Consider the following 69,246-nt stretch of genomic DNA (forward strand, 5'->3'; position numbering starts at 1 on the left):
GTGGAGAGCAAGGCAGAGACTGACCGAGACGTTGAGAAAGACAGACGGAAACTGCCCCTCCCAGCTGGGCGATGAATCCCAGTGATACAGGACCGTGCCAAGTGGGCGGGGCCAGGCCCTGGCCATCAGAAACAGCCACACTTGTAGAGCAGGGAGAGGCCTGTGTCCTGCGCGGGCACTTGGGGAGAGGGCCACGGCGGCCATGGATGACTCTCGGCCTCGTGTCCATCCCTCCTTTCTCGCTGGGGCTGCCCTGGCCCTGGGAGAGACTGAGGGGTGGGGAGCGGCTGCAGTCCCACCCCTCGTTAGGGGCCATGAGCTCACGCAGGGCACAGTCCCCCTCCAGGGCCTGGTAAACAGGATGGAAGCCTGGGTCAGCTGCTCCCTCCCTTGGCCTTTGCCTCCCACTTGTTTCCCCGGGGCGGCTGGCTCGCCCAGCTCCCCCGCCCCCACCCACCCTCCCCACCAGAGCAGCCTGGATGCTGCTACCTGTGCCAATCTCGGGGCGGGGGCCGCTTCTTTGCTTGGCGCCTGGGGTCCTCACGGAGGGCTTGCCCCAGAAGCTCAGAGCCCAGGCTCCCTCTCCATGGACTGGCAGGTGCTGAAGAGCAGGGCGGTCACCTGTAGGTGGCAGTATGGGAGGGGAGAGGGCTGAAGGCAGACTAAAACTAGGAAAGGCTGAGACAGGGCAGTCGCCCCGTGCCCAGCGGGCACCTGGGACCCTGGGCAGCCCTATCGACCCGCCCCTGGGGGTTCCCGTGACTCCTGTCTCCTGAGCGCCCCCACACCTCTAGAAGACACCAACAACTTGTCTCCTCAGATGCCCCATCCCCACCCTGCGCCCCAAATTCCTGGGGTTGCACATCCCAGTCTCCCTCCCTCCCTGATGCACGGGCTCCCTCTCTGTTTCGACACAGAGTGGAAGACTCACAATTACAGCTCATTATCCTATCGGTGGCTGGCCTGAGTCACCAGGGGAGGGACCCCGGGCTGCCCAGCCCTGTCACCGTCTCCCAAGCACAGTATAAGGAGTAGTGGCCAGGAGGAGGGCTCTGGGAAGGCTGGGGACTCTGGGGAAGGAGAGAGAAGGCTGCGGACCTAGAGGGAGGGAAGGACAAGTAGTCGGAAGGAAGACGAGAACCGAGGCGGGCACGCACAGGAAGGGAAAGGGCAGCAAGACAGACGCTGGGGTGGGGAGCAGACACCCGGGAGAGCGGAGGGAGCTAGGCAGACATGAAGCTGCAGGGGTCCCTGGCCTGCCTCCTGCTGGCCCTGTGCCTGGGCAGTGGCGAGGCTGGCCCACTGCTGAATGGAGGGGAGAGCACCGGAGCTAGTGCTGCCGAGGCCATCGGACAGCGGCTGGGGGATGCTGTCAGCCACGGAGTCGGGGAGGCCGTGGGCCGAGGGGCTGGAGAGGCAGCCGGCTCTGGAACCAGGGAGGTCCTTGGCCAAGGGGGTGGAGAGGCAGCCGGCTCTGGAATCAGGGAGGCAGGGGACGCTTTCAACTACAGGCTGGGGGAAGCCGTCCATGACCTTGGAAACCCTGTGGGTGAGGCTGGCAGACAGGCTGAGACCATCGTCCGCCAAGGAATAGACGCTGTGCGCAGCTCCGGTTCTTGGGTGAGTCCCTGGGGGGCCAGGTGTGGAAACTGGGGGCTGCGGCATAGCGGGTAGCATTCCATATGGGTGCTGCTTCCTGTCCCGGCTGCTCCACTTCCGATCCAGCTCCCTGCTAATGCACACGGGAAAGCAGCGGAAGACGGCCCCAGTGCTTGGGCCCCTGCCACCCATGTGGGAGACTCAGAAGAAGCTCCTGGCTCCTGGTTTCAGCCTGGCCCAGTGCTGGCCATTGGGGCCATCTGGGGAGTGAACCAGCAGATCAAAGATCTCTGTCTCTCTTCATAACTCTGCCTTTCAAAATAAATAGAATGAATCTTAACAAAACCCCACGAAATTGGAGGGCTGCGGCTGGGCTGAGACTTGGGAAGCAGCTGCAGGGATGGTGGGGTCTCTGCAGCTGTCTGGGGCACCTCCCTCCCGTGCCACACGGCCTCCCTCCCTCTGCTGCCGTGCAGTCTCTGTACTGTGTCCCCGCCTGGCTTTGGCTGGCCTGCCGTCAGGAACCAGAGATGGGCACACTGAATGCAGGTGTGCTCTCCTGGCAGGGTTCATCGGGGGGCCATGGCGTCCTGGACTCTCAGGGGAGCAATCCTGGAGGTCCAGGGACCCCCTGGGGCCAGCGCTACCCGGGAGCCTCGGAAGGCAGCTTTGGAACCTACTCTCCTGGAGGCTCCTCGGGCCAAGGAGGTAACGGCGCACCGTTCGGCTCTGGGACGGATGCTCAGGTGAGGACGCCAGCCCAGCCCGGGGACCTGCCCCCTGCCCCCGCCCCCCGCCTCCCTTCAAGCCCCACTCTCCGCGCCCCCTCCCTTCCTCGGCCTTCCAGAGACCACACTCGTCTTTCTCTCTCTCTCTCTCCCTGCAGGGAGCAGTGGCCCAGCCTGGTTACGGTTCAGTGAGAGGCAGCAACCCCAACACAGGGGTAAGAGGAGGAGTGCGTGTGACAGACAGCAGGGTGTGGCGAAGGGGAAAGAAAGAGAGGCAGGGAGAGAAGCCTGGGCCCCTGGGCCGGGACGGCAGGGGCACCGGGAGGAGGCTGGCGGGAGGGAGGGCCGCGGAGGGGAAGGGAAGCCAGGCCACTCGGACCAGGAGCCTCCTGCTTGTGGAGATGCTTTGCTGGACATCTCTAAACTCCTCGCCACTCCCTCCACAGTGCACCAACGCCCCGCCCTCCGGCTCGGGTGGAAGCTCCAGCAACCCTGGGGTAAGAGCAGCCAAGGAGCCAACTGTGCTCCCCTTCGACAGGACCGCCAGGCAGGGAGGCGAGCGGGAGCTGTTCCGTGGCCCTGACCTTAATCCACACTCTCTCTTCCTGCCCCTCAGGGCAGCAGCGGCCACGGCGGCGGCAGTGGTGGCAGTGGCAGCAGCGGCCACGGCGGCGGCAGTGGTGGCAGTGGCAGCAGCAGCCATGGCGGCGGTAGCGGCGGCAGTGGTGGCGGCAGCAGCCATGGCGGCGGTAGCGGCGGCAGTGGTGGCGGCAGCAGCCATGGCGGCGGCAGCAGTGGCAGTAGCAGCCATGGCGGCGGCAGCGGCGGCAGTGGTGGCGGCAGCAGCCACAGCGGCGGAAGCAGCAGCCACGGCGGCAGCAGCCACGGCAGCAGTGGCAGTAGCAGTTCTGGGCCGGGCGGGGTGAGATTTGCTCCTTTATTGAAGGCAGAGATGGGGTGAGGACTCTGGTGGTCCCTGAAGGCTGCCATAGCCCGGTGTGTGTGGGGGGGTGGCGTCACTGGTGGTGGTCATGCTGGGGGGTCCTTTAGCCCCAGGCCAGCAGCGTCTCCTACCCATGCACATGGGAGAGCTCCAGGAGAGGGGCTGGGAGCCACATCCGGCTTCCTGGGAGGCGGGAAAGTCCCGGCAAGGCATTAGGTCCACGACAAGCTGCTTTAACGCATCGCTCCGTATCACACCCTCTTTTCTCCCATCTAGGGACGGCCTTTAGAAACTTCCAGGGACGTGGACCAAAGTTTCTCAGTCTCCAAGGTAAGGGCGCCAGGAGGCCCTAGAGCTTGCACCTTGCAGGAGAGAGGGGTGGGACCAGATGGGGCCGGCCCCGGCCTGCCCCCTGGTGGCGAGATCGAAGCCGCTCTCTAGCCCGCCGCAGGAGTCGTGGGGATGGAGGCCCGGGACTCAGATAACCAGATCATCGCGCATCTGCACAAACGCCAGGCCCCAGCTGGCCTTCTCTGTGCTCAGAATAGCGTCGCCCAGGGGCTCACTGGCCAAAGAAGGGGAAGGTGTAGGGGTTGGAGAGGCGTGGGAATCTGATCAAGAGACCGAGTGTTACAAATAATCCAGACCACAGCGGGGAGCCGAGTGGTCCCTTCGTGCATCCTATAATCCAGACCACGGCGGGGAGCCGAGTGGTCCCTTCGCGTGTCCTTTTAAGACAGCCTGTGCCTTCCTTTGCAGGGAACCAATTCCGGCCCTTCCTCAGGCAGCAGCGGCGGCAGCGGAGGTGGACACAGACCCGAGGTGAGCGGCCAGTGGGCGCACGCAGCCCCAACAGCCCTCAAGCTGCGGCAAGAGGCACAAGCCAAGCGGAGTCAGGCCTCCCGCGGGAGAAGGCAGCGGGGCTCTGCGGGGGTGGGGCGGGGGGACACGCTGCACTGGGGTAGAGGGGAACAAAGCCTTCTTCTCTGTCCCACAGTGTGACAACCCTGGGAACGACGCCCGAGTGAGCGGAGGATCTGGGGGCCAGGTGAGAGGCGCGCTGTTCCTCACGGCCACTGTGTCCACCCCTCCTGTCCTAGCCCCTTCCCTGTCACTCTCCCATCCAACCTGCGGGGGCAACTGACAATTCAGGCAGAAACAACCCAAGTGCTTACTCCTGTAAGGACTAACAATCTCCAAGTAATAATTCCCAGCAAAGCCTTGCGACCTGTCCCTGACTGCACCACAGACAGGGCTGCGAGGGATCCTGCGCAGCCCAGGGAGTCCTGCTAGAAACACCATCACTCAAACGCCCTAGCCCTGGCCAGCGAGCAGAATTTGGTGAACTCTTGGCACAAGTGTTTTGGAACGCACATTTCCCTCGTTATTCTGGAAATCTGGGCTTTCTGCCCGCACCTGTGGCTCCGCCACAGCAGGTGTGACACTCGTGTCCACACCAACGACCCGTGGGCTTTGTGAAGGCACAGGCTGGGATTGAGCAACTGTGGGGCGGGGCCAGCTCCCGGGGCAGGCCCACAAGGTGAGGAGCAAGGCCCCATGGGAAAAGCTGGCGCTGGCCTTGGGGCTCTGTTGAGTCTGCTCTCCGAAACACTCCTCTTCCAGTAGGGATACTAGCCTTGCATGTGTGAGAACACAGGTTTTAAGACAGGTTCTCCCGGTTTGTAATTCTATTTCTAGTTTTGAGGCACCAAAGTCTTGAATATGCAGGTAGTAAAAAAAAATCAGTCTTTTTCTCTGTGGTTCCTGTTTCTGGCGTGTTGCTTTAAAAGTCCAGTTTCTTCTAGCATTAGAATACTGAGGGCTTCGGTTTTCAGTTTAACCTCGTGCCCTATCTGGACTTCATTTTGCTGGACACGGTCCAGTCCCATCCACTCTGACCAATTCCAGGAGAGAACTGCATTAGGAGTGTGAGGGGAGTCCTAGGAAAAGTGCACGTTCATCTTGGGGGCTGGCCCCAGAATCTGCAGCAGGGAGCTGGGCTTCCCTGTCTCGTCCCTCGCGGCTTCAGAGGGGACCCCAGGCCTTGCACAGAACACGTGATGGTGGTTGGCAGTCCGGTAACAGCACCAGCAGAGACCAGTCCCAGATCCCAGGGTCCCCGTGTGAGCCCTGGGAATGAGGAAACCAGGAGGACCGGGGGCTGACTCGGCAGGAGACCGGGCCACACCCACGGGAGGGTCCCCAGGCTCTGTCCAGCCGGCAGCGCCAAGCGGTTGAGGTCAAGTTCATCGGACAGCCAGGCCTGCTGGGGTTTCCAAATCAGGGGCCAATTCAGGTACTGATGACAGAGGCCTTCCCATCCTGCTGGAGTTTGGGCAGCAGGTGGGCAGACGGCGCTGCCGTCCACAGACGCCGTCGGTGAGCAGTGCCTGGTCCCCAGGAGGCCGAGACAAGCCCTGCCGGACAGGACCTCGTGCTCAGGTCCCGGGACATCCTCAGTGCTGCCCGGGGCTCTGTCTCCTCGTTCGGAGTCCCGCACCTGCACCCTGCTGCCCCGCCCTCTCCTCCCTGCTGACTCTTCCTCACCCCCTGTCTCCCCAGGAAAGCAGAGAGAGCAGTCACCTCCTTGGGGGCGTCCAGAGCAGCCATCAGGTGAGCTGGAGAGGCAGGGCTGCATCACGAGTCTGCACTGCGGGCACAGAAAGCTCAGGGCCTTGAAAAAGCAGCAAAAAACGCGGCTTCTTCCCAGGCGCTCTGAGTCTGCCCTGGGATCGCTGGGAACCAGATGGGAATCAGGACCTCCACACCTCCTCCTCCATCCATCCATTCATTCATTCCCTCCCCTCCACTGTGAGGGGAAAACCAGACAAAAATCACACAAGAATGGGTTAGGGGATGTTTTAAAAACCTGTATTTAAAAAAAAAAATTTATTTGAAAGGCAGAGTTACAGAGAGAGAGGGAGAGACAGAGAGCTTCCATCTGCTGGCTCACTCCCAAAATGTCTGCAACAGCTGGGGCTGGGCCAGGCCGAAGCCAGGAGCCTGGAACTCCAGCTGGGTCGCCCACGTGGGTGGCAGGGGCCCAAGCACTCGTCCCGTCTTCCGCAGGAGCATCAGAAGTGAAACTGCTGGGATTTGAACAAATGCTCCGGTATGGGCTGCCGGCATTGCAGACAGTGGCTTAACCCGCTGCTCCACAGTGCCGGACCCTGAAATCATGTTTACAGGAAGGCAGTGTTGAGAGGTGGGAAGTCGCTGGACTGAGTGAGGCGACAGGGTTCCACATCAGCTCTGTGACTTGTCGGCTGTGCGTCTTCGGCAAGTCAGTGGCCCTCCCTGCGCCTGGCTTCCCCAGGGAAAGCAGGAGTGTGGTGTGACTTGCTCACCTCCCACAGCTGCCCTAGAGCTTTCTGTGTCACAGCCAGACCAAGGAGGCGCAGGGTCAGACGCTGGAGACAGGCCCTGAGGCCAGCCGCTGGCTACCTCCCATTTCCACTCTCCTTGTCTACAGTGGGGACCGAGGCAGGGCATGGCACAGTGCCTGACACTACTCTCACGACCAGGGACATTTGGGGGACAGGAGAAGATGGAGGAGAGAAGAGGAATATGATTCAGGGGTTGGGTAGGGCCACCGGCAGCTAGTCCCCCGGGAAGGCTCTCAGAGGTGAGTCTCAGTGCAGTGAGCAGAAGGGCAGGTGGCCTTTCGGAGAGTACAGGAGCAAAGGCGGAGGTGCGCGGGCCGGGGCAGGCTGACGGGATGCGGAAGCCGTGAACATCTGCCCCCCTCTGTCTCCCCCAGGGGCAAGGCTCTGATGGAGACAGCAGCGACAAAGGTGACGTTGTCAATGGACTCAGTGGCGTGGTGAGTGGTGCGGTGTGATTCCACTTTGGGCTGGGACCCTGGGGTGGGGCACCCCCACCTCCCCTCCTGACCCTGTGCCTCCTGCGCCTGCCGCTGGCTCACGGAGAGAGGTCACAGTCTCACTCCCTGTCTCACTGGTTCCTCAGAACTCGCAGACAACGCCTGAGCTCTTCAACTTTGACACGTTCTGGAAGGTGAGTTCCGGGAGATGGCGCGGCTCAATCCTCTTTGGAAAACCAACCCCTGCCCCATGGCCCCAGGCTAGAGTCCTCTTTCTTCAAGTTATTTTTAGTTTAAAAATTTATTTATTTGAGAGGCATTAAAGGCACAGAGAGAGAGAGAGAGAGAGAGAGAGAGAAAGAGAGAGAGAGAAAGAGAGAGAGAGAGAGAGACCACTACTTTATTCCCTAAATGCTTGCAGCAACCAGGGCCAAAGCTACAAACTGGGAATGCAGCTCAGGTCTCCTGGGTGACAGGAACCCAGTGAACTTGAAGCGTCCACGGTCTGCACTGGCAGGACGCTGGGGCTGGGACTCAGACCTGGGAGGCAGCTGTGGTATGTGCCAGGCCAGTGCCTGCTCCCCGGGAAGTTCTCTTTCTGCACCGACGGTCAGCAGCAGCCCTGGACTGCTCCTGGCCCGAGACCTGGGCCGACGACGTTAGGACCCACTTTGGCCTTTCTTTTCCTTTTGTTTGCCTCCACAGAATTTTAAATCCAAGCTGGGCTTCATCAACTGGGATGCCATAAACAAGGTAAGGCTGGAAGGCCATGCAAGCCGAGTTTTGTGGGAACGGGCTGTGGGGGAAGGAAGCTAACCTCCGAGACAGTGTTTAAGGCAGCGCTAAAAACAAAACAAAACAAAACAAAAAACAGAGGTGGAGGGAGGTGGGTGACAGCGGAAACACTGGAAACGGTTGGGAGTTGGGGGCGCATGGAGGGAGGGGATGGGCCTCTTTGATGTCTCAACATGGGGACCTGGTGGGTTCTAGACTTCTGTTCCCCTTGAGACTTGGAATGTTGAGGGGACAGTACGTAGGCCTAAGCCCCCGGATAAGACCGTGTGAATTGGAGGATTAAAGGCGACACCAAGACAGAGGGGCCCAGAGATAGGAGAAGGAAGCAGACATTTGCCAGGTGCCTGGTGCTGATGGGCACCAGGCATCTTAGAAGGCAGAGGCCAGAACCCCGCCCTCCTCTGCAGGGGGGTCCTGGCCAGGCTGGCTGACACCAGAGTGCAGGCTGCGTCTGCAGAGCAGGGGCTGGGCTGCACGCACAGAGAGGGCAGAAGAGCCACCCAGCAGCCCACGCCAGAAGCTCTCCCTGGGGGCCCACCGCTGTGCTGTCTGAGCTTTTCTCTGTCTTTTTAAAAGAGTATTATTTAGTTGCCAAAGTTAAAAACTTGAGAGACTTCACACAAAAACCTGGATTTCCGACTTCTCTTGAGAAATCTGGCAACCGCAGGCCCCCCTTTCCATGGGGCGTGACAGGCCCAAGCCCAGCGGCAGCTGCTCTGGCCATGGGCGTGTGCCCTACAGTGGCCAAGCCGCTCCTGCCCATCACCGCAGTTTAGCCACCGACTGGCCCCCGTGAGCAGGTGAGGGCCCGAGCCTTCCTGTAAGGCAATGAAGACTGGACCCCTGCCCTGGGAAACCCTGTGCTCCACGTGGCAGGAGGCCCAAACTGGAGGAGAATCAGGCTGACCTCTCGGGCGAGAGAGGAGAGTGCAGAGGGCCCGGTGGCTGCGGCTTCCCGGTTTGAACAGGGACAGGACTGTTTTACCCAGCACAGGTTTTTTTTTTTTTTTTTGACAGGCAGAGTGGAGAGTGAGAGAGAGAGACAGAGAGAAAGGTCTTCCTTTTCCGATGGTTCACCCCCTAATGGCCGCTGCGGCCGGTGCGCTGCGGTCGGCGCACCGCGCTGATCCGAAGCTGGGAGCCAGGTGCTTCTCCTGGTCTCCCATGTGGGTGCAGGGCCCAAGCACTTGGCCCATCCTCCACTGCACTCCCGGCCACAGCAGAGAGCTGGACAGGAAGAGGGGCAACCGGGACAGAATCCGGTGCCCCGACCGGGACTAGAACCCCGTGTGCCAGCGCCACAAGGCGGAGGATTAGCCTATTGAGCCGCGGCGCCGGCCCCAGGACAGTTTCTATGGGGGCATGCCTCCCTCCTGTGGCCCCTGGGGTCCCAGAGGCTGGGACAGCACCCGAGCGTTCTTGCTCATCAGAGGGACAGTAAAGGGAGGGATGCAGGCAGGAGTCACAGGGCCAGCTCCCTGGAGGGCAGGAGGAGCTGAGGACTCCTGGTGAGTGAGGAGCGGGGAGGGGACGCCACTTAGCGCTCCGAGTGACGCAGGGGCTCTCATGCCGAGGCTGAGACATCAGGATCTGCCTGGATGACAGCGGGGGAGAGAAGGCTCCTGCCGATTTCTGGAGCAGGGATCCACGCTGCCCTGGTCTTGGCCCGCTGCCTCCCTGAATTCCTATTCCACCAGCTCCCTCTTTGAACCTGTTTCTTTGCCCAGGACCAGAGGAGCTTTCGCATCCCATGACCTCCAGACAAGGAACCACCAGACAATGGGAGGCCCTCACTCCCTCTTAGAGCGCCTCTCATCGTTAACCTCCACCCTTGCCCTTGAAATAAACCGCAGCTGCCCCTGACTCCCGTCTCTGCTCCTTTCTTACGTCTCACTGTTGTTCTGGGGCTGGGGTGGGGTGGCTTCGGTCCCCAGCTTGGGAGACAGGCTGGAGGTGGCCCAGCAGGTGGAAAAGGTAGGGCGCTCTGGGGCCAGGTCCTGGTGGTGAGAGGCAGGGGGAGCCAGGAGAGAGAACTCTGTGCTCACACTGCTGGGGGCAGGGCAGCTGGGCAGAGGCTCGGAGGCCCAGCCTCTCTCTGCAGTTCCCTAAAGACCCCAGCTGCCCTCTCAGCACCCCTTCCTCTCCACCCTGAGTCACCACGGGATCCTGCAGGCTGAGACAGTAGCAGGAGCCAGAGCCTGGCTCCCTGCTAACCTGCTCCCCACCTTTCATCCACAGGGCCAAGTCCCGGGCCCCAGCACCCGAGCCCTCCTCTACTTCCGACGACTCTGGGAGGTAGGCGAATCCTTGCTTCCTGGGCCGGGCCTCCCTCAGGGCAGCCATGCTGGGCTCCAGCCTCCCCATCACAAACTCCCTCTTTGCATTTTTGGCTGGGTAATCTCCCCCAGATCTTATCACCAATTCCATCGCAAATTCTGCTGCCCTCAACCTCCCATGTGCTTATCTTCACTGAACCCCAAACCACACCCAGTCTCAGTGCCAGCCCTCCACGGGACCCGAGATCTGGAAACCTTCCCAGCACCCCGCCACTTGGCACCCTGCGGGTTGTGTCTTCCCGGGCCCACTCTTGTTTCCCTCTCCCTTCAGGATTTCAAACACAACACCCCTTTCCTCAACTGGAAAGAAATTATAGAGGTAAGGGCGAGGCAGCTCAGCTCTGCGAAGTTGGGGTTCAAGGCCCTGGGCTCGTGGCTTGCTGGTTTTGCCCCAGTTTCTTCCCCTCCCTGCGGAGGGAGGTGCCTTCCCATCTTTATGCAACCCTGAGTGGGGGTGGGGTGGCAGCGAGAGGCTGTGAGTCACTGAGAGTAGGGTGGGAGGTCCACCCTGGGATAAAAGCCCAGGTCCCGAGGCTCGGGGCCTCCCCAGTCCCTGAAGCATGAAGCCGGCCACGGTCTCCGCTCTGCTGCTGTTCCTGCTGGGCTTGGCCTGGCTCTGGGGGAGCCACAGCTGGGTGGGTACTGCAGGGTGAGCAGGGGGCCAAGAGGCGTGGAGGGGGAGGAGACGTGGGGCTAAGGTCAGCTCTCAGGTGCTGGGAAGGGGCAGGGGGGAGGAAAGCTGAAGTGACACGGGAGGGCCGGGTCATGGGCGAGCGCAAGCAGGTTCTGGGGGTTTGACTATCTGGGCCCGGGAAGGAAGGGCAGGGCCTCTGGGTCCTGTACGAGACCACACCTGGACTGGAGTGGCCTTTGGGCAACAGAATCTTTGGGCACTAGCTGAGGTCCCTGAGGCTGAACAGGCGGTGCCACACAAGGTGGGGGTCAAGGCCCTCCACCCAGCTGAGTGTCCATGAACACCTGTAGGACCTGACCTGCGCTGCTCTGTGGAGCTTTCACGGAAAGTTAGAAGCCTGATTTTGAACTACTCACAATTAATCTAATTTTAAAAATGCAGCACGATGGCCAGCGCCACGGCTCATTTGGCTAATCCTCTGCCTGCGGCACCGGTACCCTCAGTTCTAGTCCCGGTCGGTGCGCCGGATTCTGTCCCAGTTGCCCCTCTTCCAGGCCAGCTCTCTGCTGTGGCCCGGGAGTGCAGTGGAGGATGGCCCAAGTCCTTGGGCCCTGCACCCGCATGGGAGACCAGGAGAAGCACCTGGCTCCTGGCTTCAGATTGGTGCAGCGCACCGGCCATAGCGACCATTTGGGGGGTGAACCAATGGAAAAGGAAGACCTTTCTCTCTGTCTCTCTTTCACTCTCTCACTAACTCTGCCTGTCAAAAAAAAAAAAAAAATGCAGCACAAGTGAAAAATGTGTGGAGGCCTGTGGACAGACAGACTGTGACCTAGGTGGGAGAGAGATTAAGGTTCAGGTGAGATTAAGGCTCAGGTGGAGTGTGGATCACGCAGAGTTAAGTCAGAGGTAGCGCTTACCTTTCAGACTGTGTGTGTGTGTGTGTAGGCCATCCTGTGTGCGTGTGTGTGTGTTTGTGTGTGCGCGTGTAGGCCGTCTTGACAGAGGAGCGACAATGGCAGGAACTGGACTTCTTTCCTAATCCTTGGGATTCCCCCTTGCCGCCAAGGGCATCTGTGGAGTGCCCTCATGGCAAGTCTGCTTTCTCTCCCTGCTCTCACCCAGAGCTATGCTGACAGCTCAGCGTCTGTAGAAAGTAGTCCGTCCTTCCCAGGACCCCCAGAGAAGAGCGTCTGAGCACAGGCATGGAAGGGCCTCTGTGCGGAGCAGCGGGGTTTAGTGTAGGCACAGCAGGTGCCCGGCTCGGCCCCAGGGGCCAGTGTGGGTTGAACCCATGCTGTTCTGGAGTGCTCTCAGGCCAGTGCTGTGGGTGCACAGTGGCGGGGGGTGGGGTAGGGGGACTGCTGCCAAATCCGGTTCTCTGCCGACGCTGAGTGTGGAAATGGGTGTCCTCCATCTATCTGGGCCATCACCTTTCTGCAGGCTCACGGCACTCATCACCTACTACCGAGAAGGGCGGGGCGGGGAGGGTGACCTTGGGGCTCCCAAAGGAGGGCAGAGCCTGGGCAGCGGAAACTGGGGCTCGGGGCGGGGGGGCTGGCCCGGCCCAAAGCACCACGGTGACACTGGCCATGGCTCCTCTCTGCCGCCCAGGGTGCAGATGCCTCATCACTGCAGAAGCGAGCAGGCGGTGCTGACCAGGTGAGTCTCGGCGCCCTCCCAGCCCTGGGGCGGAGGCGGTGGGGTGGGGGTGGGGGATGGGGAGGAGCCTCCAGTGCCTGGGGCTGGCCCGGTTGAAATCCTCTCTCTCACTCTCCCATTCCACAGTTTCCTCAGCCTGGCGCAGGATGGCAAGAGCGGCCGGCTGTAGCTTCCAAGGCAAGAGATCCAGCACCCGACCACAGGGACTGAGACTTCTTTCCTGGGTCTCCTATTGTCACCTCCTGAGTTAACACCTGAGTTGGGGGAGGTCCTGGGGGGAGCAGGAGGCAGGCCATTTGGGCTGCGCAGTTGAGAGAGGAGAGTGGGTGGGCTCCGGCTGGCTGGAGGGGAGTTGGTCAAGGAAATCATGTGATGGGGGGGAGGGGGCGAAGCTTTAAGACGTCGCTCGGGCAGGGGCATGGGGTGTTTTTGCCGGAGCAAAATCCTTCATCCCTCTCTTCCCTCTTTGTCTCTCAGAACTACAGTTACAACCAGCAGGCACATCCTACCGCCTCCGGCATACAGTACACAGTCAAGACTCCTGGGAAGGTGAGACTGGCACCTGTCCTGGTTTCCCCCGGGGGTCTCTGCATGAGGGAGAAGGAGAAATCCTCTGAGTTGATTAGCTAGGCCTGCGTCCTGTTTCCTTGGATACCCAGGCCTCTGATGCTTTTTAAATAAAAAAAATTATGTGAAAATCAGACAGAAATGGAGAGAGACAGAGATAGACAGAGATGTCCTATCCACTGGTTCGCTCTCCCAAATACCTACAACGTCTGAGGCTGGGCCAAGCGGAAGCCAGGAACCAGGAACTTTGTCTCCCATATGGGTAGCAGGGATGCAAGCCCTGACAGCTTCCAGGGTGTGCTGGTAGGAAGCTGAAGCTGGAAGTAGAGGCAGGATTGAAACCCAGGCATCTGACATGGGACGCGGCACCTCCAATGGCGTCCTCACCAATGCCCATGGCCCCCACCCCCGCCCTCTGTCAGGGAGATGGAGGGCAGTCCGAAAGTGGAGGGTGGAAGAGTTTGAAGCTCTTCACACCCACCCACCCGCAGAAAGTTCAAAGTCAGCGGCAGGTTTGTCAAATGCAATGGAGAGAACAGAAAACTAGAGGAAATCATGTGATGCGTGCCAAGACAGCTTTACTGGGAGGTGCTTATTCTCGGCCAATCCATACTGGGGGGTGAGACAAGCAGATTCGCTCTTAGAAGCAGCCAGCCCAGGGGCGGGCACTGTGGCACAGTGTGTTAAACCACTGCCTGAGATGCTGGCATCCCATAGGAGCACTGGTTCGAGTCCCAGCTGCTCTGCTTCCAATCCAGCTCCCCACTAATGTGCCTGGCTTAAGTGCTTGGGTCTCTGCTACCCACAAGGGAGACCTGCATGGAGCTCCAGGCTCTGGGCTTTGGCTTGGCCCAGCCCCAGCCGTTGTGGCCATTTGGGAAGTGAAGCAGCATATGAAGCGCTCCCCCCCACCCCGTAACTCTACCTTTCAAATAAACAAATCTTAAAGCAATCTTATAATAATAGCAAATGAGTATGCTAAATACTAATTAGATTGGCAAAGACAAACCAGCCAGGTATTTCCTTCCGTCTCCCAGACCGATAAAGTTCCTGGGCGAGAGGACCTTCTAGAAAGAGATCAAGAGCCACCTGCTGACGGACAGGAGGGGAGATGCCGTGGATCCTCCCCGTGGTGGCCGCCTTGCCAAGCATCTGTGGCCAGCTTCTGGCCAGGCAGGCAGATGGGATCTCTGTCTTCCCAGCCGCCCTGGCCGGTGTGCGCAGGGACCATGCTCCGAGTCATCGGGGTAGAATGGACTTAGGGTGACTCATCTGCTGGAAAACCATCCCCCTGGCCGACTGTCCACAGTCAGGCTGAAGGACCGTGGGGGGAATCCGGTCTGAGTGCCCCTGCCCCCGGGCCCTGTGAGAGCCCCGGGGCCTCGGTAGAGCGCACATCACCGTCTCTGATCTTCTCTTTCCAGGGAGGAGTCACGCCTTCTTCCTCAGTGAGTACAAGGGCTGAGAGACTGTGGTGGCGAGGCTGGAGGGGATAGTGTGATGCCCTCCTGACCTTGTCCTCCTCCTGCAGGCCTCCCGGGTGCAACCTGGCCTGCTGCAGTGGGTGAAGTTTTGGTAGGTGAGTGTCAGAGCCACCTGTTGGGGGCAGAGCTGGATCCTGGCATTTCCTCAGCCCTCAGCCTCGCAAAGTCCGGTTTGCTGGGAGTGGAGGCCCAAAGGCACTGAGGAGGAGGAGAGCCCATTGCGGGACGACTCAGAGAACGACACTTGGAAAGCACCCACGGGCACGGGGCTGAGCAGCGGGCGTGGGAGGAGGAGCTCGGGCCAAGGCGGAGGCCAGGGAACCGCAGAGAGGCGCCTCGTTCATGGGAAAGGGTTCAGAGGCAGGAAGGCGTGAGCCGAAGACGGAACAGAACTTGGCAGAACTCCAGAGTCTGTTTTAGGTAGGACAAAAGCGAGGGAGCGCAGTGGGACAGGTAGGAAAGCAAAGGGGGTGCCGGAGCCTGGAGCTGGATGTGCGGGTGTCCGGGCTCAGCAGACTCGCGAGTGGCCACGGTCTACCAATTGTCTCCTTCTTCTAGAGGATTCCTCCAGTCCATGCGGAGGCCCTGGCAAACATCGCCAGCGAGGAGCCTGCCCGAGCTCCTCCCACCAGCTCTGCGGCCCATGCCGGCCCTGCTCTGGGCTCTGGGCTGGGGACCTGGTTCACTGTTCCTCAGTTCTCCCCGCTCCACTGTGGCGTCCCCACGCCCACCAGCCTCCGATACACCAAGCGCTCTCTTCACCGACTTCACCTGGAGTCCCTGTGACAAGTCTGCAGGAGGAATTTCCCACGTTTGAGTTCTCTGTAGAAATAAAACACAATTCCTGCGTCCCTACGGCTTCCTCAGTGTGTTCTTTCATACTGTGTCTGCTGGCCTGGATCAGGGCTGGGAGAAGGATTTAGGAGCAGACAGCGCGCCTCCTCCAAGACTGGGTGTCAAACAAGGGGGGCTGAGAGAGGTCTTCAGTCCTGACAACAAGCAAGTGCTGACTGTGCCGTGCCTCGGTTTCCCCACTGTGAACTATGCTCTTTGCTGAGCCTATCTTTGCTTCGTGCGCTCTAAGCAATCATAGGTGCTTTGGTAGCCTGCAGAAACAACAGAATTTTTCACACCAGGAAGAGTAAAGAGAGTGAAGAGGTTGTTACAGTGAGGGGACTGGCCCCAGGGGTCAGGGAGGGGGCAGGAACAGGAGCAAGGGGTTGGCAGAGAGGGTGCCCCGGCCCTGCGAATTGACTGAAGTTGGGTGAGGAGTGTGGCTGGGCCGATGTGTGCAGCACGTGGGGCTGGGAGGTGGCTGGGCTGAACCCAGTCCTGTACCATTCGCAGCGGCTCCGTGTTTCCCGGATATAGAAGGAGTGAAGCAGGGAACATCTGCATCACAATGTAACCACGAAAGACACAGGGGCTCTGGGCAGGCCGAGCCCAGGCCTGTCACAGCTGAGGAGCCCCGGGGACGGGCCCCAGAGTTTGCAGTTAGTCAGTCCCTCCCAGCTGGTACAACGCGCTCACACTCAGGTGCCCCACCACTGCGCTCGCTGGCACCCTCCCGGGCTGGGGAAGCACGAGGACAGGAAGCACCTGGATAGCCTGATGACACCTTCCCAGAACGCAAGCTCCCTAGGGCCTGGCCCCTGTCTGCCTCAGTCCCTGATTTATCCCCAGGCCGACAAATCAATTAAAGAGGCCAGCCAGAAGTCCTAGAAACCAAACGGACCAAACCCACAACACTGGCAGGAAGCTCAGGGCCACCCCTTTGCTTTGCCTCCCCTCTCACTTTAGCCTTCAGGTTGTGGCTCCTGGTTTGTATCCATCTGGGGTTCAGCTCTGACAGGGCCTTGCAGTAGCTCCTTGCATCCACAGGGAGGAGAGCGTGGGGCTGTCCCGGGGATGAGGATCCTTGCTGCTGACTGACAGTGAGCTCCCGAGGAGGGCCGGGGTGTGTGTGTGTGTGTGTGCTGACAGTGAGGAGGAGGGCCTGTGTGTGTGTGTGTGTGTGTGTGGAAGCAGCTGGGAACGCAGGTTTTCCCAAGCCAGGCCTGGGGGCAGGCAGGGAGAAGCAGAGGTGGCTAACACAGGGACTCCGGGCACCCCTGCTCCAAACGGCTGAAGCATCTCTCTGAATGCTAAGGAGCACCTGAAGCAGGTTAAGGACAAAGGCTAAAAGGCAGGTCACCTCTTTCCCCTGTCGGCTTCTACAGTAGCCTCTTAGAGCCCCAACTTCCATTTTGTGTCCTTAGAATCAATCAATTCCTCTATGACGGCCAGGGCCGGGTCTCTGCTCAGATCTGTTCACAAGCTTCTCACTGGCCCTCGAATAAAATGCCAGCTCGGCCCTGTGGTTCTGTGTGATCTGACCCTGACCACCCTTGCCAACGTCATCGAGGACCTGCTGGGAAGGCACTCAGGGGACACCGTCCTGGTCCTGCACTCCAGGGTCTTCAGGAGGCCGGAGCTTCAAGTTCTTTCAGATCCAAACTCTCCTGTCCGTCCTGGTCTCCTTGACCAAGGAACCTGTCCCATCGCCATCACAGTGCCTGTCATTCTCTGCAGCTACCTTGTTTGCTTATTTATGTCTCATTAGATCAGGATCGGCCTCTTCCACTGGAACCTAAGCTCCGCAGGGCAGACACTTTGGAGTTCCCAGCACCAGGGCCAAAGCGACTGCTCCATAAATATTTACACATTAGCGAATGGCACTTCATTGAGGAAGTCTTCCTGGGAGAAGTTCAAAAAAAGTGACCACCAGCTGCACAGCCAAGAAACCAGACCTGCTAGGCGATGTGGCTGCTTTCTTGGGTGTGACAATGACATTGGCAGAGGGAGGAAGGGAAGGGACAGGGATACCCTGAGTACTTCCCCCTAGCACCCCCCGCCGCAGCCCCTTTTCTCTCCAGTGTCCTGGGATTCTCACCTAGGGGTTCACCAAGGCCCTGAGGACCCACTGTTCTTCCTTTCAAGCCCTCATTCCTTCCCATAACCCATGAGGCTGGCACCCAGCCCCTAGGTGTGACTGCAATGTAGCAATCAGGGTTGGGCCTTACCCACACTCAAGTTCTGGCAGATTTGGGGTGGCGTGGGGGAGGCCTGTGGGAAAACAGGAGTTCCCTGTAATCTCAGTGAGGGAGCTAGAACTCAAACTTCCTGGACTTGGGTGTCATGCAGCCAGTCTCTACCTCCACCTGCCTCCACTGACCCTGTGTGATGTCGGCAACGCAAAGCTCAATTCTGGGTGGACTCCCCTGCCGCCACCCGAGAGCCTGACACCGTCCCCCCCATGAGAGCCCCGCCACCTCTTCCTTTTCCCACCTGCCCCGACAGGACACTCTGGACGATCAGGAAACACAAGCTCTCCAAGGCGGTCTGGGGATGGGAAGGAGTGTGGAGACACACCAGCTTCTAAAATTGGCACTGACAGCAAAAGTCGTGGAAAGACGAAACGATCCCTGGGAACCTATTAGGACGGCACCGAATGGAACTGAATCACAAGTGCGACACAGTCAGTTCCTTCCCCTGCACTCTGGTTGTGTCCATGAAGCGGCTGGCTTGCATTTATAGGGATTAAACAAACAGCACCCACCTTTAACCTCTAGAGCTGCGACACCAGAACCAGAACTAGAACGCTTCAGTACACACGTTAGCCACACGCTTGGCATGACGAGTCTAAGAGGCATCTGGAAACTGAGGCAACTGCGGGCTCATTCTAGGGCACACACTCATCCAGGGCCATGCAGCTCTGTGTTCTTTGTTTTTGTTTCGCCAAGAGGGTAGAGTTTAATTCATTTAAATTAGTGCACGTACACCCGCAGCTGCCCTCTATGTCCGGGTAGGCTGCACACTGCAATAGGACACCTGACACGGAGGCCGGGGTGGGGGGAGTCTGCCCCTGCTGTCAGGTCACGGCATAATTCCCACGAGGCACTGCACGGGCTGGCGAAGGCCCTGTGTAGGCTATTGCTCCACAGCGCAGACAAGGGACAAAACAGGTTCAAGGTCTGGAATCCTGGGGTTCTACTGTTGTCCCTGCCACCCACTGGCTGAGGGACCTTGGGTAAGTGATTTACCCTCTTTATGCCACGGCCCCCTGCCTGTAGTATGTGGATAATTATAGTACCCACTCACAGAATCACCGTGCTATTTCAGTGAGATCATGCATTTAGGACACTTGGCTCAAGGTATGCTGCATGGTAAGCCTTCAATAAATTGGTTAACATTATTATCAGCACCACCGGCTGGAAAGAAAAATACGGAGGCCAAGATGTTGTAAAAGACCCATCACAGAGCAGGCTTCAGAGCCAAAGAGATGCTGGGGTTTGGGTCATCTGATGCTCAGATTATCCAAACCAGAAATGGAAACCGGGTCCCTCCCTCTGTGTGTCTGGATGGAACTGGTCACACAACAACAGTTCTCCTTTGTCTCGTCCTTCACTCCCTCCACTCCTCGGTCGACCCTGACAGAATCACGGATAATGAGCTTCAGTCACTGCTCATTCATTAGTAAAAATGCATCACACACAGAAATTTGTGTGCTCCAGAAAGCCCTCTGGGAGGTGCTCCAGCCGCCTCACTCTCAGTCGCCCCCTGCGGAGGCACCGTCCCCTCAGTAGCTCTGCAAAGGGGCAGACGCCATTACAGACAGGGAGGATTCCTGAGGATACAGAGGGGCAGGAAGTGTGGCCTGGGGTGGGGGTGGGGACAGCAGGGACTGAACTGAAGTGCCCACTTTCTGGGGTTCCTCTTAGACTGCTCATCCAGCGCTCCCACCCCGGCCTGCTGTCCAGGGGCACCGCCTCAGGTGGGGGTAGAGAGGCCCACCTTTAGATAAGGTCGTGCTTTGCCCTGGCAGAACCTGCTATGCGCCAGCATCTCCCTATTACACCAGGAACTGGTTGGGCCGCCCGCACCTCCTGGGAAGGTTGCTTCACCAGGACATTCTGTCACTCTGAGGCGCTCCAACTCCCAAGCTAGGGGTGGCATGAGAAGTGGGACAGGCTCAGTGAACTGGAGTGGGCACCCCGTCTCCTCCCGGTGGCTAGCTCTAAGCCCTGGTCCTGGCCCTGCTTTTTTGTTTTTGCTTTTTTTGTTTCTCTGTTCCTTCTCTTAACTCAAGATAGTCATCTCTTGGAAGAAGACCCATGAGTTAAAGATGGGGGCACAGCTAATAGGAGGGGCCAGCCCCCGCAGGAGGAAAGGCCCCACTTGGTAGAAGGAGGCCAACATACCAATTCTAGCATATCCCACCTAACACATAACAACTCCACCTGTATTCTGAGTAAGGCATGGTGCTACGGGCACAGACAGATGGTTAAGACACAGCTCTTGAGCTCAAGACATTCGATATTCTAAGTGAGAAACATAAATTAATTCAGGCACAATGCCAGATACAAATGACTTGACATGACCATTCTGAGAAAGGATAGATGGGTGTGTGTGTGGTGGGGCTGGGTCGGGGGGTAGTTGTGGATGGGAGATGGTGGGGGCAATCCCAAGACAGATGTTGGGTTCTGGAAACTGGAGTTGAGAGAAGGGTGTTTTAGGAATAAGCAGCAGCATGGCCAGATGCCTGGAGGAAGAAAAAAGAGGTTATATTTGGAAAAGGGTCCATGTTGGCCTGAAGGCGAAGTATGGACAAAGCAAGCAGAAGAAGGCAAAGGTGGAAAGGCAGGGTCAGTCTGCGGCAGGGAAGGCCATTGGTGCCAGTCTAAAGAGTTCAGACAGTCTGTTAGGATGCGGGGTGGGTTCTGAATCCAGAAGACAGGAATGAGGCATAAGAGGAAAAGAGGCAAAGACAAAAGGAGAGGTTGCTTGGGCGCCACTGCCACCAGGGAGGGACAGGTCCAACCTGTCTCCATCCCCCACCCATTTGCATGAACAAACGCATGGCAGTCGTGCCCTCCAAGTGCCTGGGGCAGAACGTGGGTTGAGAAATCCGAGGCAGATGGGGAACAGTCCATGCCTCTCCCTTCTAGAGCCCCAGGGGTGGGCGACAGGATCTGGGGGTGAGTCAGTGGGGTGGGGACCCCATTTCTGCTTGGGACTATAAAGGGCGAGCGGTGAGGCCCCGCCTCAGAGCACCCCAAACTTGACACCATGAAGATCCCAGTTCTTCCTGCTGTGGCTCTTCTCTCCCTCCTGGCGCTCCACTCTGCCCAGGGGGCTTCCCTGGGGAGTTCTGAGGTGAGCACATCACTGGGTGTCCAGCTCCCTCCCGGCCTCTTTACCTTCTCTCCGTTACTGGACCAGCGGCTTTTATCTGTGGACATGGCATGGCCTGAATGAGAAGCTGGGGCTCTGAGAAGACAGGAGTGGGGGAGGGGACCAGGGCAGCCCTGGGCAGACGCTAGGGCTGGAAGTGACGGTGAAGCGTGGGGGTAGCGGCTGCCTTACTGCCTCCTGCCAGCACGCGGGGGCTGAGGTGGGTCATCTGGGGTCAGCCTAACCTTGGCTCCTTCTGTATCCCCGTGAACAGTTTCCAGGTGAGCAGAGGTTATCCCAGGAGCCTGGGGCACAGCAAGAATGTTAACCCTAGTCGGAGAGGAAACCGTCTTGTCCCAGAGTAGGGGCAGGGTGCCTACTCTGGGTGGCTAAGATGAGGGTCACAGACTCAACTGCTGAGGACCCAAGCAAGCAGTGTCAGGGACGGGCGGGGGCGGGCGCTGCCGTCGGGACCTCAGGTGAGGAGGGCACACCTGCCCAGCTGAAGGGGGCAGTCTACCCTACCCCACTGCTGCTGGAGTCAGTGAGACAATGTGCCCAGACGCGGCCAAAGTGTTACATTTTTCCAGGAGAAACTGGAAATCTGGATTTCTTTATGACTTCTTCTTAATTAAACATGCTTACCTTAAATTAAACAACAAATAAGCCAAACCACTCTGAGGGCTAAACATCTGGACCTAGCTGGGTCTGTGGCAGGGAGGAACACGGTAGCCGACAAGGCACCGCTGACGTTGGTGGCTAAATTCCCAGAGCAGACCAGCCTCACTCAGTGAAAGGCAGGTGGCCCCCCGGGCAGCCTGATCTCCCCCACCCAGCCTGAAGGGCTAAGCATGGGTATCTTTGGACTACCCTAAGTCAATCACTCTTAGAATGAAGTCAACTGCAGAACAAGACAGCTAGATGCTCTGGGGGAGGGGGTCCTCTCTTGTCCACTTACATGGATGCCGGCCGGGGGTCAAACTTCTCCACCTCACACGAGGGACTGGGTGGCCGTCCTCCAGCCCCCCTCCTGACTACGCATCTGCCGACCGTGTGCATTACTAGAAGAGAGGGGGCTGCCATGGAGGCCCTGTGTACACAGTGGGTTGTGTCCCGGGGGAGTGGCTGGCAGAGGAAGGCAGAGCCGGCAGGGGGATGGAGTAGAGGGACTCGCCACCGTGGGATCACTGGGCTCCTTTTCTTCCTCTCCTGGCAGGAAGAAAGCGGCATTGAGAATTATGCGGCGGGATCTGAGGTAAGCATTCGGTTTTCGCACGTGTTCTAGCCCTGAGTTTGGTCGCTCTCTCTCTGCTCCTCCGCAACTGTCTTAACACCCTGCTTTTGTGCCTAGGCCTTTAACAATCAGTTCCTGAACATCGACAAGTTGAAATCTGTAAGTACAATTCTTCGGTGCTGGCACCTGGGGAGAGAGCTTGCGGAGCTGCCGCGCCACGGGCCTCCACCTTTCCCAGAGGGCAGGGGCTGCGCCAGGGCCTTCCCCCACTGACTGGCTTCCGGTTTCTCTTTCCCCACAGGCTTTAAAGCCTGAGGAATTCCTGAACTGGCACGCCCTCTTCGAGGTAGGAGCTGGGCACCTTCTCTGCGGGGTCTGTGGTCCCTGAAGGGGAGCGGTAGCAGGTTCCAGCCTTGGCACTTGGCGGCTGTCCTTGTGCTCAAGGAGGGAGTACCGCCCTGCCTGGACGCCGCTCCGTGTGTCATCAACCAGAGAAAGAGAGAAAGTGTCCCCCGCCCTCCCAGGCTATCATGGCTACACTGTTTTCTTTAGTTGTTAGCAGGGAAGCAAGGCCAAAAGACCTTTCCAGAAAGAACTTGGTCAAGATTTTATTTGAATGCCCTAATCCTTTCTGAATACGCTCATCCCCTAAGAAAGCACTGAGGCCCACCCAGACTTAGAAGCCCAAGGCAGCGACAGAGCTGGAGCTGGAGCTTACACCTCAGACTCTGCACCTGCGCCTTCTACGTGACCTCAGCCAAATGGCCCAGGTCCCCGCAGACAGTTTCCTCCTCTGTGATGTGGGGATGACAGTACCTTCCTCAAAGGGGACCTGTAAAGACCAGGTGAAGCCCCGGCCACAGAGCAGTAGGGGCAAGGCAGACACAGACAAAGGCCTCAGGGAACATTAGCTCGAACACGGGCCGCCGGCAGCACGGAGCTCGGGCAGCGGGCGCTCACCCCCAGTGCTCACCCGACCAGCCGTACAGCACTCTTCCATCTCTCTTTTTCTCTTAGTCTATCAAAAAGAAACTTCCATTCCTCAACTGGGATGCGTTCCCTAAGGTAAGAGGGGCTGGGCATGAGGGCAGAAGCTAAGGACCTGGGAGGGAGAGTGGAGGGGGATGGGAGGAGGCCACATTTACTTCCTATGTGACCTTGTGCCTCTCTCCAACGCCAAGGGGAGTCTCACTACTGTGGTTAGAGAACAGGAACCCGGACTAGCAGCAACTCCTTTCTGTCAGTGCCCCACCCCTACACTGGGCTTCCAGCCCCGGAGGTCCCCAACCTGACCACGCCCCCTCTCCCTCCAGCTCAAAGGACTGAGGAGCGCAACTCCTGACGCTCAGTAACCGTTCCCTCCAAGACCTAGGACTGCTGAGCCCCACTGGAAGGGGGCCGCTCACGGGATCTGAAGCCCACCCCATGAAAACTCTCGCCTGGCTCAACAACTCCAATAAAATGTTTTCCATCCAAATAGCTCCCGTATCTGTCTGTCCTTATCCCACTGGTCTTTACAGAGGAATTACGATGGCAGGAGCTCCGGAGCTGACAGGCAGAAGTCTCGAACTCAGGGAGGAGAGTATGCAGGGGATGGGGAGACAGCAAGGGCACAGCCCGGTGGTGAGAGAGCCCTGTGTCTTGGCTCTTCAGTGCTGGCTGACTTCTTGCAGAGAACGAAGCTATACACTGCTTAGTAAGATGCCCAAGAAAGCACACCCCCTCACTGAGCTACTGGAACCCTCCCCCCAACTTGACTTTTGCAAGCTTGATTCCTTTTTGGTGACAATTTCATACAACAGAGCTGTCCAGGTTCAAATATAGATTGAATCATGTGAGTCCATTGGAAATCCTTGCTTTTACTTTTAATTAGGTAGGTTATAATAAAGAAACTTGCTAGTGTGACCCTTGACCTTCCTAAGTCTCTGCTTCTTTATCTGTGAATTGAGTGTGGAAATAAACAAGAATGATAATAACTGCCTTGTGGTGTTGTTATGAAGGTCAAATGAGGTAATTAGGAAAAGCCACTTGCACAGGGCCAGGTACACAGAAGCCACCCAACAATTGCTCGTTCTTTCCACTACCCCAGTTCTGACCACAACGCTGCCATGGTGACCCAGGTCCACTCATTCATTCACTCACCCACACACTGGTCATCCATCCATCTACCTGTCCATTAACTGCAAAGATGCTCAAACACGGAATGAATCCAGTTCTGACTCCTGCAGATGGATTCTGTGTGGCCTGCTCTATCTACTTGAAGTACTGACTTAGTTATGATTATTCCTGATTTCTCTTGAAAAATGAGAAAGTTTAAGAACAATGAGTCCCTGGCTTAAAGACAAGCAGCAGCTGCGCTCTTTACACAGGTCATGGCTTCTAATGTAACTAAGTATAAATAGTTTCACAAATTTATATTGCTTTTTGGAAAGTTTTATTTCTGGGGGCTGCCGCCTGCAGTGCCAACATCCCATATAGACACCAGTTCGTGTCCTGGCTTCTCCACTTCTGATCCAGCTCTCTGCTATGGCCTGGGAAAGTAGCAGAAGATGACCCAAGTCCTTGGGTCCCTGCACCCACGTGGAGACCAAGAAGAACCTTCTGGCTCCTGGCTTCTGTTCCAGATAGGCCCAGCTCTGGCCTTTGTGGCCATTTGGGGAGTGAACCAGCAGATGGAAGACCTCTCTCTTCTGCCTCTACCTTTCAAATAAATAAATAAATCTTTTCTTTAATTTTTTTTAAGATTTATTAATTTATTTGAAAATCAGAGTTAGAGGTAGAAGGAGAGGCAGAGAGAGAGAGAGAGACTGAGAGAGAGAGAGAGGTCTTCCACCCACTGGTTCACTCCCCAATTGGCCACAACGGCCAGAGCTGTGCCGAACCGAAGCCAGGAGCCAGGAGCTTCTTCCGGGTCTCCCACGCGAGTGCAGGGGTCCAAGGACTTGGGCCATCTTTTGCTGCTTTCCCAGGCCATAGCAGAGAACTGGATAGGAGTGGGGCAGCCAGGTCTTAAACCGGCGCCCAATAGGATGCTGGAACTGCAGGCAGCGGCTTAACCCGCCATGCCACAGCTCTGACCCCTAAATCTTTATTTATTTATTTTTTTTAAAGAAAAGTTTTATTTCTTCAAAGGTTGAGAGAGAGACAGAGAGAGAGACAGAGAGAGAGAGAGAGAGAGAGAGAGAAATCTTCTGGTTCACTCCCCAAATGACCACCATAGTTGGGGCTGGGCCAGGCCGAATCCAAAAGCCCAGAACTCCATCCTGGTCTCCCACACAGGTGTCAGGGGCCCAAGGACTTGGTCCATCATCTTCTGCCTCCCAGGCACATTAGCAGGAAGCTGAACAGGAAGCAGAGGCAAGACTAGATCCCAGTACTCTGATGAGGGATGCGGGTGTCCCAAGTGGCAGCTTAACCTGCTGCACCACAACACTGACCCCTGTGTTACCTTTTGGCCATTATAAGCAACTGAGTTTGCAAACTGGGGTCTGAAGCTTAACTGAGGAAGTGAACTACAAGGGAGGTGAAATTGGTCCCTGCTTTTAAGGAGCTTACAGACTGGATGAATAAGCCATATTAATGTTGTTTACACTCTTCCTTCTGGTTAATTAACAATGAAGCACACAATGGAGAGAGAAATTCTGAATGGGATTACCAACAGAGAAGAAAAAATGATGCCACGATCAATTAAAATATCCATCGAGGGGCTGGCGCCGCAGCTCACTAGGCTAATCCTCCGCCTTGTGGCGCCGGCACACCGGGTTCTAGTGCCGGTCAGGGCACCGGATTCTGTCCCGGTTGCCCCTCTTCCAGGCCAGCTCTCTGCTGTGGCCGGGAGGGCAGTGGAGGATGGCCCAAGTCCTTGGGCTCTGCACCCGCATGGGAGATCAGGAGAAGCACCTGGTTCCTGGCTTCGGATCAGCACGGTGCGCCGGCCACGGCGGCCATTGTGGGGGTGAACCAACGGAAAAAGAAGCCCTTTCTCTCTGTCTCTCTCTCTCACTGTCCACTCTGCCTGTCAAAAAATATATATATATATATATATATATATATATCCATCGAGGACAGAGCACTCACAAACTGGGTGAGAGTAAATGGAGGAGATGGAGAAGGGGGTGAGGTCCTGAAGGTGTTTCCTGACTCAGCAGGCTTTAGGGGAAGACTGAAGAGTATCTGAGATACAGCAATCACTCCCCAAGTGCGTCCTGCACCAGCAGCCTCAGGACCACCTGGAACTCACAAGAAATGCAAATTCTTAGGCCCTATCCCAGATACACTAAATCAGAAACTGGGGTTGGGACCCAGCAATCTGTGGTTTTTGTTTGTTTGTTGTCTAATTAGAGAGGCAGAGGGGCAGACAGAGCAAGAAAGAGGGTGCTCACCTCTGCTGGTTCACTCCTTAAATGTCCGCAATGGCTGCAAATGGCTAGGGTTGGGCTACTACAAAGCCAGGAGCCAAGAACTCAATCCAGGTCTCCCAACTACTGGGGCCATCCCCTTCTGCCTCCCAGGGTCTGCATTAGCACGAAGCTGGACTATGGACTCAAACCCAGGCCCGGCGATACTGGAAGTGGGTGTCTTAATTGCTGGACTAAACGCCTACCCAAGCAATCTGTGTTTCAACAAGCCCCTAGGTGAGTGTGATGCACTAGAGCTTGAGAATAACTGAAAGAAGGAAAAACTAGAAAACAGGTAATCCAAAATCCAGGTCAGTAGATACCTCTTAGGAGGAGAGAGCCCCTGTGATGGGAGAGGGGTGCATGAGGGATGAAGGGAGTGACAGAGGCATCTACATAGAATGTTCTATGTCCTTAATACAGTTGGTCTTCTATATGTGGGTTCTACATCCATGGATTAAATGTACCACAGCTCAAAAATATTTGGAGGCGCCGAAGGTGTGGCACAGTGGGTTAATGCCCTGGCCTGAAGCACCAGCATCCCATATGGGCGCCAGTTCAAGACCAGGCTGCCTCACTTCCAATCTGGCTCTCTGCTATGGCCTGGGAAAGCAGTAGAAGACGACCCAAGTCCTTGGGCCCCTGCACTCGCGTAGGAGACCTGGAAGAAGCTCCTGGCTCCTGGCTCCGGATGAGAGCAGCTCCGGTCATTGTGGCCAATTGGGGAGTGAACCAGTGGATGGAAGACCTCGCTCTGCCTCTCCTCTCTCTGTGTAACTCTGACTTTAAAATAAATAAATGAATCTTTAAAAAAATTTGGAAACAAAATTGGGTCTGTACTGAACATGTGCAGATATTTTTTCCCCAAACACCAAGTATTTACATATCATTTACACTGTATTAAGTATTATAGGCAATCTAGGGATGAGTTAATGTGTACGAGAGGATGTGCATAAATTATAGGAAGACACTACGCCCTTGTATATAAGGGACTTGAACACCTGCAGATTTTGGTAGCTGTGAGGCAGTGGCAGGGCCTGGAAACCAAGCCTCCATGGATACTGAGGGTCAACTATACAACTGACACACACTGTCGTGTGACGTATTTCATAACAAGGCACCATCAAAACAAGAGAAAGTCTAAGTTTTAGCTGACAGAATACAGTGAGGAAACAGAGTCTAAGGAAACTGGAATCTGAAATAAACGTGATATGTGAGTGAGTGCCAGACGCACGCCGGATCGAGCAAAACGGACAAAACGCACCAGCCTGGGTCAGGCCATTCAGAGGATTCAAAGACATGCCGGGCAGGAAAAGCTGTCTCCCTGAGAGTGCGCTACGTAGGATGAGAAAGGACCCAAGCAGGAGTCACACTTTATTGGGTGCTTCCTGCATAAACAGCAAATGTGGCCTGTGTTGTACTACAGCTCTCTGAACAGGATCAGGAGCTATGTGGGACAGTCTCTGAAATACAAAAGTGGCAGAGAATGATGTTACCAAGTGGTTGGCAAAAGACATGGTACACATTGTGGAGGGCCACTCTGGGCACTGGGCAGGCCGAGGAAGTCTCTAACAACGGTGCAAACTCCCCACCTCTGTCCAGAAATGCAAATTATCTAATCGGGGAAACCTGCTGGCCACAGGAAAGCTTAGTCTAAGTACAAAAGTTAATTAAAAATGAATCTTAAGAATGGGATGGGAGAGGGAGTAGGAGGTGGGACAGGAATGGGGGTGGGAGGGTGGGTATGGGGGAAGGACTACTATATTCCTAAAGTTGTACCTATGAAATTTGCATTCATTAAATAAAAGCTTAAAAAAAAAAAAAAGAAGCTGTCGTTGGGAGCACAGTCCGTGCAGCAGCACTCAGCCTCTGGCTCCCCGCTAGCTCACTGCTCCCGTGCAGCGTGTGCAGTAAATCTAACTCTGCTCACTCTACCTGACTGCTCTGGTGAGTTCTCTCACCCCCAAGAACGCTAGCTCCAGTTGGTCACCTCCTGTGACACTGTGGTGGTCCACACGGTGACTTCTCCTCTGATCCCTGGGAGCCAAGCTCCCATGTGTGGTGTAACAGGTCATGGGGTGAATCTACACAGGCTGTGGGCCCTCTGGTCACTCTCAGCCCTTCTTCCTCCCTGATCTCTGGCCCTCGGGAACAGACTGCCTACCCAAGGGCACCTGGTAGTGCCCGGCCAGGGCACCTCGCTGCTGGGATCTGAAGGCCCTTGTTTGCAGATGCTCAGTAACCACTGCCCTCTCTACCCAGTACCTTCTCTCTGGTCCATCTTAATGGGCTCCCTTTGTCTTTCACAAAGATTGAAAGCTTACTGGGGCCGGCACTGTGGTGTAGTGGGTAAGGCTGCCGCCTGCAACACCGGTATCCCATATGGGCACCGGTTTGAGCCTCGGCTGCTCCAATTCCGATCCAGCTCTCTGCTATGACCTGGGAAAGCAGTAGAAGATGGCCCAAGTCCTTGAGCCCCTGCACCCGCGTGGGAGACCTGGAAGAAGCTCCTGGCTCCTGGCTTCAGATTGGCACAGCTCCAGCTGTTGTGGCCATCTGGAGAGTAAACTAGTGGATGGAAGACCTCTCTCTCTCTCAAAGCATCTAACCTTTCAAATAAATAAATAAATTAAAAAAAAGCTTACTGCTCTCCACCCCTATTTGTTCCCCATTTGGAACAACCTTGGGCTGGAGGACTTGATGCCTCAAGGGTGAGTGAAATTTTTGCTCTTATCTTCTGGGCCTGGATTGGCTACCCTGCGTCAGAGGCCTTCCTTCCTGAGCAGGAACCAATGGACGTTCTTCTAGCCAATGAAGTGCCGTTGACCCTCACCCCTACCCCAGCCCTCGCCCCCGCACACAAGTAGGCACCTGCTTTTCATCCCCTTGTCCAGCTGTACCGCCCCTGTGCTGGGCCATTCTGAAGGGCGGGGCAGCTGCTCTCCATCTGTCATGATTCATCCCTGAGATGCAGCCTAAAGAACCGGGATCGGTTTGGTCCTCAGATCCTGAAAAAGCAGCAGCATCTAGTTTCCCTCTGTAATGTCGTCTGGTCCCAGTATAAACTTCCCGAACAGGAGGCCTGGCCCTTGAATGGAACTCGTAGCTACAGTACTGACTTTCCGCTTCATCTCTTCCGTCAGTCTTTGCTAAGAAATCTCTCGTGTTCTCTGCTGTCCTTGTGAACCACGGCTATCTGAAGTCTTGTCACCCACAGTTCTGATTCTCTCTAAAAAGCATCTGCAATGAGATTCATGGAGAAGACTGCAACAAATGTTCTTGAATACAGGTTTCTGGCAGTTTAAGGAGTAGTGGACAGACCAGAACTTCCAGAACTCAGAGCGGGAAAAACACCTAAGTCTGCCTTGGATTGGCATTTTAACTTTGAGAGTTTTCTGAACTTGAGATTATTAAGAGGGAAAGGAAGTTTTGTTACCATACTTCATGTAAACCATCAATCAAGAAACTAACATACACCTGCTTTCAGTGTGCCTGTTGGTGTTTTCAGGCTTGCTGAATTTGATGTTCTCCGCTGTTGGTTTTGTTAGACACTTTGCTTTTTGAGTTTTCTGCCTAGTGTCTGTCAGAATTCTTCGGAAGTACAGTTCCCAGCAAAAAAACTCTTGCCGGGCACTTCGAGATGAAGACTTACAGCTACAGGACAATGGATCCAGGTAAAGCTGGCTGAAGAACCGCTCCTTCTTCTTCTTTTTAAATGCTAAAGAGCTTTCCTAAGTAAAAAGCTTCGTGGCTTCCCAATGTTCAGTCCCATTGGAACTGGGGGAATTAAAGGACAACAAAGGAGAGGGAGGAGAGACGAAGGTTGGTAACTACCCTCAGCCATAAAGATAAGACACTGCTTCCTCAAGGAACAACTCAGGGTTACTATTACAACAAGCACTAGGCAGGAGGAAAGGAACTGTCCACATCTGCCTCATCTACAGCATCGGGCAGTTAAATGCCAGTTGCACCATTTAGGACGTTGGAAAAATGAGACTGTCCTTGTCATAGACTGCCACTTCAGCCGAACACTTGGCACACATGACTGGGTCACAGCCTTCTCCCCTCCCAGCATCTGCATGGTTAGACCTCATTGTCTCACGCCCCGCCTTGTCTTCCTGTTCTCTGGGGCTTTGTATTTAGAACCTCCTCTTTGTTGACAGAACAGCTCATCACAAACATTGCTCTGCACTGAGTTTTGTAAGATTCACGCCTCTGGCAATCAAGGTACAGCACAGTCATGCAGGCAGGGCAACTCAGAACAGTACCACTCTTTGGAACCGGCTGTTGCTGTTGGCCTGGTCTCTGGAGTCCAAACCCGTGATCACCCCTTCTCGGTGCATCAGCCCAGGCCTGGTCTCTCTTATCTTTTTCAGGATCACACAGTAATTCATCATTTGTTAGAATCCTGTGTCTTTTCTTCTTTTTCTTTTTCGTCACCTGTGCTGCTTTGTCTTCATCCTCAGGATCAGAATCAAAACAGATGTTATAACAATACTTTGTTAGAACCATTCCAACATTCCCATTTCCCGAGGAAGATCCTGTCCTCCCTTGTTTTTATGGTAGAATGTAATTCAGTTTCCATTTCTTTTTCAATTCATCTCCACTAGATGACTCACTTTCCCCAGTAAGGTAGCCTGACGAATGTTCGGTTTTGGTCTGGAGTTCTGTAAAAGCACATCCACTCCACCTTCAGAAGTGCGCAGAGCAGGCTCCTTGTTGCCGTGCTCATCCACCACGTGAGGGCTGTAGCCGTCCGACAGCCGGTTCAGGGTGGCCTGGATGGGCTCACACAGGCCACACACCAAGCAGCCTCTTGTCTGAACCACTCCTTTTTTTCTTTTTTAAGATTTATTTGAAAGTCAGAGTTATACAGAGAGAGAAGGAGGGGCAGAGAGAGAGAGAGAGAGAGAGAGAGAGGTCTTCCATCCATTGGTTCACTCCCCAATTGTCCTCAAAGGCCGGAGCTGCCCCAATCTGAAGCCAGGCGCCAGGAGCTTCTTCCAGGTCTCCCAGGGGCCCTCTCAGGTCTCTCAGGGGCTTCCCTGAGCCCCCACCACCTGCTGAATCCCTGCAGCCAAGACCCTGACACCGTGGACCCTGGTGGGCTGACAACTATAGGCAGGGACAGTGTGACACACTCATCCAGCAGGAAGCAGTTACGGAAGTGGGACCTTTGGCCAAATGCCAAATATTTGCCATTGTTGATCTGTGGGGGGAGGAGGGGACGGAAGGCTGCCCCTGGGAAATATGGTGGTCTGGGAAAAGTCCTCAGCTAAATGTGGTGCAAACTCCACAGCTCTGCCCAGAATAGCCAACTACCTAACTGGAAAACTCACTGGACCACAGGAAAACTGTCTCTAGGGAAGCTGCTGCGACAAGCGCGTCTGTCAGATGGCAGCTCTGTGGCAGCAGCCAGCTCCTGGCTGTCCCGCCTGCCTGCTGCTCCCTGGCAGTGTGTCCAACAAAGCCAACTGTGCTCACGCGATCTGGCTGCTCTGGTGAATTCTTTCACCACCTGTGACACCAGCATCAGCCTCAACTGGTGACTTCGCGAGACACGCATGCTCTTCTATTCCTCGAGTCTCCCTGGAATAAAACTTAAGACGTAACAGTGATTGTCTCTGGAGAGTGAGGTTTCATTCTACTCTTCTGGATTTTACAAAAAAAAATTTTTTTTTACCATGTATATACATATTTCAGATTCAAAAGAAATAAATCAAAAACTGAACTCTCTAATAGAGCAAACACACCCAAACGATTCTTTGCATTTTAAAGGAGTAGGTATTCCTTACTGAATGAACGAAATAGTTTTCTTGCCTTTACCATACCCCCTTGTTATTCAGACTCATTCATAGGCTGGGACCACTAGCATCACTTGGGCTTGCTTGTCAGAAATGCAGACTCTGGCCCAGTGTCTGGCCTGGGGGTTAGGACGTTGCTTGGAAACCTGCGATTCTACATCCGAATACCTGGATTTGGGTGCCAGCTGTGCTCACAATTCCAGCTTCCTGCTCACGTGCACCTGGCTGGCAGCAGGTGATGGTTCAAGTGGCTGGGTCCCTGCCACTCATATGGGAGACCTGGACTGAATTCCCAGGTCCCAGCTTTGGCCTGGCCCAGCCCTGGCTATGCACGGGACTTTGGGACGTGAGCCAACAAATCAGAAAGAAAGAGAGAGAGAGAGAGAAATAAAGAAAGAAAAGTCTTAGTCCATCTCGCAGACAATGAGCCAGAATGCATATTGTAACAAGAGCTTCCAGATGATTCTCAGGCACTGCAGTTTGAGGAGCGCTGCCTCGGGCATTGTGTTAAGTGCTAGCAGAATGCCTTCTAGGAGCGCATGGTGCAGCTGAAGATAGAGGAAGCCCATGAAGAGAAGGCACGAGGAAGACGTGTTTAAGGGCAGCATTTGCCTAACAGCCACTGCTTGGGACACCTGCTTCCATGCTGGAGTGCCTGGGCTTGAGGTTTGTTTTTTTTTTTAAAGATTTATTTATTCGAAAGGCAGAGAAATATAGAAAGGACACACACACACACACACACACAGAGAGAGAGAGAGAGAGAGAGAGAGAGAGAGAGATTCCATCTGCTTGTTCATTCCCTGGATGGCCTCAATGGTAAGGGCTGGGCCAGGCCAAAGCCAGGAAGGTCTCCCACATGGGTGCAGGGGCCCAAGCACTTAGGCTAGCCTCTGCTGCTTTCCCAGGCGCATTAGTAGGGAGCTGGATTGGAAGTGGAGCAGCAGCTGGGACCTGAATAGGTGTCTATAAGGGATGCTGGCAGTGCAGGCAGACGCTTAACCTTCGACGCCACAGCACGGGCCCCTGGGTTTGAGTTCCAAATCCACTTCCGATTCCAGCTTCCTGCTAATGTGCACCCTGGGAAGAAGCAGGTGATGGCTGAAGTAGCTGGTTTCTGCCAATGATGTTGGGAGACCTGGACTGAGTTCCTGGCTCCTGGCTGCAGCCTTGGTGTTAGCTATTGCAGGCATTTGGGGAGTGAACCAGTAGATGGGAGCTCTCTTTGCCTATCTCTCTGCCTCTCAAATTTAGAAAAAAGAGATGGGGGCTGGCACTGTGGAATAGTGGGTAAAGCCACTGCCTGTGGTGCCAGCATCCCAAATAGGCGCTGGTTCGAGTCCCAGCTGCTCCAACTCTGATCCAGCTCTCTGTTACTGCCTGGGAGAGTAGTATGGGATGGCTCAAGTCCTTGGGCCCCTGAACACCCATGGGGGACCTGGAAGAGGTTCCTAGCTTCAGATCAGCCCAGCTCTAGCTGTTGTGGCCATTTGGGAAGAGAACCAGCAGCTGGAAGATTTCTCACTCTTTCTCTCTGCCTCTGGCTCTCTAACTCTACCTTTCAAATAAATAAATAAATAAATCTTTAAAATGTATTATTAGAAAAAAAAAAGAGATTTATTTAAATCCAACAGAAGAGAATTATTTTTGAATCCGGGGAAGATAGGAAGTGGAGGTAACTTCTGAGCTGGGCATCCATAAAGGGACTGAAAAACAAAGATTCACTGATTTCCTTTGGAGGCAGCTGGTAAGCAACTAAGTTTGGAAACTGCTAAAGGGAGTTAAACGTTTATCCTATCTTTCTGGCATGAATTTTACTTCAGTGTAAAGAAATGGCTTTTCTTATACAAGTTAGGGTGGGTGAGGGCCTGAGGGAAACAGCGGGCTTGGATGGGCACCTTGTGAGCAGCCCAGCAGTTTACACTACAAAGTCCTGGCCTTACTCCAATAGCTCTATAGGTGCGCCCAGCCTTCCTCCAAGGGGACCGCTTCCGCCAAGAGCCTGATGGGCTGCTCAGTCTGATAACGCAAGGTAGTAAAACCTCGGGAGAAACTGTACCTAATTCACACTCAGCAAAATCCTCTGTCCAGAAAGAGAGAGGAGAGGGAAGGAGAAATGGCAGGCAGAACTGGACCCCTTATCCTTAGAAACCCCAGTCTAAAAGTAAACTAGGCACTCACTCTCAGGTCCTGTCCAGAGAAGTGCCCGTCTGTTCTGATGGATGCCCTAGCCTACCCCATCTAACCCTGCTACTCCTGTCTCACGTCTGAATTCTATCTTGTGAGAAGACAAGAACTTACTCCACTCACTTCTGCTAAGCAAGCTCATCAGTTGTGTCTTTTTTGTTTATTTATTTATCTTTAACTTAGCCCCCTTTGCAGCTGGGGACTGGGCCCCGGCTTCATGGCTGTACTTAGGCTAAGCTAAGTTCTTATGAAAATATACCACTGGTTCACTTCTAACAGGTTCAGTGCCTGTAGCAAATTAAAATGACAAAAGACAGATGAACAGGAAGAAAGGTTTTATACACATACATACAAGGGCTTCACAGAAAAGAGGTGAAAACCCAAAGAAGCAAGTGAGCTGGAGCAAGTAATTGGGGGAATTAATTTAAAAAGGCAAATTAATTGGAGAAAAGTGACAAGACAAAGGAAAAGGGGTTGAGACTCCTAAGGAAGGTAAAGATACAGAGAAAATGAACATTCATAAGGAACGCCAATAGGAGCTAAAGGTCTGTTAGTAAGATGTCTTCCATGCAGCCTTGCGCCTCCAGTGACAAGCTGTCTCTTTTTCTTGGTATAACCGGTGATGGGGGGGCCAACTTCACAGGAGGAACTTAGGCCCTGCTTTTAGATAGAAAAGTCTCACTGGATAATGCCCCAGGCAGCTCAAAAGTATTTCTCTTGAGTCATGTCCACCTCAAAATCCTAAAATGTCTAAAGCACCAATGTCGTTAAAAGTTGTATTTAATTTTGGTTCCTGGGAGAGATGGAGTCACCAGCTGCAGGATCCGGTCCAAACGCTGCCGTAAGAGTCATGGCCACCCTCTGCTTAATCTGAATGCCAAGATCTCTGCCTTGTGGCTGACAACTCACAAACCCATGGGTGGCCTGTGCGACACTGGGAGAGAGAACAGGAGCCGCGCCTCTGCAGATGGGACGCACAGAAAGCAGAGTACCACCTGTGAAGTATTCTTGCTCAGAGTCAAAGCAGAGGCCGAGGACGCCTTCAGAACCTCGATGGAACTAGCAATCTGCAGGACAAAAAGGCACAAAGGGTACTGCAAAAGACTCCATAGGGAAGCCACGACGAAACCCGCTCGGCGTTTCCTATGAGAAATTCTAGAGATCGAGATCTGACAACCACGTTTCTTCATCAGAAAGATTATCAGGAAAAGAAGAAGAGAAATGGACAAGAAACTTAAAGATGGAAACCAATTTAAGGGGCACATCACTTAAATACCATCAGTGTCTGCATGTAGCTATAACTGTATCTATCGCTCTCCTGTCTGCATGTTTATTTGAACAAAGCAACTTGGAAAGAAAAAATCTGTGAGATGATGAAGGAAATTTGAACACTGACAGATATTAAGAAATTATTAAAGTCTTTTAGATGAGAAACTGTTGTTGTAGTTATATTTCAAAAATTTCTTGGAAAATAAAATAAAATAAAATTTCTTGGAGAGCTTGTTTACAGTGATTAAGATGCACGCATCCCACATCAGAGCACCTGGGTTTGATCCCAGCTCTGGCTCCCGACTCCAGCTTCTCGCCAGGCAGACCCTGGGAGGCAGCAGTGATGGCTGGATTCCTGCCACCCTTGGGGAAAAGAGGGATTGTAGCACCTGCTCCTGTTAGCTCCTGGCTTCAGCCCCAGATGTTGTAGGCATTTGGAGAGTGAGGCAATGGATGGGAGTTCTCTCTGTCTCTCAAATAACTACATCAAAATGAAAATAAATAAGAGTCTATCTTAGAGATGCACACTGATGAATTTACAGATGAAATGGTAAACTGTTTGGATTTTGCTTCAAAATAACCTAGTAGAATGAGCAGGATAGGAGGTAAACTGGGTAGTTACTAAAGCTAATTGAGACATGAGGGTTCATTATACTAGCTTTTTACTTTCATATATTTTAAAAGTTTCTCTAGTAAAGGTTTTTAAAAATATTTTTAAAAGAAATTTAAAGCATAATTGAGGCCAGCGCTGTGGCACAGAAGGTAAAGCCTCCGCCTATGGCGTCAGCATCCCATATGGGCTTCAGTTTGAGTCCTGGCTGCTCCACTTCTGATCCAGCTCCTTGCTGATGTGCCTGGGAAAGCAGTAGAAGACGGCTCAAGTGCTTGGGCCCCTGCACCCACGTGGGAGACTCAAAAGAAGCTACTGGCTCCTGGCTTCCAACGGCCCAGCTCTGGCCATTGTGGCCATTTGGGGAGTGAACCAGTGGAAGGAAGATCTCTCTGTCACTCTGTCTCTGCCTCTCTCTCTAACTCTGCCTTTCAGATAAAATAAATACACCTTAAAAAAAATTTAAAGCAGACTTTTATAGCAGGGAGAGGTGGGAGGCAGAGCACGAACAGAACTGGCGGTGCAGGATGCTACTGGATTGGGAATGCTGTAATTCAACGTGGCTATGGTGTAGGTGGTGAAGGCTGGAAACGCAGGTTGGGCGAGATGATGGCAGGCCATGAATGTAAGGCTGAGAAATTGTCACTCAATCCTGCGGTCAGTGAAGAGTCCTGAAGGTGGTAACAATCCCAGCCAAACTGCTGCAAACGCCGCTCTTACCACATGGCAGGCTTTATGCCAAGTACTGCACGTACATTATCTCAGTTGATCCGAATAACCGCCCTGTCGGGTTGGCAGCACTACCCCAACGTACAAATGCAGAGAGATGACGTAATCTGCTCAAGCTCCCGCAGCGAGTACCTAGCAGAGCCAGGGTGAACGCTGTGCCTGTGACGTTGCCCGCTCTTCAACCGGACTAGGCCTGCATTCATTTGCCTTGTGATCTAGCATTTCATTTAAGACTTTGTTTGAAAAAATGCTTCTGTGCCTTAGAAAAGTCTGGAAACCACTGCTGGGGATGGTGTGCAACTGCCGAAGGCATTAAAGGCAGCAAAGCGTAATTATTAGGACACAGTTTTACAACCAGATAGAACTGATTTCAAACTCTGTTCCTACCACTTCGCTAGCTAAGTGATCTTTGGGCAGCCACTCTGTCAGGGGCTCGGTTTCATCCCTCATTAGACGGGAATTAGACCAATATTCCGAAACCCTTAATAAGTGCTAGCCTGGTTCCATACACACGAGCGCACAGTAGCTGTCGTGTTCTCGGCTCAGTCCAGTCCAATCACGCCCCGGGCAGAGTCATGCTTTGAGAACTGACATCCACAACTGCGCTCAGTTCCTTTTCTTTCACAGAGCTAGAAAGGTGCGGTGACTTTCCCAAGGGCACCCACAGAGGAAGGGGCAGGGCCAGGTTCTGTTGGCCTTCAACGCCACAATTTTTAGGTACACATTTTAACGTCCTGTCCCCACAGGACATACAGAACTCCCAGGTACTGAGCGTCTACACTGTGTAGATGCTAACAGGCAGGTGTAAGGATTTTCAAAGAAACAATGCTCGCAGTAGCTCCAAGTTGGAAACCACCTAAATGTCCATCAATAAAAGGATGGGTGAATAAAATAGGGACTATCCATACTTTGGGATGCTGGGTACCCAGTAGTAAAAATGAGAGTGCTATATGTGTTCTTTGGCGGCGTCCCAAAAACATAATGCTAAATGAAAAACACCCAATTGCAAAACGACACTCACAAAGCTTAAAAACATGCAAAGTGATACTGTATGTTTGTGGGGAAAACATAAAACCACGGATGGGAAAGATCTCTGCTCTCCTGAGGATTATGCCACTTCGGAGGAGGGGAGAAAACGGGATCAAGAAAGACACAAGCAGAGTGCAGTCCCGTCTGCCATATTTGATTTCTTAAAACAAATCTGACGCAAACAGACCAAAACATCCAGCTGGACTAAAGCAGGCCAGTGTGTGCGGAAGACTTTTGTTAATACGGTTTCTTATATTTTTATCTGAAACATTACATATATAATATATATGTATTATATATATATATAATATTTTAAAGCGATGACAATAAAGACCCCTTAAATAAATAATTGCCCAAAACCTGGAATTCTGGTGGCTGACACGTGCTCGTCATGCTGCCTCAACCCAGACCGCAGAGAGCCTGGTTTACTGGGAAGGTCCTTGGTCGCTTCTGAGAAGTGATCACAGCCCGTCACTCTTAATGACTAGTCTCCCATTAAGGCCTCCCACTGCATGTCCTGACACCCAACAGACAAACCTACACCAACATTCTTGGGTGCTCCACGCCTAGCCCCACAAGGAATCCAAACAAACAAAACGCCCTCAAGCCTCCCCCACCAACAGACCAGACCCCCTCATGCTCCCCACGGTGAACCTGAGCTCCCCTCCAAGGCTGGTGGCCCGAGATAAGGTCCTTCACACCCCTTATGACCAGCGACTGCTTCCACATTTGTCCTCCTGTCAGACTCCCCTTCCCCCTTGGGATACGCAGTCACTTTCCAGGATCTCTGAAAGTCCCACTCAGGTAAATCAGCCCTCCCATGATGCCCCAGAACTTCCAGAGTCAACCTCATGGACTTGGCCAGGGGCCTCACGTCTGCCCGCCCCCTGCCTCCTTGTCCACTTGGCTGCCCTCACCCGGCCTCCCTGAGATCCCTCAGCTCAGGGTTTCCTTGGCTAGCTCCATCACTTCCTTCCAGTCTGGGGTACGAGACACCTCCTCAGCCTGACCTCCCCCGCGTGACTACCCACCCTAATGCCCTTTCCATCTTTCTGCTTTACCTTTCCCTAGAGCCCGAAACCCTCCCTCGCTGGGCCAGGCCTCCTTCCCAGAGCCAAGTCCAAGGAAGGGCAGGGACGGGGCGTGGCCGTCCCTCCGGCACGGGTGGATGGAGGACCAGCGATGGAGGACCCCCCCCCCCCCAGCACAGACCTCCTTACACCCAACAGAACATCTGGGGCTCCCCCTCCCCAGGGGTGGCGGAGGAGGGCTAACTTTGCGCGCCTCAGAGTCTCAAAGCTGAAAACCCGTCTCAGTATGTCTTCAGCATCCGATCACCCGCACCAGCGATCGGCCTGGGTACATTTCTGAGTGGCTGCTCCGATGCGAACACTGACAACACGGCCCGGTGTTCGGGACCACATTCTGCGCGGGCATCTCTTCATTTCTCACGCTCACGGAGGACGCCTCCCAAGAGCTCACGGGATCTCAGAGCAGCACAGTCCAACCCACGCCCGCCGAAGACCCAGCCCCAAGCACATTTCTTACTGTGCTCATCCGTGGGAAAGTCAATTTTCAGTTCCAGCGTGGCTTCCACCTCCAACACTAACTGCTCGGCCTCCCCTGGGTCCATGGCCTGGGTGGGACCCTGGGCGGGACCCTGGGCTTCGTCATCTTGGACCATCGCCATTTCCTCACCGGGTCGCAGCGGCTCCCAGGGGTCGCTGCGGGACTTCCGGTCTTTCCTCCCGCGCTTCCGTTAGGGGTCGCTGTGCGCATGCGCCCTGGGTTGGCCTGGGGCTTCCCTCTGGACCTCGGGTTTTTTGTCACACGTGGCTTTTTGTGACACCTGTGTTGTTGAGCACCCGCACTGGACGGCGGCTGGAGGCCTCTCCGGAGGGCCTCAGCCCTCTCTCACAGGCCCCTGAGGGGCGCATGCACACGGAAACAGGTTCAGGAAAGGCGGGAGAGTTGAGACACAGAGAGTGCAAATGTGCGAACCCCCAAACATGAGGCGGCCCCTCAACTCCTCAGAACCCAGACTCACACACACACACACACACACACGATGTAAAATAGCTCTTGAGATAATACTTGGAACAGATTGTGCTAAATAAACTATTCCTATTTCCTTCATCTCTTTTTCACCTCTTTTAACGTGGCTATCAGAGAACTAACAATTAAAAATGGCTTACGTTATATTTCCGTCAGATAGCACTGGGGTTGATAAAAGGGTACATTGCAAAGCTCTTTCCCCCGTGACTGACACATAAGAAATGTCTGAGTTCTTTAAACGTATCTACCAGAGTGCTTCCCTATAAAAATCCTTCCACCTGGGGCTGGCGCTGTGGTGTAGAGGGTAGAGCTGCCACTTGTGGCGCCGACATCCCCTATGGGCCCTGGTTCGAGTCCTGGCTGCTCCATTCCCATCCAGCTCCCTGCTACTGCGCCTGGGAAAGCAGCAGAGGATGGCCCAAGTACTTAGGCCCCCGTACTCACGTGGGAGACCCGGAAGACGCTCGTGGCTCCAGATCATCAGCCCAACTCTAGCTGTTGCTGCCCAGTGTGCACTGAACCAGCAGATGAGAGATTCTCTCTCTCTCTTCTTTGTAGCTGTGCCTTTCAAATAATAAATAAATATTTAAAAAAAATCTTTCTGCCCTTTGGAACTCGGCTGTAAGTGGGGAGCACACAGCAGGTCAGTGAACACGGAAAGAAGGCGTTTTCAGATGACGATAAGTAGACGCTGTAGGAGAAACGAAACAGGCAGTGCAATCAGGGATTGGCGGTGCCTCTTTAGTGAAGGTGTCAGGGAATCACCTACCAAAGGAGCTGGCGCCCCGACAGCCTGCAGCAGAGGTTCCAAGCCAAGGGAACACAGGCCACAAGAGCCCTGAGGCAGGAATAGGCGTCTATCCTTGCAGAAAAAGAGACATGCTTAAGAAACGAGCCCCTGAGCTGGAGGTGTGAACAGCAGTCCCAGGAGGCTCCATAGGCCAGGGTCACTGGTGTTTGAAGCTGTCTCCACCCAAGACCCTAAAACATGTATTGCATGAAAGGAATTAGGTTACCACTTATTGTATTAAAGAATGAATGGTATTAGCTAGTATTATCTTTTGGAAAAGTGAAAAAATACTCATTCAAACCATAGTCTGCAAGGCTTAATTCTCTCTCAAGACCTTGGGAGAAGCTGCATGAGAGAATATTTAGCAAGAGATTTAGGGCTGGCGCTGTGGTGTAGCTGGTAAAGCCTCCGCCTGCAGTGCTGGCATCCCATATGGCATTGGTTCTAGTCCTGGCTGCTCCACTTGTGATCCAGCTCTCTGCTATGGCCTGGGAAAGCAGTACAAGATGGCCCAAGTGCTTGGGCCACTGCACCCATGAGGGAGACCCGGAAGAAGCTCCTGGCTCCTGGCTTTGGTCAGTGCAGCTCTGGCCATTGTGGCCATTTGGGGAGTGAACCAGCAGGTGGTTCTCTCTCTTTCTACCTCTGCCTCTCTGTAACTCTGCCTTTCAAATGAATAAATAAATATTTTTTAAAAAGAGAGAGATTTGAAAGCGATCACTCTGCAGTGTAATGCATGGATGGGGTAGGGACAAAAGCAGGGACAGGGGGTGGGAGATCAAGGGAGGGTCCTTCATAGGGGCCCGGTTGGGAGATGACAGTGGCATCCACTGCGACTTCAGTAGCCAGATAGCAAAAAGCCAACACGTATTTTGGAAACCTTAGTAAACTGAAGCCAAAGGATTAGACTTAGTGAAAGAGAGGAGTGAGTCAAGGACTACTGAGTTTTTGGTCTGAGCAACTGGCTGGATGCCAGTGCTGTGCACGGTGACTTGGGTTCTAGTCCCAGTCCAGCTGGGTGACCATGGCAAACAAATGGCTTCCTCTTTCAGCTGAACCTCAGTTTCTTGATCTGTAAAATGGGGATTGCCATGGAGATTCGATGATATTAGGCACAAAAAGCACAGGTCTGACACATGGGCAGTACTTAAGCTTCTACTGTTACCATAATCAATTCTGCCCACTGTCGTACTGAAGTCGTAAATGCATGGGCTCGGAAGCTAGTCAAATCTGAGTGGAGTCACTTGAATTTTATGATCTTGGAGAGGTCAGTTCACATCTCCGAGTCTGATTCCGCCTCTGTAGAGGGAGTTCATAATACCACCAGCTGTCTTCACACAGTGGTGAGGATTCGGTGCAGTCTTGGGTGTGAAGTACCTAGCAATCGGTGTGGACACAGTATTTGCTCAGAAAGCACAGGACTCTAAATGCTAGAGTAATTTCGGTTTTTCTTCTATATGTATGTTTAGCTGAGCAAAATCAACTTATAATATGCCTTTATATATTATAGTATGATATGATATATGCTCACTGGAAAAATGTAAGCCATATACAATGACATAAAGTGGCAAAGGACAGTTAACCTGCCTCCCCTCCTCTTAATTCCCTAAGTAACCATGGTTGACACTTGCATAGCCTTTTGGAATTTCACACACACACACACACGTGTGTGTGTGCTCACATTCCTGCTGTCCTTGAGAAGGCTGAGAATTCCAACCCCAGAGCCCTACAGATCCAGGTTCTAGTCCTACTCCTGCTAATACGAGTACTGGGCAAATTACTCAACACCCTAAGTGATCATCAAATACTCCCTCAATTTCCTTTTCTTTTTCTTTCTTTTTAAAAAAAATTTTTTTTGACAGAGTGGACAGTGAGAGAGAGAGACAAAAAGGTCTTCCTTTACCATTGGTTCACCCTCCAATGGCCGCTGCGGCTGGCGACCATCTTTTTCTTTCCCTTCCTTCCTTCCTTCCTTCCTTCCTTCCTTCCTTCCTTCCTTCCTTCCTTTCTTTTTGTAAAAAAGGTACAGAGGGGCTGAGGGAGAGAGAGGTCTTCCATCCTCTGGTTTACTCCCCAAATGGCCCAGCAGCTTCTTCTGGGGCTCCCACATGGGTACAGGGGCCCAAGGACTTGGACCATCTTCTGCTGCTTTCCCAGGCCATAGCAGAGAGCTGGATTGGAAGTGGAGCAGCTGGGACTCCAACAGGTGCCTATGTGGGATGCCAGCACTGCAGGTGGCAGCTTTATCCATTAAGCCACAGTGCCAGCCCCTGTTGAACTGTTTAATTAGTGGAGCATTAAGCCTTTGACTGTGATGTAAGATACTGTCTTCTTTATGCTGCTATGCAACTACTTTTGTGGCTTCGTAAGATGTCTGGGATCTCTTTCCATACTGAAACTCACCTTGCTTAGACACGGTGTTGAAGGAGTGGACCCTCCACCCACTCCTCATTGAAGTTTCTGCTTCTGAGTGGTTCCCTGGGGCTGGCTGTAACAGAGGCCACAGCCTGTGTGGCGCCTGGACCTCCCTGGCTTTGGAGGTAGGTAATAGCCTCATTTGCCCAGGAGGTGGCAGGCAGAACCCAAGCCAGTACACAGGATAATGTGGGGGTTGTTTGCAGCCTCCTATCTGTGGGACTCCGGCCCTTGGGACCCAGTGTGGTTTCTGAGGTTGCATCTTGGTTTCCTTGGGGGGGGGTGTCCATGTAACCTACTTTTCATGGGGAGACCTAAGGCAGAGATTCTGTTTGATGTCATTGTTTTACAGAACCTGCTGTCTAGAATATTGTATCACTAGCTTTATGACTTATTATAGAGCTGGTTTTTAAGGGAGTCTGCAGGCTATGGTGAATGGTTATTTTCATTCTTCCTCTTTCCCCACCATACACATACTGTTCCTTGGTTCTGGGCCCTTCTCCCTCTCTTCCCAGGGTCTAAGTCCCTTCCTCCTACTCCCAGGACCAATCTCTTCTCTTTTTTTGGACAGGCAGAGTGGACAGTGAAAGAGAGAGACAGAGAGAAAGGTTTTCCTTTACCGTTGGTTCACCCTCCAATGGCTGCTGTGGCCGGCGTACCACGCTGATCCGAAACCAGGAGCCAGGTGCTTCTCCTGGTCTCCCATGTGGGTGCAGGGCTCAAGCACTTGGGCCATCCTCCACTGCACTCCCGGGCCACAGCAGAGAGCTGGACTGGAAGAGGAGCGACCAGGACAGAATCCGGTGCCCCGACCGGGACTAGAACCCAGGGTGACAGCGCCGCAGGCAGAGGATTAGCCTAGTGAGCCGTGGCGCCGGCCAAGGACCAATCTCTTGTGCGCGCTCTGCTGATCTGTAGAGTCCCACTTCCACTCTTTCTGCTCCAACTGTGTCACAGAGCTCAGAGGTCTTCTTTTCTCAAAGGTCTTTGGATGGCTTGCTCCTGTTTGTACCTGTTTCTCTCCTTATGTGAGAGTTAATCTTTTTTTTTAAATATATTTTTATTTTATTTGAAATCAAAGCAAGAGAGAGAGAGAGAGAGAGAGAGAGAGAGAATCTTCCATCTGCTGCTTCACTCCTCAAATGGCTGCAATGTCCGGAGCTGGGCTGATCTGAAGCCAGGAGCCAGGAGTTTCTTCCCGGTCTCCCATGCGGGTGGCAGGGGGCCCAATCACTTGGGTCATCTTCCACTGCTTTTCCAGGTGCATTAGCAGGGAGCTGGATCAGAAATGAAGCAGCTGGGTCTTGAACTGGCACCTATGTGTGATGCCATGGCCACAGGCAGCAGCTTTATCCGCTACACCACAGTATCAGCCCTGATCCTGGGTTCTTGAAGTCGACTTCCTTGTGTGCTGAAAACCTTTAAAGGAATCCTCAGCAGAGCAAGTGATGGGAGGGCCTGGCCGCATGACAGCAGGTGCGGGATGAAAGGTCAGGAATGAGTGTGGGGACTTATTTGACACAGGAGCCTTCTTGGCAAGGGCCATCACTTTATTAGGGCCATAATCGTCCTTTTCCTGTGTGTCCCAAGGGCTGTTGTCAGGATCAAATGAGATAAGAGTTCTGAAGCCACCTTGTAACACGGAGAAGACTTTACAACCTGTTGGGTAGCATTAATGGGCGCAGCACCCTCACCCCACCCATGCCGTGGCAGAGAAGGCTCTGCAGGCAAAGCAGGGAGACCTGGGCCTGCCCTCAGCTTGTTGGGAGTGAGTAGCAACTTTCCTTCTCCAGCGAATTGTTGTGTTCATTTGTAGAATACCTATCCGTGTCAGGCAAGGTTCTCTGGCAGCAGGGGATGCAAAGGGGAACAAAACAGAGAAGTGATCCTGGAACTTGCATTCGGAGGGAAGACGGACAACAAGCAGATAAGCGAATAAATAATAACAATAGAGGCCACGCTTGAGGCTAAGAACAGTGGATTGAACACACAGATTTGCTTTGACTGCCTCCTGAAATGGCACGGTAATGACAGTGATGAGATCGATTACGCAGGGGTGCCCATGAAACAGGGAGAACGTAAGAAGGATGCAAAAGCTCTCGGATGCCGGAAAGCAGGTGGATGGGCTGGTTGTGTGTGTGTGTGTGTGTGTGTGTGACTGGGAACTGCAGACCTCTGAGAGGCGAACCCCTAGCTGGTAATGGGAAAAGCCGAGAATCGGCCCCATTTCTGCTGCAGGATCCACCTAAGGCTTGGGAACGGGAGGCGGCAGGTACTTCCGGAAACGGGGGCGAAGGGCGAGCTTGCACAAGGAAGACGGGCTGCAAGTTTATTTAAAAAGAGTCGCCAGATCTCTTCCCCAATCCCCTGGTGCTGGGCAACTGCTCCTCACCCAGAAAAACACCGCGGCTGTATTCTCTGGAGAGAAGAGCACGGAGCTCTGTGGGCTGTGGGCTCCAGACACACTTGGCAGGAGGAACGGCGTGATGTAAGCTGGGGGCCGCAGGCACGCCGGACGTCTGGCGGCTGAGCGGCTTCTCCATTTGGAAGTCCAACGTTCACCCTGCAGGCAGGACATTGGAAGCTTCTTTTCTGGGAAATCTGATCATCCCGAGAAGAAAAACCCTAAGTACGGACACGGGAGGTTTCCCCAGCTAAACGGTCTGGTTGAATCTGCACACCCTGAGGTCTGGCTCAGGTGCCCCCAGCTTCTGCTCACGGTGTATACCCATGGAAGGCCGCCTCCGAGAGGGCCCCAGGACCCTGCTTCCTGGTATGCACGCCCTTATGAGATCCTTGCTACCTTCGAGAATGGGCTGAGCCAAAATGATGGTTTATGAAAAGCCTGCCTAGGCTGGTGCCGCGGCTCAATAGGCTAATCCTCCGCCTGTGGCGCCGGCACCCTGGGTTCTAGTCCCGGTCAGGGTGCCGGATTTTGTCCCGGTTGCCCCTCTTCCAGGCCAGCTCTCTGCTGTGGCCAGGGAGTGCAGTGGAGGATGGCCCAGGTGCTTGGGCCCTGCACCCGCATGGGAGACTAGGAAAAGCACCTGGCTCCCGGCTTCAGATCAGCACAGTGCGCCAGCCGCAGTGGCCATTGGAGGGTGAACCAACAGTAAAGGAAGACCTTTCTCTCTGTCTCTCTCTCTCTCTCGCTGTCTACTCTGCCTGTCACAAAAAAAAAAAAAAAAAAAAAAGCCTGCCTTCCCTCCTGCCTCTCTTGCTGTTTTTCTTGGCAGCCACCTGCTAAGTTGTAAAGTGCCCTACAGAAAGGCCCACGTGGCCAGGAACAGAAGGAGACCTTTGGGCCACCGCCAGCAAGGAACTGAGGCTCTCAATCCAACAGCCCCCGAGCACTTGAGTCCTGCCAATACCTACAGTTTCATGTGACAATTCTAAACATGATCAAAAGTGGGGGACTCCTAGTACCATAGAACCTAGTCTGTCCGTCACCCAAATTCAATGCTTACTTTGCACGTTTGCCTCTTCCATTCTTTTTTTTTTTTTCTTTCTAGTGTGTTAGGTCCAATATTCCCCAAATAATGGGAGCTCAAGACACAGAGAGGAGAGAAAACAAAGGCAGGCAACCATCACAAAGAGCTGCAGGAGAAGCCCCCGAACCAAAGGATGTCGTTCTGCTCACTGACAGAGGCCGCCGAGTGCCTCACACAGTGGGTGACATCTTAGGATCTTAGAAAGGCTTCCAGACAGAGAAAGGTCACCTGCAAAAAATGGGAAGCAGATTGTCTTAGGAGTGTTCCCCTGCACTGGAGCTGCACACGAATTCTAGCTCTTGTCTCCAGGGAGGCCCGGGGGGGGGGGGGGGGGGCGAAGGGGGGAAGAGTGCTCATTTTCACAGCAAAACTTTCTAAATGTAAAACTCTAAATAGAACTTTCAGAAAACCTTTTATTTGTTTATATGATAGGTGGAAAGGGGGAAGTTAGAGACAGAGAGAGAGAGAGAAAAAAAAAAAAAAAAAAAAACAGAATTCCCATCTGCTGGTTCATTCCCCCAAACGCCTGCAGTGGGCAAGGCTGGGCTGAAGCCAAAGCCAGGAGCTGGGAACTCGATTCTTATGGGTTCTCCTCTGTGACTCAGCTACGAGAACCATCATGGCTGCCTCCCAGAGCCTGCAGGAGCAGGAAGCTGGCTTCAGGAACTGGAGCCAGGTATCAACCCTAGGCATTGTGATACGGGATACGGGCATCTCAGCCGGTGTTGTAACTCCTAGGTTCATTTTGACGGGCCACGAGTGTCATTCTAGGGTTCTACACTTGGTCCGATGTTGAAGTTCATTGTTGAAAGAATCACTGGAGAAGAAGTTAAAGGTCCTTGTCTTCGCACACGAAAGAATTCAGATGTGAGACAGAGAGCAGGGAAAGCAAATAGCAAAGTTTATTAGGGTAGGGACATCCGTAAGAACAGGACAGGCACCTCTCCAGACAGAACCTGAGAGAGAGCGCCCAGTTCACATTTAGGCTGGTGTTCTTAAGGGCATGGGTCTTGCCTTCCCGACTTTTCTCTCCCCCTCTCCTTCTTTGCCTCCCGAACAAAGGACTTGTTGGGTGTAAATAGGAAAAATTCCTTTCTGAGTTTCCCGTTGAAGTTGCCGGATAGGGGAAGCCTGGCTGGCGTAGTCCACCAGGGGGCTTCTCTCTAGGGTGCCCACCTTAGAGGAAGGATGTTTAGCAGGCCAGGTAGAAGGGGCAGGACCCCCGGAAGGTCATCAGTGTCCAGGCAGGACTTAGAAGTGCAGATACTGGACTGTACCTGGAAGGTTATGGGGTGACTTTGAGATGCAGATACTGGGCTGCTGTAGATGTCAATTTCTTTAGGCCCTTGTCACACACATAGGCTAATTCCTGACTTTCTACCTGACAAAAGGATATAGACATTTTCGGACGCACAGGTGGTTTCAAACTATTGGCTTTCTCTGGAAGCTGCTAGAAGAGAGTTTGGGATCGAATGAAAGGTGTGTGAGCAGCAGACTCAGCCAACAAAGAAAATAAGGCAATTATGAACTCCAGGGGATGAGGGAGAAAGTTGTGCAAGGTAGAAAAAGTCTTCGTGGTTTGTTGTCACAGGGATTCAGCTTGTCATGAGCTCAGCCATTTTGGACCCAGCTGCCATCCAGCCTTGTAGCTGACCCTGAGGTCATCCCAAGCCCTATGACAGGGTAAACAAAGTTGCTGAGATAACCTGCTTGCTCTGCTCTTATCTGATGCCCAGATGTCTCTTATCTGATATCGGGAACATTCTTCTGAAGGAATAGTTCCCGAGAAAGGCCAGGTGCATTCTGGTGAGCTCCTGGCCAGCTTGGTCTACAAAACCATCTTTCTCCTGCTCACAGCCTGGAGACAGCGCGTCTGGTGGCTGCTGGAGACCTCTCATCTGTCTGTAAGTCCCCTTAGCAAATTACACTCTGAATAATCTTGGCTTTCTTTTCTTTTCTGGTCTCTCTGCATCTTCCGCCTTTGATGACTGGCTCTTGTGCACCGGGTTTTTCCAAAACAACCGTGGAATGAATAGCATTTATGTAGTCATGATAATGTCGGCATTGAATATTGTTCTAACACAATTACAGGGTAAGCAAACCAGGAAGATGCAAGGTGGGACAGGTGCGTGCATGTACGTGTATCGGCAAAGGAAAGAGAGCTCCAAGTTCAGCATCTTCTTCTGCCCTAGGCGGAGTTAGCAGATCAAAGCCGATATGGGACAAGAAAGAAGTCTAGCAAAATTAGCAGATTCCTTAAAGTCATAGGAAAAGCATGTAGTTGAGAAGAGACGGGAGCTCTTGTCTCCAGGCAGACCCTGGTGGAGGGAGAGGGTGAAGGGTGCTCATTTTCACAGCAAACCATCTCGCTCATGAAACTCCGGACTCCTGTAACTTTGATAAAAACAGTAAGTGAGCAAAAAATAGATGATGTCAGCTGGTGATAAATGCAGCGAAGTCAGTTGAGGGGAAAGTCTTTGGAGCAAATGAAATTTGGGTGGCCCGAGGCAGCCGTGGGAGGATCTGCGGAGGAGGGAACCGGGACTAGGAATGGCAGGTGAGAAGGCTCTGAGGCTGGAAGCAGCCCAGCGAGCCATCAGTAGCCAAAGGGCAGAACACACTGAGGAGGAGTAGAGTGTGGAAGCCGTAGGAGATGAGCTTGGGCCAAGGGACCAGTGCCAGGTCACGCGGGGCCTTGCCAGCTCTGGGGAGGGCTTGCTGCGTGTGCTGAGGCTATTAGGAGTGTCTGGAGGCCTTTAAGCACAAGAATGGAGTTAGTTTTTAGGAGATTGCCGTGTGTAAAGTTGACTTGCATCTCCAGGGGGCCAGGTGCTGTTCTGAAGTCTCGGTGGGTACACCATTAAGCCCGTGTACTCCTCATAACAGCGTGAGATTGTGGGTGCTGCAACTTCCCTTCGCCCCCCCCCCCCCCCAACACACACTTTTTAATGTGACTCAAAAGCCTAGAGAATCCAGGACGGGAGCCCAGGACAGGCTGCTGCCTCCCTGGAGACCTCCGGGCTGATTCCCCAAGCTTGCCTTGCTCCGCAGGCACCTGGAGAGCATTAGAAAAAGCAAACAGCCCAGTGTGTGTCCCAGGCGACTCTGAAATGCTGCCGGGCTTGAGACACACGGGACTGGAGACTTTCTCACCTCCCCCCAAGCCCCAAGCTTCTGTCTGCACGCCTCCATTCCTGTGGGGGGCCGGGGGTCCCTGGGTGGCATGGGGTGGCTCGTGGCTGCCCCTCAGCCTCCTGGCCCTCTCTCAGGGCCCGGGCAGCCCTGCCTCTCCCAGCCACGGTTCCTGCTGGAGCCTGGGGTGTCCTCTGCTTTTCAGGCTCCACCGCCCTCCCCAGCTTTCTGGCCGCTGCAGCTGCCTGCATTGCGCCTCCAGCCCTCCTTCCTCTTCCTCAACAAGGCAGCCGATTGCAGACAGAAGGGAAGCCTGCATGTGTCTCATTTGGAGAGAGAAGGGGCCTGAGCCAGGGGCCAGAGGAGGGTCTCCAGGGGGACCTGGGCGTGCCACTTTCGCACCTCAGCGCCCCGGCCATTCTTGCTGTGAAGTGGGGAGACGACATCTCTTGCATTGCCTTAGGCACCCTCTCCGATCTGACACTTGTCAGGTCTTCCGGCTGCCACCAAGTTCCAGCCGCCCTGGCCTTTCTTTTTCTGGCACAAGTTCAGCACGTTAGGGCTTGGGCCTTGAGCCCTTTGCTTGGAGTGTTCTTCCCCCTGTGCCTGGCTCTCTTGAGTGCTTGTCATTCCACTCACGGTGCAAACACCACCCCAGAGCAGCCATCCTGGGCCACTCATTGAGAAGCGGCCACTTTGGGGCTGGGACATTTGACCTCGTAGTGAAGATGCTGGTGAGGACAGCCGAGTGCCTGGGTTAGAGGCCTGGCTCTGCCTCTGACTCCAGCTTCCCGCCCCGGCAAGGCCTGGGAGGCAGCAGCAATGGCTCAGCAGCTGGGTTCCTGCCGCCCATGTGGGAGACCTGGAGTGAGTTCCCCGCTCCCAGCTAAAGCCTCTGACCATTGTTGGCATCTGGGAGTCAACCAGAGGATGGGAGTGCGTGCTCTCTCTCAAGTGAATCAATACAAATTAAAAATAAATGACAGTGGCCACTTGCTCTTTGCCCTAGAGTCCCCCCTGTCCCCAGCTGTGGTTTCCTGTCTTCCCAGCGCTTACCCTGTCTCAAAGCGCCTGGCTGACTATCTATCTGCCTCTCCCCTGGGCTGTGAGCCGCCGGTGAGCAGGGATCCTGTCCTTGTTAACTGCTCTATTTTCAGCTCCTGGAATGGGGCCTGGCACCTAGGAGGCCGCCATTGGTGTTTGTGGATGGATGAATGAATGCAGTGCAAATCGTGTCATGTTTGCCTTTGCACTTTGGAATCTCCCAAAGGCTTCTAGGCTTCTCCCCGGGACGGGCTTCTCACTGAAAACACCTTCCTTTGGGAGCAGTATATTTACTTTCCTGTTTCCTTGAGGCTGCTGACAGCTCAGGCTGACAGATGGCAAGGGCAGTGTCTTGGGGGAGGGAGCCCGAGACTACTAGAACAGTGGCGGACAGCGTCTCCTTGGGGGAGCCGCCAGCAGACAGCTGACGGTGGCCCGTGTTTGCAGAGGTGGGTCCCCACCTGACCTCACGTCTTCCACCTTGGCAGACATCGAGGTTCTGCCAAGTGGGTTAGGAGACTAACCCACTTGCTTCTGAGTGCTTAAAGACGTTTGGCCCAATTTCTGGTTGGCTGTGCAGGGTGTAGATGAGAAATGTCCCCATTTTCAGTAACCAGGGGGCAAAGTCAACAAAAGAAATGTGACCACAGGAGGTAGGACACTGTGACGGGAGAGCTGACAGAGAGCCGAGGCGAGAGGCAGGGAAGCTCAAGGGAGTGGAGTTAGAAGCTTGGCCGTGTTTTCCTCCAGACTCTCTGTAGCCACCCGGGCTTGCCTTCTGTGGCCACAGCGATCACCACCAAACCACACAGCATCTAAGCTGTGGCCGTGTGGCCAGATGAGCGTCCCAGAGGCAGGGGTGCAGCAGCAGCTCGTCCAGAAAGAGGACAGGAAATAGTCAACACCCGCTTCCCTCTTCCCTGCTGGCGGGGCCCCCGGCTCGGGCTGAGCCAGCTCCCTCCACTCCTGCTTCCTGGTAGCAGCGCTAGGTTGCCTGGTATGTAACTCATTAACCAGGCACGAATATTTCTGTTTACCCATCTGTCATCCTGCTCTGGAGCAGGGGACTCAGATGAGCCCCACAACCTTCCAGCCAGCCGGCGGCTCTTGGATCGCGGCCTAGCCAGCCACATTCAGCGTGTGTTTGTTGTGTGAAAAGCCTGGTACTCGGTGTCGCCAGGGAAAGATAAGGATGTGGTCTGTCTTCCATGTGAGTGCACGTGTGGTGAGGTGCACCACCTGGCTGAGACTAGTAGCTCTCCCCAAACCCGTGGTCTGTGTTGTCGTGTTGCTGCAAGCTGGCCCCGCTGGGAGGGCATATGCCACAGAAATTAGCAAGTGCCACAAGTTAGGGCCTTCCCTCCACTCTGCCCTCCCTCTTCCCCATCCCACTCCTGGCCCCCGCACAATCGCGGGCTGTGGGACACGTCCCAACACATCGTGGAGCCGTGTATTTACCAAGTGGCTGCGCCGTGACTCGCAGAGCCGCCTCCTGGCCAGCTTGTCTTTGCATAGCTGATTTTTTTTTAAGATTTATATATTTATTTGAAAGGCAGAATTACAGAGAGGCAGAAAGAGAGAGAGAGAGAGAGAGGTTTCCATCTGTTGGTTCACTCCCCAATGGCCACAATGGCCAGAGCTGTGCTGATCCAAAGCCAGGAGCCAGGCGCTTCTTCCAGGTCTCCTACGTAGGTGCAGGGGCCCAAGCATTTGGGCATCTTCTACTGCTTATCCCAGGCCATAACAGAGCTGGACCAGAAGTGGAGCAGTCGGTACTCGAACCAGTGCCCATATAAGATGCTGGCACTGCAGGCAGTGGCTTTACCCGCTACACTACGTGCTGACTCCCACATGGCTGATTCTAATGAAGGAGGCACCAGCCTTCCTTTCAGGGAGCTGCTGGTCTGGTGAAAACCGTGCGTGTCTGCACGGTCTGTCAGGGCTTCGTCACTGTCACGCACACCATCTCCTGGACCCTAACAACCACCTCCCTCCATGGTGGACACAGCCGCCAGGGTGGTCTTCCTGGAGTGGATACCAGAGCTCCCTTCCTCTTGCTTCATCCCTCGAATGACTTCCAGAGCTCTTAGAATTCAGGCTCCTCTCTGTGGCTCAGGGACTTGCGTGCTCTGGTCCCCACTCACCTCCTAGGCGTCTCTGTCCGTTGCTCTCTATCCCAGCTCTCGGTTTTCCAGTTCAGTGGTTCTCAGAGCAGCATCAGCATCACCTGGGCACTTGTTGGAAACACACCTGGGCCCACTCTGATGGTTAATTTATTTTTTTATTTTTTGACAGGCAGAGTGGACAGTGAGAGAGAGACAGAGAGAAAGGTCTTCCTTTTTTTGCCGTTGATTCACCCTCCAATGGCCGCCGCGGTAGGCGCGCTGCTGCCGGCGCACCGCGCTGATCCAATGGCAGGAGCCAGGTGCTTCTCCTGGTCTCCCATAGGGTGCAGGGCCCAAGCACTTGGGCCATCCTCCACTGCACTCCCTGACCACAGCAGAGAGCTGGCCTGGAAGAGGGGCAACCGGGACAGGATCGGTGCCCCGACCGGGACTAGAACCCGGTGTGCCGGCGCCGCAAGGCGGAGGATTAGCCTAGTGAGCCGCGGCGCCGGCCTCTGATGGTTAATTTTTGACTGGCCCGTGGAGTGCCCAGATATTTGGCTATACGTGGTTTCTGGGCGTGTCTATGAGGGTGCTTACGGAGGAATCAGTAGACTGAGGAGAGTGGAGTGGCCTTGGGGACACGGGAGGCGTCAGCCAGTCTACTGAAGGTCTGAACAGAAGCAGAAAGGTGGAAGAAGGGAGAAGGGAGCGCTGGCCCTCCGACTGGGTGGCTTGCCCGGCGTGCCGGATCCAGGACTGGCGCCATCAGTTTTCCCAGTTCCCAGGTCTTTGGCCTTGGGCTGGAACCACAGCACCAGCTTTCCTGGGTCCCTAGCTTGCAGATGGCATGTCACGGGGCTTGTCTGCTTCGGGAACTGAGTGACGGCTCATCACAACCCCTCTCCGTCTCTGTGTCTCCCCTCCCCGTTTCTCTGGAGACCCCTGACCAATACACCTGCTGATGCCAAATCCTGGGGGAGGGAGACAGCAGTTTTTTGCTTCAGCGAGCCCTGCAGGTGATTCTAACACGAGTTCCACAATTCCTTGGTAACTGGTTTGCACTTGGCCTGTTCTGAAATGGTCTCGCTAAACTGCCTGTTTTACCTCGTCTCTTGTAACACCGCCCCAGGTAAAATGTCCGGTCTACTCAAAGGGTCCCTGACCTACCATGCTTCAACTTAACGATTTTTAAAATATTTTTTGCTTTCCTGATGGTGTGAATTTTGCGTTTTGGTATTTTCCTGGCTGGCAATGTGCTCCTATGTGATGCTGGGTGGTGGGTGAAAGCCACAGCTCCTGTCCAGCCCCATGCTCACAGCGGGAGAGAGGACATTCTCTGTAGCACGCGACAAGCGTGTTGTTAAGCTAAGGTGTTCAGGAGGTTCAGGGCGCCAGGTGCATTGTTAACTTACAATATTTCCAATTTCCAATGGGCAGATCAGGACATAAATCGAGGGGTATGTGTGCTAGCTCTCCGAGCCATTGTTTGTTTTGTTTTTTTTTTCTGTTTTGTTTTTTGTTTTGTTTTTTAAATATGGAACACTTCACGAATTTGCATGTCATCCTTGCACAGGGGCTATGCTAATCTTCTCTGTAAAGTTCCAATTTTAATATCTGTGCTGCCAAAGCGAGCACAGAGCCATGGTGTGGAAGGAGTCAATTACTCAGTTTCCCAGTGAAGAAATGGGCTGATCTACCTGTTGACTTGATGAGGGCCGAACACTGGGAAATGAGTGGCTAAGACTTTACCCCGAATGCCTCAGACCAGCTCTTGTGATTTTCTTACAACCCCATGAGAAGCCAAAGGACTTGCTTGTGCTCTCTCCCGGTCAGCAGGAGCAGCCATGTGCCGAAAGAACCCGGAACCCGAGCCGGATGCGACTGCCGGCTTGCTGCGGGAGCCCTTCTCGGACAGCGGAGCTGCCTCAGCGCCCAGCAAGGCTGTTCTCTGTCTCCCACTTAAGTATCCCTGGAAGCTGGGGAGTGAGGGCTTTGCTGAAGCAGTCACTGTTGGTGAGGATCTGCCTGCCCGTTTGGCCCCGATCTTTGTTCTTCTTCCCCGTGGGGCTGCGTAGACACATCTGTATCTTGTTCCAGCCCCACAGCCAGCCTTCCTTCTCTGGAGTCACACCTTGGAGTCCAGACAGACCTGGACTTGACCTCTCACCCACCACTCCCCAGGTGGCCACAACAGTCAGATCTGGGTCAGGCTCACACCAGGAGCCGGGAGCTCCTTCCGGGTCTCCCATGTTGGGGGGGCCCCAAGCACTTGGACCATCCTCCGCTGTTGTTCCAGGAGCATTAGCAGGGAGCTGGGTTGGAAGCAGAGCAGCAGGGACTCAAACCGCTGCTGTGATATGGGATGCTGGCCTCGCAGGTGGCTGCCACAATGCCGGCCTCTAGTATATGGTCTTAAATTTCCAACTTTGGTTAATATTTCTGGGCTTGATTCCCTGAGTTAGGGTATGTGTTGCTCGATGCTGGACATGCTATGATTAGACCTGAGTGGAGTGGGATATTATCAACCTGTGTAGACTCTATTTCCTTTAATCCCACCCAGACCAAATTAGTTGTTTTGGAATCCTTAACGCACCAGAGACTCATAGTAAAGCTCCAGTCGGCTGAAAATCCCAGGATTCTTCTTACCCATTACTACCAAAGTCTCTCTTATTTTTATTTTTTTATTTTTTTGACAGGCAGAGTGGACAGTGAGAGAGAGACAGAGAGAAAGGTCTTCCTTTACCGTTGGTTCACCCTCCAATGGCCGTTGCGGCCAGCGCACCGCACTGATCCGAAGCCGGGAGCCAGGTGCTTCTCCTGGTCTCCCATGCAGGTGCAGGGCCCAAGCACTTGGGCCATCCTCTACTGCTTTCCTGGGCCACAGCAGAGAGCTGGCCAGGAAGAGGGGCAACCGGGACAGAATCTGGCGCCCCACCCGGGACTAGAACCCTGTGTGCCGGCGCAAGGCGGAGGATTAGCCTATTGAGCCACGGCAACGGCCCAAAGTCTCTTAATACATGTCTAATATGTGATTTGCATATTTTTAAACTTCTATTTACTGCATTTCTTTTAAGTAGGGATATACCTGTATTTCACCTGGATAGATACCATAGAGTTAAGCAATATTGGGTAATTCCTCAGCAATTTTATATCTGTGGTCACATTTTAATGCTCAGCATAAGCTTGGGAGGTACACAAATCACTTTCAGAAGATTGTTGAAAAATGGAATTACAATAGAAGCTTATTTTGGCATAAAAAATGCTTTTGAGAGCCATGCAAAGTTTTTCCGTAATGCGCATTTTCCATGAACATTTTGAAGAGCCCCTCATAGGCATAGATATCAAACTTTTTTTCTACCAGAATAAATAGGTTTTTTCATTCTATTTGCCCATATGCCCTCTCAGGTGCCTTGCAGTCCTCTCGTTACTAGGTTTTGGAAATGGAGGCTACGGTCTGTGATTTGCCCCAGGTCCTGCAGCGCTGAAGTCAGGGCTCTTCCCACACTGGGGGAGGGGGAGAGAAAGAGAGAGAGAGAGAAAGAAAGAGAGAGAGAGAGAGAGAGAGAGAGAGGGAGAGGGAGAGGGAGAGGGAGAGAGAGAGAGAGAGAGAGAGAGAGAGAATCCTGGCAGGGATTTGCGATGCTAGAGAAACTGCAGGTTTCAAAGCCCGGGGTGGGGGTGGTAACGTGCTTTAAGCTCCCCCTGACAGACTCAGAACTTGGAGCCGGGACTCACCCGCGTCCTCTTTCCAAGTCCAGCTCCTCCTCGGTGTGCATGAGATTCCCTGGGTACACTTGGCTCGCTTCACCCTCACTGTGCTCTCATCTTAAAAGGTTTCTGGGGGTTCTGAGGCATTGCCTTCCCCTGGGCAGCTGTGTCCAGTTCTCCACCCTAGTCTGCCTTCCCTGTGCTTGCAGAAATGCTACAAAAACTGGGACGCTCCCTGGAGAGGTTTAGTGTCTTTATTTCAATCTCCCAGACCAGGTGGCTTTTTCCTGCACTAGGTGGGGTCAGTGTTAGACTGGGAGGTGCCCAGCCCCTTCCCGGCCTGTGTGGGGTATCCTGGAGGCAGATGAGACCCAGACCTCACCCACCGGTGGGGGATGGGAGAACACGACAACACTTGAAAATGAGCAGAGCAATGGGTCAGACTGGTACCCCGAACCCCAATCGCTTTAGAGGTCTAAGCTCCCAGCCCTCCCGTCTGGTCCCCTTAGCTCAGAACCTTTTTGGTCTCTTGCTCTTATTTAGTATTTCCCAACCATCTCTCTCCCGTTGGCTTCCTCCAAGCAGCAGCAGCAGCGAGACCAGCATCTGGGCGTGGTTCCCAAGCTTGGGGCGAGATCCTTTAGGTCCCTCTGCTGCCCCTGTCCGGTCATCACAGCCCCCAGCTCCCTCCCAAGGACTGAATTCAGGTTCACGGCTCCTGAAGCCCTAGCCTGACGGTGCCTCCACGCCTAACCGTTTCTCCTCGTGTCCTTGGGAAGGGATACCAAGCTGGCAAGGGAGCCTCTTACCCAGTCCCCGAGGTGGATCAGGCCCCAGGATTCCCGAAACTGGGACGGGACACTTCCTGCTCACGCACCCAGGTTGCCCGCCCCCGTGCCCTCCAGGGTGCTGCCGAAGGTCCAGGGAGACGGCTAGTCTGACATGAAGTCCGGAGCCGCCATTCCCTCCGCCCGACTCCCAGCCCTGTCCCCTCTCGTCACCTCCGCCGTCTCTTTGCCCTCGCGTCCCAGGGGCGAGGAGCCGGGGTTCCGGAACAGCCGCAGCCCTTTGCCGAAAGCGCGGCGCACGGCCGCGGATGAAAAATAGAACAGCAGAGGGTCCAGGCTTGCGTTGAGCGCGCTGAAGACCACGGCCTCCACCCGCCACGGGGGGCTTTCCTTGAAGTAGAAGCCCACCAGGTGGGAGAAGTTGTAAGGCCCAAAGCACAGCAGGAAGTTGAGAAGCGTCACGACGGCCAGCCCCACGGCCCGGCGCCGCCGCTGGGTCCCCACGTGGGGCTGGGTGAGCATGATCCACACGAAGCGCCAGTAGCAGAAGATGGTGACGGCCATGGGGATGAAGAAGAGGACCAGGCAGAGCTCCAGGCGCACGGGCAGCACCACGTCCAGCTGCTCCTGCGTGAAGTTCTCGTAGCAGGTGATCTCGTTCCGGCTGCCCACCTGCTGGGTGGCGTTCAGGTACTGCACCACGATCACCACGGTGCAGTGACCGAAGGACATGATCCAGGCCACCAGAGCGGCGATCACGCCGTACACAGGCCGGCGGGCGAGCTTGTACTGCACGGGGTAGGCCACTCCCAGGTAGCGCTCGATGCTGATGCCCGCCAACAGCCACGTGCTGCAGTAGATGCTGCTGTAGAAGCCGAAGCCCGTGAGCGCGCACACGACCTGCGGCAGGTACCAGCGGAAGTTGGACGCGGCCTCCACGATCTTGAAGGGCAGCAGCAGCAGCAGCAGCAGGTCGGCCACCGTCAGGCTGAGCAGCAGGATGTGCACGGGGGCCGGCTGCGGCTGGCGCACCCTCTCCACGAAGGCCCGCAGAGCCAGGAGGTTGGCCGGGAGCCCAGTGAGGAAGATGATGATGTAGGCCGTGAGGATCAAGGAGCTGTGCAGGTCGAGCCTCATCCTGGAGGAGGATCGGGAGAGAGGGCAGGGTGGGGGCCGGGCCGGGGGCGGGGTAGGGGGGCCCTCCCAGCCGGCGGACCTCCTGGGGATCAGGACACGCACATCCTCCCTGGTGCTCTCCCCGCTGCCCGGACTCCAGCGCTCTGCCGCTCCCGCCACCTGCCAGAACTGCCCAGAGTAATTATTGACTTTGCCTTGGGCGGGATATTAGGCTGCAGTAATTACGTTTGCCATCCTGTGTCTCTGGGGGAGACCAGCCCTCGGCTGCCCGAGGGAATTCCCCCTGCAGGTTGCCCGGCCTTTCTCCTTGTGCCCTCACAGCTACGGGAAGTTGCTGGTCACAGCGTCCAACTTCGCCGCAGGCTCATTCGGGCTCGGAGACCTGCAGGAGAGAAAGGCGACAACATGAGGGCCGAGCAGAGAAGCAGGAAGGCGGCAGGACTCAGGGGCACCGGCTGCTCTCCCTTCCTTGTCCTGCACTGCACGGAGTCTCTGCTGCCGTGTCCAGCCCTGTCCAACAGTGGCCCCAGGGGACTCTCTGGAAAGGCGAAGCCGGGGCCAAGCGGAGAAGGGGAAGGGTGAGCCAGTCCTGTGCTTTGGGGCTTGTCCCCGAAAGCCCCTACAGAGCAAAGCCTGTGGCCGCAGCTGTCTGGCCCCTCTTGCTGGGGTGCCTCAGTTTCCACACGTGGCCAGTCCAGGTTCCGCTCCCCGTCTTGGGTGTGAGCCCCCACTGCAGTGCGGGTGACAGAATTCCTCTAGCCCACCCAACCTCTCCCCTGCCCCGCGAATTCTGAGCCCACCGTCTCTTCCCAGAGCTCGCGCCCCAAGCTAGCTGCCTTGCCTTGTCTGCGTGCGATCCAGAGAGATGACTCCGGGGAGTTAGTCCTGAAGGAAAAGTCTGGAAGCTCCTAGCAAGGAGGGACAGAGCCTTAGCCACTGCCGCTGGCTGCTGGCTGCTGGCTTTATACCAGCCCGTGTCATGTGACCCGAGAGAGGCAGGTCAGCGGTGAACACGCTTCCCTCGCAAACCCAAAGCGGAGGACTCTGGCTCCTTGGCTCTCTCCCTAGAGATCCTGGCGCTGACTTCCAAGCACAGATTTGTCTCTTCCTAGTTCCTGATTTTTTTTTTTCAATCACAGGCATTTTTGGTTCTCACTTCCCAAGCCTCTTTTCTTTGCTGGCGATTTCTTCTGTAATTCCACTCTACTTAGAAAAGAGATTTCCCACTTCCGCTGATGGATTTTGTTATTATTATTATTTTTTACATTCTATATGATCTCCTGCCCTGTGTCTCCGGCAGACTTCTCTGGTCCTTTCAGTTGGAACAAATTGGTTTTTCCTTGCTTGCGGCTTGTTCTGCTTGAAATAGCGTGGGATGTGGAGTCGGGCAGATGTGGGCCCGATCCAAGTCCCCTCCCGGGGACCTTGGGGTGATCAATTTCCTGAGCTTCAGTTTCCTTTCCGTGAAGTGAGCCTGAGAACACTGACGGCCAGGATTCTGTGAGCGTTCATCGAGGTCGCCTTCGGCAGGGTGCTTCAAAAAATCCATTTATTTTGGTATCAAAAAAACCATGGAAAGCCATGCATAATTTTTTTCATAATACACATCTCCGTACACTTTTTGAAGATCCCTTTTGTGCACAGATTTCTAAATTTTTCTCACCAAAGCAAAGGTATCCTTGATTTCCATTATCCAAGACCTTTGTGTGGCTGAAGCTGTGGACCAGGGCTCAGCACTGGTCCGGGAGCTCAGAACGGTCTGGCCGCCTGCTGTGGGAAAGTGTTAGGAATGCAGGCGACCCTGGGGAGTGGGTCTCGGCTCCACCCCCCTACCCCCTGCCCCTGTTTGCCCTTTCACCCTGTGTGCTGGGCCCAAACTCTGAAGCATCTTTGTTTTTTCCCATTATTTCCCCCTCTCTTGTGTAGCTCCAGGCTAGAAGCTCCTTGAACTCCTTTATTTTCTTTATTCTGTATTAAAGAGGCAGAGAGAGGTGGGACGGAGTTGGGGGAGGTCTCCCGTGTCTGGTTCCCTCCCTAAGAGGCCAGCTCTGGCTGCGGTGGGTGTTTGGGAAGTGAACCAGTTGATGGGAGGTCTCCATCTGCCTGCATCCCTCTCTCTTTCTCTGCCTCTCAAAATGCTTCTTTGAACACACTCCCAAGGAAGCAAAGGATAGTCACAACACTTTTTTCTCTGACCTTAGGGGATGGGTCTCTGTTTTGTCTATGGCCTGATGCGTTTATTTGCGAGGCGGACAAACGTGCGCGCGCGTGCGCACACACACACACATGCACGCGCTGGGGGACCTTCCAAATACTTGCCAGCTGGGGCTGGGCTAGGCTGAAGCCAGAAGCCCGGACCTCATTTCGCATCTCCCGCGTGGGTGGCAGAGACGCAAGCCCATGTGCTGTCAGTGCTGGCTCCCGGGGTGGGGATCAGCGGGAAGCCTCAGACTCAGGGACTATGCTGTGCAGCGCGTGTGTCCCACATGACATCTCGCTGCACCCAGTGTCTGCCCCGGAATCTCTGGTCTTTCTGTGGCGCATACCGCACTCCCCCCCCCCCCCCCCCGTTGATTGCCCCTTCATTCATTCATTCATTCATTCTAGCCCAGACCCCAGAGTGCAGAATCTGTGACGTTTAGCTCTTCTTCAGCTCGGCTCTCCTCTGGAATAGGCGAGTTCTGCTCCTCCGTGTGTCCTTTCCAGAAAAACAGAGGAACTAAGGAAGAGGCTGCTCCCCGTTGCTTGCTGCCAAATTTATTTTCATCATTTTGCTTTTTCTGATTTCTTCCAAACATTCACAAGGATCTGGACTCATTGCGCAATGGAAGTTGACTGGGAAAGAGGCACCGAGGAGTGGGCCTGCTTCTTCATCCCCGTCCACCTGTCCAGCCTGCTTTCCCTGCCTCCTGCCTTTCTCTGTCACTGCCACGGGTCATCCGGGCTGCAGCCCCCCCCACCCCCCATGCTCCCACGGTTACAAAGGTGACGTAGTGAAGGGAGTGTCTGACCACGTGACTCACGGTGCTGATGTCGTGGGGGGAACGCAAGGACAGCCTCTCAGACTGAACTCGGGGCTGCGCTTCCACAACTGCTGTGTGTTTGGCAATTTTTCTTTTTTTAAGATTTATTTTTTATTTATATGGAAGGCAAAATTACAGAAAGAGAGAGAAAGAGAGGAGAATCCTCCCTCCACTGGTTCATGCCCCAAATGGCTGCAAAAGGCCAGAGCTGGGCAGATCCAAAGCCGGGAGCCAGGAGCTTCATCCAGGTTTCCTACGGGTGCAGGGGCCCCAGCACTTGGGCCATCCTATGCTGCTTTCCCAGGCGCATCAGCAGGGAGCCGGGTCAGAAGTGGAACAGCCGGGGCTAGAACCGGCTCCCACATATGTCGGCATTGCAAGTGGCGGCTTAACCAGTTACGCCACAGCATCAGCCCCTTGGTGACTTCTTACAAGTTCAGCTTTCTCTTGTCATCATTAAAACCCAGGCTGATACAAAAAGGAGGTTGAAGCCCGGATCTAAAGTTCTGTATAATCACCGTCCCCACTTCCTGTCGCCCACTCACCCCCCGGTCTACACTGGCGAGGGCTCTGTCCCAATTTTTCCTCGCATTTATTTCTTCCTAAGGTCGGCAGTGTCCACTCGGTGGACATTGTGTCTTCTGTCTGTTTGTTAGCATCCAACCCGATTTCCGCATCTTTCTAGCAGCAGCCTCTCGCTAGGGATTGCAGTGGGGGGCGCCCTTGCAGTCTCCGTCCCTTCCCTGTGGTCGTGTGTTCACTTCCTCTGCGGGCCCCTCCCTCCCCATGCTCTGGATTTTGGAATCCCTTCCCTTGGTGCTGGGTTCTGCCCCTCCCTACCCACTGCGCTGCTGCCTAGTCTCTCACACTTGCGCAGCCTCTGACGCTGCCTTCGCGACCCCAGTGCCGCCTCTCCACCCTGGGTCTCTGAGCTTCCCATGGCCCCGTCCGGCTGCCTGGGGGCCTTGTCATCCATGAGTCTCCGTGCGTTCCTAGCTGAGCTGGAGGGTCCTCAGCTACCTCAGCCTTCTTCTAGCGTTGCCGTCTTGGGCCACAGGAGCTCCTCCATGCCGTCCCTGAGCCATAATCTTAGATTCAACCTAAAGTCAACCGTAGTCCGGTCTTCTCCCCAAGCCGCAGAACGTGGTCCCAGGTAAGCACCTACAGGGTCCACCCACCTCGCCCATCTCCACCAGCCCGTCTCCACGGAAGCCCTCACCAGCCACTGCCAGCACTTTATTTGAGAGATAGATTTACAGACAGTGAGAGGGAGAGACAGAGAGAAAGGTCTTCCATCTGCTGGTTCGCTCCTCAAATGGCCACAATGGCTGAAGCCAAGCTGATCTGAAGCCAGGAGCGAGCGAGAGAGAGAGAGAGAGAGAGAGAGAGAGAGATCCTCCATCTACTAGAGGATCTAAACACCCTCACCAGCTGGGGGTGGGCCAAGCCGAAGTCGGAGCCCAGAGCTCCGTCTAGGTCTCCCCTGTGGTGGCAAGGGCTAAAGAGCTGCTGTCTCCCAGATGTGCCCCAGCTGGAAGCTGGAGTCGGAAGTAGAGGCGGGACTCGAGCCAGGTGCTCGAGTGGGGGCGGGCCTACCCAAGCAGTCCCTTGATCATTGCACCAAACACCTGCCCCTCACAGCATCTTGGTTTTTTCTTCTGCTTTATGGCTATTTCACGTTTGGTGTGTTCCTTTGCCCGCTGATGGACGTTTGGCTTTTGTTTTCTGAGTTAGCCTGGGCGGTGTGAACGGAGCTGTTAGGAATGTAGATCTTCGTGTGGCTCTGTTTTCAGTTCTCCCCCACAGGAGCCTCCTCACTGAGCTGCACAGGTAACGTTGTGCTGAACGTCTTAGGGAACTGCCAGCTTTCCGGAGTGCCTGGGCTGCTTCAGTGCCCCAGCAGCGTCTGAGCGGTCCAGCTGCTCCACGCCCTCGCCAGTCCTTTTGCGGACCTTAAACGTTAGACGTTCTGCATAGCATGCCGGGACATCTCCCTGTGGTCTCAATTTACATTTTCCTGATGCCTATTGATGCTGAGCATCTTTTCAAGCAATATTGGTCTTTTATGCATCTTCTTTTTCATAGTTTTTTTAAAAAAGATTTTATTTATTATTTATTTGAGAGGTAGTGTTACAGACAGAGAGAAGGAAACAGACAGAAAGATCTTCTATCTGGTGGTTCACTCCCCAGATGGCCACAAAGGCTGGAGCTGAGCTGATCCGAAACCAGGAGCCAGGAGCTTCTTCCCAGTCTCCCACATAGATGCAGGGGCCCAAGTGCTTGGGCCGTCTTCCACTGCTTTCCCAGGCACATTAGCGGGGAGATGGATCAGACATGGAGCAGCCGGAACTAGAACAGACACCTCATGGGACGCCAGCGTCACAGGCAGCAGCTTCACCAGCTTTGCCACAATGCCAGCCCCTGAAAATTCTTTATTATATTCTGGGCACTAGTCTTATGTCAGGAGTATGTATGACAAATATTTTCTCCCAGGCCAAGACTTGTCTTTTTGCTTTCTTAATTGTCTCTAGAAGAACAAATTCTCGAATTTTGATGAAATCCGGTTTATCTGATGTCTCTCCTACAGTTCATGTTTTATGTCCTGAGAATCCTTTGCCCAGCTGTTCAGTTGTTTCAGACTTTCCCCTCCCTTCTGAGTTGCTGCAGCATCCACTGGGAATCCACTGACGGCTGAGTGTGCTATTTCTGGACCCCTGTTCTCCAGCATCTCTGTCTCTCCTTCCACTGTGCTATGGTTTGCATAGGGTTTCACTGTGTCTCCCAACAGTTCATGAGTTGAGAGTTTGCTCCCAATGTGGAGAGGTTGGGAGGTGGTATAACCTGTAAGAAGTATAACCTTGGGGCCAGTGCAGTGGTATAGCAGGTAAAACTGCCACCTGCGATGCTGGCATCCCATATGGCTGCTGGTTCAAGTCCCAGCTGCTCCATTTCTGATCCAGCTCCCTGCTAATGCACCTGGGAAAGCAGAGAATGGTCCACGTCCTTGGGCCCCTGCATCCATGTGGGAGACCCAGATGAGGCTCCTGGCTCCTGGCTTCAGCCTGGCCCAGCCCCAACTGTTGTGGCCATTTGGGAAGTGAACCAGCAAATGGAAGATCTCTCTCTGTCTCTCCCTGTTTCTATCTGTAACTCTGATTTTCTAATGAATAAAATAAATCTTTTAAAAAAAGATTTATTTATTTATTTGAAAGTCAGAGTTACACACAGAGAGAGGCGGAGGGGGCAGAGAGAGAGAGGTCTTCCATCCGATGGTTCACTCCCCAATTGGCTGTAATGGCTGGAGCTATGTCAATCCGAAGCCAGGAGCCAGGAGCTTCTACCAGGTCTCCCATGTGGGTGCAGGGGACCAAGGACTTGGGCCATCTTCCACTGCTTTCCTAGGCCATAGCAGAGAGCTGGATCAGAAGTGGAGCAGCCACGTTTCAAACTGGTGCCTGTATGGGATGCTGGCACTTCAGGCCAGGGCATTAACCTGCTGTGTCACAGTGCCAGCCCTTAAAATAAATCTTAAAAAAAAAAAAAAAGAGGTATAACCTTTAAGAGTTCTCTTGGACATTTTTCTAATTAATACAAAGTAATTAGGTCCTGGAGGAGCTACCCTTGGAAGGGATTAATGTGGTTCTCACAGGACCCTGTTAGTTCCCACGTGAGAGGTTTGTTATCAGAGCAAGACTGGTCCCCCTCTGCTCTTCGGCTTCCAGTCTCACCGTGTGATCTCTTTCCCATGTGACTGCACCATTGTCCTGCCTGCCGCCAGGAGGCCCTCACTAGGGTCTAACAAGCGGGACTGCCAAATCTTGGACTTTCAGACCTCAAAACTGTGGGCTAAATAAACCCCTGCTCTTTATTGCTGCCTCAGCTATTGTGTTACATCAACGGACGCTGGACCGATACACACCGTTCCCACCCTGCCCGGGCTACTGTGGCTTTATAACACATCTGGAAATCACACGGGGTAAGTCCTCCAGCTCTGTTCTTCCTTTCTAAAATTGCTTTGCCTCTTCTCAGTCCTTTGAATTTCTGTACAAATGGTACAATCGAGTCCTACAAAAAAGATTGCTGGAATCGTGGTTGGAATAACACCGACTCCACAGGGCAGCTGGAGGCCGCTGGCACCGGGGCGCTAGTGAGGCTTCTAGTGTATGAACAGGGTGTAGCTCTCCATGCACCGAGGTCTTCAGCGTGTCTCGGCAATGCGTTCTCATTTTCAGCATAGAGGTCTTGCATGTCTTAAGTTGATCCTGAAGTGCTTTGGAAGCAGATGCAAGTTTATTTGACTTTATTTTCCATTTTTATTGCTTTCATGGTGTCTGGCCCTGTTGCTTCACAGTACACATCTCAGGTTGTGGTGACACATGTGTTGGGGTGAGGACTTGCAGTAGCTGGCCGTGACCTCCACCTCCCTTGTGAGGGTCTTGCTGCCCTCCATCACGCCCCCGGGGCTCAGCACCGAGTGTGACACGTGTTCGGCACTTGGTAACGCTTTCGCAGATGATCAGAGAATGAACAAAAGGAAGAATTATGATGGAGGGATGGCAGTGTCACAGCGCTGAGACGTTTGTCCTCAGGTGCCTCACTTACCTTCCTCCAGAGCCTGAGAAGAAATCTCAGCCAGCAAACGCCTGGGGACTCTCTTGGGGATGAAGACGCCCAGCCAAAGCCACAGGGCTCTTTCCTCGTGGTCAGTGTCGATGGCTTCACTGTACAGACCTCCATGGCAATTGCGGAGAAGGTAAAGATAATAACCAGGGGCCGGCGCTGTGGCCTAGCAGGTAAAACTGCCATCTCCTGCAGTGCCGGCATCCCATATGGGCGCCGGTTCAAGTCCCGGCTGCTCCACTTCCGATCCAGCTCTCTGCTATGGCCTGGGAAAGCAGTGGAAGATGGCGCAGGTCCTTGGGTCCCTGCACCTGCATAGGAGACCTGGAAGAAGCTTCTGGCTCCTGGCTTTGGATCAGCACTGCTCTGGCTGTTGCAGCCGATTGGAGAGTGAACCAGAGGATGGAAGACCTCTCTTTCTCTCTCTGCCTCTCCTTCCCTCTCTGTGCGATCCTTTCAAATAAATAAATAAACCTTTAAAAAAAGGTAAAAACTATTTTAAGTGAAGAGGAATGAAGGATTTTGCCCATCATGGTACTCGCAATAAATGAAGAACTATTGTTCCATCTGCTGACTCATTCATTCATTCAGCAAATCCAGATCTGCTCCCTAGGGTGTGCCGGGAGCTGTGCCATCACTGGATATATCAACAAGTGAAGAGCTGTAGGATGCCAGAGCGACATGGAGCCCTTCTGGGAATCAGAGGCCAGTACGTTCAAATAGGCTTGGGGATTTCCTTGCTCGCCTCTGCCGGCCCAGTTCATCGGCTGCCATGAGCCCGTGCGGTGGCCTCACAGGGGCGTCTCATTCCGCTGCAAAGGCGACAGCTCGTGGCCTCCCGTGGCATCTCCTCTCCCGTGGCCAGTGGTCCGGCCTTTCCTCTCATTCGCATGGTGGGGCCCTCCATTCTGCAGCCTTTGTGGGGGTGCATCACTGACCACGAGAAACAAAAGGAGGCGTCTCTGGGCTATCGTCTGGGGAGCTCTCTCCAGAGCCTGTCTCTGTTGGCCTCCGTATGGGCCCCCGGGGGCTGTCGCCACCCACCACAGGCCAGCCTCCCTCTGCAGGGCCCTCTCCTTCCTCCCTTCGCCCTCTGCCACCTGCTTACTGGTACCAGACTCTACCTCTGGCCGATAATCCCAGCCATGGTGGCTGATAGTGATCCCCCTACTACCACCACCACCAAAGATATCCCACCTTCCAATCTGCAGAACAGTATTATCTTACACTGTGAAATGGACCTTGCAGGTGGGGTTAAGAACCTTGAGGGGCAGGCATTTGGCCCAATGGTTGACTTTGATTGAGATGCTTGCGACCTATTTTGGAGCTCGTGGGTGCAATACCCAGCTCTGGCTCGTTAATACAGATGCTGGGAGACAAGAGTAACGGCTCAAGTAGTTGGGTCTCTGCCACCCATGTGGGAAAGAGACTTGAGTCCCTGGCTCCTGCCCTCGGCCCACCCCAGCCTCATCTACAGTGGAAATGGATCCCTGAATGAGAGATCTTTCCTTCCCTCCCTCTCTGTCTCGCTGTCTCTCTCCCTCCCTCCCTCCCTCTCTGAAATAAATAAAACTTGGGAAAAAAAAAAAGCTCCCTGAGATGCGGAGTGTTTGAGTTGGCCCCAGTGAAACCACAGACGTCCTCGCGAGAAGGAAGCAGAGAGCGAGTTCAGACAGACGAGGAGATGGTGATGTGACTGCAGAGGGAGAGACTGCGGTGATGTGGCCGCAAGCCAAAGAGTGCCGGGGGTCACCGGAAACCGGAAGAGGCAGGGAAAGGATTTGCCTCTAGCTGTTCTGCTGAGCACCCTGGCTGAACCTGTCCTCCCTGATGCTGGCACAGCCCCAAAAGTGACAGCAAGGGAGTTCCTACTGGGGAGTTCCCCAAAATGTCCGGGCCAGCTGGGGTTCTAAAGAAAGAAGTACTATTGGTGCCTGGGAATGTTCAAGGCCCCAGCTTGGGTTCAGTCCCACAGGGGCTGCATGCCAAGGCCCTTTGTCCTACTTGTTCAGAACAAAAAAAAAAAAAAAAAGGAGGGACAAGGGGGACCCACACTGAGACTTCAGCCTAGTGGCCCTGGTGTTGGACTCGCGGCCTTCAGAACATTCAGAATCACTCTCTGTTGTTTCAGCCACCAGATTGGCAGCAATCGCTCCCAGCAGACATAGGGAGTCGATATGCCAGCCGAAATCAACTGCTCATTCTGTGGCCCGTGTGTCAGGTACCGAGCCAGAGCCCTACAAAGAGGAACTCGTTGCTCGTCATTGGCTAGAAGGCACACCTTGGTAAACAGAGAAGCTGGACCCTGAACTTGGAGCCCTGGCTGTTGGGCTGTGGGGCCCACGGTCCTCACCTCTGCACCGGCTCCCCACTGTGCTGTGACCGCCTTCTCTCGCAGCCCCCGGGGGGTCCCGAGGGTCTGAGAGAGCAGAAGCCGAGGGACCGGGTAAGGGCGGGCAATCGTGCCAACTGCTTCCCCCAGCGAGTGGCTGCCGGGCTGCCAGGGGCCTCCACTTTCCCCGGACGCCACAAGGGCACGACCTTGAGCCCCTGTCTCCCAGGATCCAGGCAGCCCTCTGCCTTTCACGAATTCGGGCTCCCGCTCTAAGCCTGATGCCCAAATGTTGGGCTCTTTCCTCTGGGGCTCCCTCCCCGTCTCGGAACGTTTTAGATACACAGGGAGCAGAGGGCCAATGCCTTCTGCTGTTTCTCTGTCGCATTTTCAGTGTCGTTGAGCATTTGTGGTTCCCTTGCGTGTTTATAAGGGATCTGGATGATGGTGACAGAGAACTGGACGCTTGGCTGCAGGGCTGGTCCTTGTCCCTGGCCCCTCCTTCCTCTGTCCACACAGGGCTGACCTTCAGACCTGGAGCAAGGATGAAAGGCAACCCCACT

The 69,246-nt window shown here is 54.3% G+C and overlaps 2 protein-coding genes, 1 non-coding gene and 1 pseudogene across 3 annotated transcripts; 1 reads left to right on the forward strand and 3 right to left on the reverse strand.

Annotated features, from left to right (window-relative positions):
- The first annotated feature begins 1,233 nt into the window (after nt 1–1,233).
- On the forward strand, nt 1,234–14,666 carry DMKN (dermokine). The gene is made up of 17 exons (XM_062177233.1): nt 1,234–1,620; nt 2,166–2,345; nt 2,486–2,542; nt 2,774–2,824; nt 2,944–3,160; nt 4,055–4,092; nt 4,268–4,318; nt 5,833–5,883; nt 7,031–7,093; nt 7,240–7,287; nt 7,799–7,846; nt 10,127–10,183; nt 10,496–10,543; nt 12,473–12,520; nt 12,998–13,069; nt 14,512–14,535; nt 14,619–14,666. Exons 1-17 carry the CDS (start codon nt 1,234–1,236, stop codon nt 14,664–14,666), a joined length of 1,488 nt encoding a protein of 495 aa, XP_062033217.1.
- A 15,723-nt stretch (nt 14,667–30,389) lies between these two features.
- On the reverse strand, nt 30,390–39,724 carry LOC133747677 (E2F-associated phosphoprotein-like; annotated as a pseudogene).
- Nucleotides 39,725–54,603: 14,879 nt separating this feature from the next.
- On the reverse strand, nt 54,604–54,710 carry LOC133748941 (U6 spliceosomal RNA). Its single transcript, XR_009864538.1, has one exon. It is a non-coding gene; the product is annotated as a U6 spliceosomal RNA (small nuclear RNA).
- Nucleotides 54,711–57,339: 2,629 nt separating this feature from the next.
- On the reverse strand, nt 57,340–58,708 carry FFAR2 (free fatty acid receptor 2). The gene has a single exon (XM_062177341.1). The coding sequence runs from the start codon at nt 58,706–58,708 to the stop codon at nt 57,716–57,718; it is 993 nt and encodes a 330-aa protein (XP_062033325.1). The 3' UTR covers nt 57,340–57,715.
- Nucleotides 58,709–69,246: the final 10,538 nt, after the last annotated feature.

This window comes from Lepus europaeus, chromosome 19 (genome assembly GCF_033115175.1).
Source record: "Lepus europaeus isolate LE1 chromosome 19, mLepTim1.pri, whole genome shotgun sequence".
Lineage (NCBI taxonomy): Eukaryota > Metazoa > Chordata > Mammalia > Lagomorpha > Leporidae > Lepus > Lepus europaeus.

What these genes read in the sequence shown, in the direction of transcription:
- FFAR2 (XM_062177341.1), bottom strand. Translation starts at nt 58,708, where the DNA reads ATGAGGCTCGACCTGCACAGCTCCTTGATCCTCACGGCCTACATCATC.
- DMKN (XM_062177233.1), top strand. Translation starts at nt 1,234, where the DNA reads ATGAAGCTGCAGGGGTCCCTGGCCTGCCTCCTGCTGGCCCTGTGCCTG. An exon ending in GCAGCAACCCCAACACAGGG is followed by an intron (nt 2,543 to 2,773) that starts GTAAGAGGAGGA and finishes CTCCCTCCACAG; the next exon opens with TGCACCAACGCCCCGCCCTC. An exon ending in ACTGGGATGCCATAAACAAG is followed by an intron (nt 7,847 to 10,126) that starts GTAAGGCTGGAA and finishes TTTCATCCACAG; the next exon opens with GGCCAAGTCCCGGGCCCCAG.